The sequence below is a fragment of the Xenopus laevis genome, chromosome 3S (genome assembly GCF_017654675.1).
Source record: "Xenopus laevis strain J_2021 chromosome 3S, Xenopus_laevis_v10.1, whole genome shotgun sequence".
In the NCBI taxonomy this organism is placed as follows: domain Eukaryota; kingdom Metazoa; phylum Chordata; class Amphibia; order Anura; family Pipidae; genus Xenopus; species Xenopus laevis.
The window spans coordinates 41894068-41966156 of record NC_054376.1 but is presented as its reverse complement, the minus strand read 5'-3'; the positions used below and the strand labels follow the sequence as shown (position 1 = coordinate 41966156).

At 38.5% G+C, this 72089-nt stretch overlaps 1 protein-coding gene across 2 annotated transcripts; it reads right to left on the bottom strand.

Annotated features, from left to right (window-relative positions):
• Window positions 1–40830: 40830 nt before the first annotated feature.
• fam174b.S (family with sequence similarity 174 member B S homeolog) lies at window positions 40831–68009 on the bottom strand. Of its 2 annotated transcripts, none has more exons than XM_018255301.2 (3): window positions 67311–68009; window positions 52452–52589; window positions 40831–43650 (listed from the first exon to the last, which is right to left on the bottom strand). In XM_018255301.2, exons 1-3 carry the CDS (start codon window positions 67583–67585, stop codon window positions 43626–43628), a joined length of 438 nt encoding a protein of 145 aa, XP_018110790.1. In that variant the 5' UTR covers window positions 67586–68009; the 3' UTR covers window positions 40831–43625. The 2 variants fall into 2 exon arrangements, with proteins under 2 accessions (XP_018110790.1, XP_018110791.1); XM_018255302.2 differs by lacking the exon at window positions 40831–43650 and adding an exon at window positions 46397–47678 and having other exon boundaries at window positions 67311–67990.
• Window positions 68010–72089: the final 4080 nt, after the last annotated feature.

Here is a 72089-nt window from a genome sequence, read left to right as displayed (position 1 = left end):
TAATATAAACCCTGCCCTGAGGTAGCCATGTGGTAGTCCCACCCTGACACTCCACTCATGCTGGACAAACACAGTCCCAGTGCTAATAGCTCTTTACCCCAGGTAGCGCCACCTGCCAATATACCCCTCCTGAAGGACAGAGGTAGTTGCTCCCACATAGCACGTACACAGACAAGACCTGTCCACACACAGAGACACATGCTGGGATCCTTAAAAACCCTTTCCTCAGGCAAAAACTCACTGAGGGTTCACACAGAACTGATACAGGCATCCACAGCTTCCCACAGAAATCTTAAGGCTGACTCCAACACTCATCCATAGTGTGAGTACTCCAAAGCCTCCTTCACTAAAATCCATCTCCAGGTATCTCTCTCTGGATGATCTCTATCATGATTATTGGGGCCACTTTATCCCCGAGCCCACCAAGGGCATCACCACCCATGTGGTTTCTCTCGATAGCCTGGGGTCTTTGCTCCAAGAACCCCAGCTGGAACAAATCACTCCATCCTGAAGTGAAAGAGAAAGCAGACTGACCCTGAGCACATGGCAGCTCAGCTATATAAATAATGTATACAACAGTGACACATTATGGCCAAATCTGGAATCTGCCAGGGCACACTGCATTAGGACAAAGGACTTACTTGCCCACCCTCATCCAATTTTGGTCCAACACTAAGCTGGCCACAGATGGGGATTTTCAACCATGTGGGATTTTCATACTACAAGGGAAACTAACCCTATGGGTCCCTGCATATGCTTTTAGAAATAGACAGTACTGTGGAGATGCTAGAGACCTGCTTAAAATAACCATGGACGAATTACATGCAATGACATGCTATGTTTCAGTATTCCTGTACACTACCAACTGGAACTCTTGTCCAACATCTAAATTACATTCAATAATGTTTTATTAAGCTTCCCTTTCTAATTTCAGTATCTGAACAACATTCCATGTCTTACAGAGAATGGGTTAATAAGGGTCTAAAAAATAATCCACAGTATTGACTTCTCAGGGTGCCATAATATATGTGCACACTATTATGACATGAATAAGGGAAATTTCTCAGACAATCTGCAGAGAAGGAAAGCAATTATTTTGGTGGAAAAGCAAGTCCTTAATGACAAATGACTGTGTGAGTGACATAAATGCAGTTTCTTTGTACTCCATGCACTTGTATTACGTTGCATGGATTAATATATTTTTATGAACAGGATGTATGCTGATCAGAATACACTGAACTACAGTGATGAGCCCTAATAAGGGTCAAATTAGTTTGCAGTTGGGATCTGATCAGCAACTGCCCGGTCTTTGCTTTAAAAATCCAGTTAGTGATTTAGCCTATAGAAAATCCAAGAAAACAAACCTTTCCTAAGCAAGACTTGAATAAGAGAATAAGAACAAAGAAGCTATCTTATCTAGGAGAGACTGTGAAATGCAACATGCAAAAGGACTATGCATTAATAATCAGGAGTGTGGTATAAAAAAGAATGAGCTGACCATATGGCCTTTCTATAATCTAATCTTATTAATCTTAGTTAAGACATATGTCTAGAAAAATCCCTTTAGTTCTATTTCATTAGCCAGTAATATTACGTTTCCCATCTTCTCATGTTGTCCTGTTCAGTTACATAATAAGGATGACATCTAGTCATGCTGTTTGACTTCCAAGGCCTCGAGTAACAAAGGGTCTAAATAAAAAATTAGAATCCCAGTGGATCAAATTGTTTGATACAATCTTTTGTAACTAGATTGGTGTAGCATGGGCTGTACATGGAGAACCAGAGACATTTTGAGGGGCCTTATATTAATAGATTATAATACTGGTTGCAAATATGTTTGTAGTAGTACAAATAGCACCAAAAATATCCCCATATTACAGTGATTCCTGCTTGATGCAGTGGCAAGCAGGGGTCCAGCTTGAAGGCCAGTTATGGTGAGTTTTGAGGAGAATGATTATTTGCTTACATGAAACTATTTGCTTACATGAAACTATTTGCTTACCTGAAATAAGGCTGATATTTGGGATAAAAACTTCAGTCCAAGAAAGTGAGCACCAGGAGTGGATATGGGTGGATGGCGGGTCAAATTTCAAGTATGGCCCACCCTTTGGCGATGCAATAGTGGTGATCACCCCCTATGATGGTTAATCACACCAATTAGAGGGGAGTTGGGTCAAGCATAGGTCATAAAGTAGAAGAGGACTTTATGCTGGATTGGGTGTGAGTTGGGAAATAGCAGGTCAACGTCATGTCAAATGTTATACATATTGTGACTTGCTCATCGCTATGCTGAACAAATGTTATGTCAGCATTATTCTCTTCCTAAAGAGGTCCTTCACCCAGAAACAGATATTTTTTGAACGAGGAAAGAAAATATAATTCTAAGCAACATTCCAATATCACATTTTTAGATGTATTTAAAATATTTCATTATTTTAAAGTTATTTAAAGCTGCAATGGATAGCAGTATTTGTTTAATCTGTATCTGACTCACAGAATATAACCAGACAGGTACTGCTTTCAATAGCAAATGTATTTAATATACATTGAGCATTTGCAATACAATTTATATTGGAACGTTCATTATCTTTCATTATGAAAAAAACAAAGCATTTTTGGGCTGAGGACCCCTTCATAGAAGAGAGCCCCTGAACGAATGTAGAACCTCTACATTTCAAGGGGGGACTTGAAATAAAAAGGTCTGACAACCTCTGCCAATTTATGTCCGTTCCCTCTTAGCTACATAAATTAATTGTGTTTACTTACCAGTGAAAGCATTCTGTCTTGATGCAGCAGTTGGGTGTCAGATGTTCATTGACAGTCAGATCCAATATATCGTATGGGGGGGGGGCTTCCTTTCCTAGCAGATGTATTAGAGTTCATTCAAATAACTGTGAGTGAGCTCTAATACATCTTCTAGGCAAAAGGAGCCCCCCCATAAGATCTATTGGATTTAACTGTCAATGATTATCTGACACCCAACTCCTGCATGAAGACAGAATGAAGAGAAACAGATGGTGAGAGAGGAATAGTGAAGATGAATTTGACTATTTCAAAAACAGTACAGAATATTTCAGTATGCTGAAGCTTATATTAAATTTTCATTTTAACTGGAGAATTTCATTGCATTTCTAGCAGCAGGGTATTATGGGTATAATCTTACACTCATTCCCGCAGGAAGCTTTTAATATCTTCACTGTGTTTTATCCCCAGGTTTTATTCTCCTGCCATCTCTTTTTCTCTTATATTAACTCTGCACTCAACAGCTCAGTGATGAGTAATTGCTGTGCAAAGCTCTGTGTTAAATATGGTATTAAAAGAGTTGACTACTGGAAAAAACAATGAATGTTCACAACAAAGCCTGATAAGTATCCTGGGCAAGGTTTGTATTATAAACATATCTGTCACCTTGTGTTATAAAGGAACAAATCATTAAACATTCCAGCATATTCCCATTTCACACCTCTCCTTACAATTTCTCCATAGAAAGAGCTTGCTAATATAAGGAGCTTGCCTTTCTGCATTTATCCAACAAGAAAGTCAGTTTTAGTAGTCACTTTATATTGGTATATGTCAACACAACCTACGAATGCTTACATTCACTAAGGTATCAAACTATATATCAATATATGTACATGAAAACTTTCCTGACTACTAACCAGCTGCTTAACTGTTTTAATGGGAAATAACAGGGAAAATCATTTTAAAGTTAAAGTTGCTAAAGAGCAACGTTTGAGTTCCCACTCTCAAAATAAAAGTAACTGTCACGAATCGGCACCCAAAATCCAGAACCAATGCTAAGCTCCCTGGTCTCGGCTCTTCTGCCTTTAACAGCAGCCTTTCAACTTGGGAGGAGCCCTCAGCTAATTGGATGCCGCCAGGTCTTATTAAGAGAGGAGCCAAGCGAGGGTTCTGGACAAGCAGTGGGGCACGATTGTAAAGCAAAATCTTTGGGCGGAAAGTCACAGTTCAAGGATTAGACAGAATCATAGTCAAACAGGCCGGGTCGGTGCGGGCAGAATACTAGCGGAGTCAGACAGGCAAGGGTCAAAGCTGGGAGATCAATCAAGAGTTGTCCAAACAGGCACGGGTCAGGTTACAGAGAGTAGAATAGTCGGATTACCAGGCAGAGGTCAGGATCACAGAAGTCCGAATAGTCAATCAGGCAGGAACAGGAAAAACAGGAATCAGATAATAGGATAATGCAGGAATAGCACAGAGGAACTCACAAAGATGAACCAATAACGAGCAATGAGTCAAATGCCAAGTCCCTTTAAATAGTGTTTGAATTTTGCACCATTGCGAGCTGATGTCATCACGCCAGCGTCAATGCGCCTATAAAGAAAGGAGATGCGTGCCACACGCGCCCTAAGGAATCAGCATTTCTACAGGAGAGGAGCAGCGTGGCGGGCGTCCCCATCGGCCCACTAAACCACCAGGGCAAGTCCTCACAGTAACACACAGAAAAATTCCTTTTTTTACTTTATTTATTTCTTTATGTTAAACTTTGTTTATTATCGTGACATATTGAAAAAAACATATTGCTAATTATTGTAAGCAATCATTTAATCAAATATTATTGATTTAATTTAATCACACAAGCTATTTATTGATATAATGCTTATATTTTCTTTGATCATTAATAGATTTTAATGCTCAGCTACAACTGCAACAAGATGAAGTGTTCAAGTAAAAGACAGAACTGTATCCGTTAATTGGCTCATGTGATCTAACATGTATGATGTGTTTGTGTGCACCGTGAATCTTTGGATCCCAGAGGACGGCCCTTAGTTCTTAAAATGGCAATTTTCTATTTATGATTACCCAATGGCACATACTAATAAAAAAGTTTATTTAGATGAAGCAGGGTTTTACACATGAGCTGTTTTATGCAATATATATTATAGAGACCTACTTTGTTTGGGGGTATAGATTTACTTTCAGGACACATGTTTTATGAGCAGACACTGGAGTACAGATGTGGCTTGCATAACTATAAAATATGGGGGGAACAGGTGCTAGAAAAAGAAAAATTACAACTTGCCCAGATGGTTTTGTTAAAAGAGACCATATGTTGTCAGTATTTTAGTGCACAAATCTTTAAAAAGAATATTCCTAGAGTTATCTAATCTAAGCTCTCCAGGTGCTGTTCTGATACATCCCAGAACTCCCTTGCAGCACTATAGCCTTTGCTCTCCTATCTTGAAGCATCACACTTCAAGCCTTTCCAGCCAGAAGCCAAAGTGAGTCTTTAATAAATCCCTTATAAGCATTTTGAGAACAGAGGTAGGGCAGCAGACTAAACCAGCCATCTTCTTAAAATGAATGGGAACGGCTATGAAGAGCACAAGATCCTCACTCTGAAATACCCATCCAATTAGACTTCCAACTGATCCTCATTACTAAAGCAAGGAAAGCCTTTCAGCTGCTGCTCAAAAAGCCAGAGCTTTGAAAAGTCAGGTTGATGCACTGTATTGTTTTTATCTCAACATTAGCACACCGGGGGGATATTAGAGGATGACATAGCCCCACCCTCTGATCTGGGTGCTCAATGTCCTCCTAGCTTCATGGCTTTGAACAGGCACTGAAGTTGTGCAGATAGATGACCTTGAATCCTGCGATGCTCCTTCCCTTTTCAGGAACATTTAATAAGATACCAGGCTGAATATGGTTCTGTTTCACACAAAATTACCATGGAAACCTTTCTTGGGAGGTTATATGAGTCAGGTAGCAACAACACAAATGAGTTAAAGGTCAATCCAGCAAACAATTATTGCCAGTCCCAAAAGCCCTGGCACTAAGGAGATGGTGATATCGCTATTCATTATTCATCATTTAATTTAAAAAAAAGTTATGATGCATTTCCATGCGCAACATTGTCTCCCGATTAAGTCGTTTCAGCAGCTGGCATTTGTTTGTTGGCACAATAGATATATTTAAGCACATGGCTGACCAGATAATCTTTAATTAATTCCATAAGAATAACAAGCAGGACTGCTGTTGCTAACTCTTTTTCCTAAGACCTATATGCCTGTCCAAGGCATTTCATCCTGAAACATTTTCGAACGAGATTTCTTCAAAAATTCACGTAGAACACCTTCTGGTACAGTATGAATACCTGATATTTGTGTAGCATTTACAAAAGCTCAATTAGAATCAACATTCTACTTAAGAAATCAATATATTTTAAGAATCTTGAATCTCCCCTACTGAAAACAATGCTATTAGCAAACTTTAATTAAGAAGGAATAAGGGAATGCATGTTAAATGTGTATACTCATTAAAGGGGAATTATTATCTTAGGGGCAATACAGTATTTTGTACAAAAGGCAATACAGGTATGGGACCTGTTATCCAGAATGCATGGGACCTGCCAATTTCTGGATAAGGGATCTTCATATTCTTCTGCATATTTTGGACTTTATGCCTGCTTGAAAAATTATTTAAACATTAATAAAACCTAATAGACCTGTTTTGCCAACCGTAAGGATTAATTATGTCTTAGTTGGGATCAAATACAAGTTACTGTTTTATAATTAACTTAACTTATAATTAACTTATATATTAACTTAGTTATAAATTAACTTATAACTAAATTATAGTAATAAAAAGGAAATCATTTTCAAAAATCAGAATTATTTGATTAAAATGGAGTCTATGGGAGATGGCCTTCCCTTAATTCGAAGCTTTCTGTAAAACAGGTTTCCGGATAATGGATTCCATATCCGTATCACTGTAGTTACAGGTTACAGTATATGCTGATAGTTAAGTGTGTGTTTGACAACCAGACTATAAATATCATTGCTTCTTCTGGCAATCAAACAGGCATTCAAGAACAGAAAATATTTTATTAAATGCTTAAGAATTGGTCAGAGAGGTCACTGGAACATTTGACATCAATAGCACAGCTGTTTCCAAGCACCTTGATGCCAGCAACATGTTTCAAAAAAGTTGGGACAGGGGCAACAATGATGTGATGTGTAATGCTACAAAAAAGAGTGGCTCCCAGAGGGTAGCGTCTCTCACATGTAAAGATGGGGAGAGATACAACACTTTGTCACACTGCACGGGCAAATATTGCAACAATTTAAAAATACATTGCAAAGAATTTTAGGGTTGCATTATTCCATCATCTACAGTACATAATACCATTAAAAGATTCAGAGAGAGCAACTGTGTTGCATCACGTCTACTTTTAACAACATTTTGTAACCATTGGGAACAAAGAAGACCGATTGCAGTGAAATGTTGTCCCATTATTGACCCATTCAGCTGCTCAACATTTCGGGGTCTCCTTTGTCATATCTTTCATTTTTTATAATGTGCAAAAATGTTTTCAATGGGTTACAGAGTCAGGCCAGTTTAGCACCAGGACTCTTTTATTGTGGAGCCATGCTGCTGGGATACGTACAGAATATGATTTGGTATTGTCTTCCTGAAATAAGCACAACCTTTCCTGAAAAATATATTGCCTGATGTTCCTTCAAAACCTGTATATAAGGTTCAGCATTAATGGTACCTTTCCAGATTTGCAAGCTTTCCATACCATGCGCACTAATACAACCCCCGTACCATCACGGATGCCTGTACTGTATGCTGATAACAAGCCCAATGGTCTTTCTCCTCTTTAGCCTGGAGGATGTGGCTTCATGATTTCCAAAAAGAATTTAACATTTTGATTTGTCACAGGAGAGAGTTTCGCTTCGTCTCAGCCCATCTTAAATGAGCGTGGGCCCTGAGAAGGTGGTATTATTTATGTATCATGTATGTATATGGTTTCCTCTTTACATGGCAGGGTTTTAACTTTGTTTTATTTGCATTAGTGGATGCATTAATGAACTGTGTTGACAGACAATAGTTTGGAGAAATTTTCCTGACCCCATGCAGTAATTTCTGAATTTAATTTCTGAATTGTGTCTGTTTTTAATGCAGTGCTGCCTGCGGGTCCAATATTGGCATTAGGACTTCTCCCTTGTGTACAGAGATTTCTCTGGATTCTCCTTATTTTTAAATTGTTGCAATATTTGCCCACCGAGTGTGTCACCGAGTGTTATACCCCTCCCCATTAGTGATGGGCGAATTTCTCCCATTTCACCTTCGCCGAAAAATTCGTTAAACAGCAAAATATTCATGAAACTCGAATTTTGACACCCATGTCAGTTTTGACGCCCACATCAATTCTGACCCGGCATTAAAGTTAATGGGCATCTGAATAGTGTTGACGCAAGATGGTTTTGACACGAGCGACTTTTCCAACACACGACTTTCACCGGTGAACTTTTGCAGGAGATTTGCAGCGAATTTGTACCTGCCAAATTTATTCGCCCATCACTACACCCCATCTTTTCTTCTTGGACAGGCTCTTTTTAGCATTACACTTTTCCAGTCTTTTGTTACCGTGTCCCAACATTTCTGGAATGTGTTATTGGCATCAAATTCAAAATGACCATATTTCATTTTTCATATTTTCCCAGTTTCAGCATCCAATTGTCTGTTGTCTTTGTATTCTTTGCAATAAATAGGGGTTAGATGCTTGGCAGATCATTCCATTCTCTTTTTATTTACATTTTACACAGTGCCCTAACTTTTTATGAAACTGGGCTGTGGTTTCTGCAATTGTCAGTATAAAGAAATACAACAGGGCTATTAAAACAGTTAGTGCATTTAAATGTAATATATACAAGGAATAACATGATTATAGAACTAAATAATCATCAACTGCCCTGTTAGAACACATTTTCAATGAATATATAAACCACAAACAATTTTAAATGTTATAGTTTTGATCAGGAAAGATGTGATATAATTAGAACTGAGAGTGGAAAGCTTAACCTTCCTGGAACAGTAAACATAGAGCTGAATAAGATGAAATCCATATGGATTTACTGAGAATTAAATACATTGTTATAATATGGTTTCCCAGTCGTATAGAATATATATGGTAAGATTAGATACAAATGTCAAAAAAAGATTTAGTTAGACAGGATTTGTTATAGGCTGATTTACAGTATTTTGAATCTATAAAACACACTAAGGTACAATAAGGTTTTGATTAACCAAGCGACCAGGGATTATTGCTGAAATGAATGGCAGCAACTCATTTTGCAAGGAACTAAACTGCACTAAAACATATACAGGTATGGGACCTGTTATCCAGAATGCTGGGGACCTTCTGTAATCTGGATCTTCATACCTTAGGTCTACTAGAAAATCATGTCAACATTAAATAAACCCAATAAGCTGATTTTGATTCCAATACGGGTTAATTATATCTTAGTTTGGATCAAGTATAAAGTACTGTTTTATTATTACAGAGAAAAAAGCAATCATTTTTAAACATTTGGATTATTTGGATAAAAATGGAGTCTATGGGAGATGTCCATAATTCGGAGCTTTCTGGATATTGGGTTTCCATATAACGGATCCCATACCTGTACCATAATAAACCTCTAAACCTATTATTTCCGACAACCATTATTAATTAAGTTGGTACTGCATAAGGCTTCGGAGGGTTTATGAGATCAAGTTACATTTGAGTAATAATATAATATTCAAACTAAATTAACCAAGTTTGATGGAAAAAAAAAATTCTATAATATATATATACATAGATGAGTCCTTTATTATTATTTTTTTGCTTGTATTTCCTTGTCAGTAGTGCATGGCATTCTGGTTTGGTTCTGAAGCTCTGCAGCCAGTAAGTGGATCTCTTGTAGCTTGCACATACATGCTCTCCCAACACTAGGAAACTATTTAATATTATACTATAATATTTTTACACACGGCCATTAAGCTGTAAATAAAAGGAAAGACATCTCTAAATATTAACATATAGCTACAGTTATAGCAAAGTCTGCAGAAGTTATTAAACTGTATGTCTAATATTTTTTCAGGCAATCCCTTTTAACAGTGTTGCTGGGATTTGTGACTTATGGATTCGATTTTCAAAGGCTTCATAAACAAGAAAAAAAAAAAGGAAATAAAAATCCTAACAAAAGCTTAGCAGTTGTTTTCTTTTTCTATCTTTTTCATCACAGAGGATCTGAAAAGTTCAGTTGACAGACCTTAGTATTGATCACCAAAAGCGATTTGCCTTTAGCCAGTACTATAAAGAAAGTCATGGAAGAGTTGCTAGGTGCTTCAATATTCTTTACGCAGGGTACAAATTTACAACATGCTGCCAAAAGATGTTCCAGCCACATACTAGTATTTTAGGTTAAGAACTTTACATTCTTTGGTAAACTTTTTTTGCTTGCATGCTTTTTTTTTTAAGTTCTTTTCCCCTAGAGTTTCTTTTAATTCAGCTCTTAAATGGGTTGTTCACCTTTAAATCTACTTTTAGTATAATGTAGAGATTGATATCCTGAGATAATTTGCAATTGCTTTTCACTTTATATTATTTGTGGTTTTTGAGTTATTACGTTTTTTATTCAGCAGCTCTCCAGCTGCAATTTCTGCAGTCGGGTCCAAATTCCCCTAGCAACCATGCCTTGATGTAAATAAGAGACTGGAGTATGAATAGGAGAGGCCTGAATAGAAAGATGAGTAATAAAAAGGTGCAACAAAAACAATAAATGTGTAGCCTTACAGAGCATTTGTTCTAAGATGGGGTCAGTGACCCCCATTTATAAAGCTGGAAAGAGTCAGAAGAAAAAGGCAAATAATTCAAAAACTAATAAAAAATAAACACTGAATAATGTGAAGTCCAATTGAAAAGTTGCTTAGAGTTGTCCTTTCTAGACAGTTACTAAAAATTAGCTTAAAGGTAGTGATCGTCAAATTTCTTCCGTTTCGATTTGCGGAAAAATTCACGAGAATGTTTTGACGCTGGCGGCAATTCACGCGCATTAAAGTCAATGGGTGTTTTTAATTGTCACCGGCATCAGAATTGTTGACAGCATCAAAAAAGAAATTGAATTTTCGCTGCAATTTCGTGCATTTATTCGCCAGCGCCGAACCGTGGAAATTCGCAGCGAATTCGCGCCTGCCAAATAAATTCGCCCAACACTACTTAAAGGTAAACCATCCCTTTAGAGATATCCATTTCTTCCTGGAGCACTGTGAGGTGGGCTTGGAAAACTCAGCCTTTCTCAGCTCCCACAGCTTGAAGCACTGTAAGTTCTATGCTAACATTTATTTGGCAGGCGGACCCATAAAATGTGAATACGCTAGACAGAGTCTTATATTCTGTTCTTTTCTTAGGGAGAAAATTGCTGCAGTATTTCCATGGTCTGCAAACACTTCCCATTTTATATTACCACTGTTCATAATTACTCAAAGAGAACAAAGGGAATGGTGCTGTGCTAGGTTCAGATGTGCACATGTTAATAATCCAGTGCTTACTGTAAGGGTATTCTGTAGCCCTACATCTACAGTTTAACACCCTTTATGACTTTTTTTTCCACTTTTATGGTGGATATAGGTGAAGCTGCAGAACAGGGTGCCATGGGAGTCCAATACAATTTGCAGCTTTGACCATTATTTCTGCCATTACTTTCAATTTTCTCTCCAAACCTTTATTATGCATTCATTATATGCAACAACATCTCACTGGCTTCTTCTCTCATACCTCCCAACATTTGAAAAATGGAAAGAGGGACAAAAAGATCTGTTTTTGCATAGCGAGGTCGAAAATGTCTTGACCACAGGTTGTGAAAGTTTGACCACATTTCTGGGAGTTTTAATGAAGGTAAAACTGCCCTTTAAACTGCTACACTTCAGGGGTTATTTACAAAAAAATCAAGAAAAATTTGTGATTTTTTTTTTTATAAAATCTGACTTTTAAAAAAAAAAAAAATCACAAATTTTTTGGAATTCATTAAACCCAGAGGATGGAAAAGTCAGAATCTGAAAATCTGGCTTCTCAGACCTGTCAATGTTGCATATAAATCAATGGGAGAAGTCGCAAAGATTTTTTGATGTGCTCTGGGTTTCGTGCAATTCCTCCGAAAGCTTTCTGAGTTTTTGGGTAAAATTCCCAAAAAAATTAGAAAATCGGATGGAAAAATCTGAAAAAAATTGTGAAAATCTGACTTTTTTGCGAAAAGCTAATTTTTGGGAAAATGTAATAATAAATAGGCATAAAAACCCAAGCGTATTTGATCGGGGTTTGTAGCAGAAAATATTGAGATAAATTTGGACTTTGATAAATAACCCCCTAAGTTCTCCCAAGAGACCTGCTTCTTATAAGCTACAATTGTATATAAGGGCAGGTGCTAAGTATTCTGGGTTCTCTGCCAAGGTTCAGAAACTTTGTATCTTTTTCTGAAGTCAGTGCAGGAGATTAAAGAGAAAATCAGGCATTTTTAATAAAATTCCAGGACTTTGGGCTGAGCTGTCAAAATCAATACTGTATTGCAGAAAACAGTTGGGTATCAATAAAAAAGTTCAGTTGATAAGTTCCATAAAAGTCCAGGGACTTTCTTAGTACATTTGGAATAATTTGGGAGTAAACTGCTAAAATGAACAAATGAGTGTTTGTGCTTTCCTTTATTATGTGGATGTCAGCAAAATGTAAATGACCATCATGAGACTCATGCCATATATTGGGCATATTATTGGATTTTATCATTATGATAACCTTTATGCAAGATTTTTTTCCTGCCCGTTCCCAGTAGTGAGAAATCATGGCATACGCTGTCATTTATTCCCAAAACTAACATATGTAGGTCACACACATTTATATAATCGCCCTACTTTCTCAGTTATGTACATTATTTAGAAATAGATTGCCCTGTTAATGATTTCCAGTGTGTAATAAAGCCATTTATAAAGTCCAGTTCAGGTCTAGACTGGGAGTCAAAATAGGCCCATGCATTCCAAGTACACAAAGGCCCAAATAGTTCTCCCCCGCTGATTAGTGAAATAGTGACTGTCTATGGGACCTTACAGCAGCCCCTCTGGCATTTGCCAGAACCTACATATTGCAAGTCCAGGCCTGATCCTGTTATGCAGCTGGCAATAAGATATTAGCAGGTTATGTGCATGTGTTCTGAAAAATCAAGTCAACATAACACTTAGGGGCACATTTACAAAGCTCGAGTGAAGGATTCGAATTAAAAAAACTTCGAATTTCGAAGTGTTTTTTGGGCTACTTCGACCTTCGACTACTACTTCGACTTCGAATCAAACGATTCAAACTAAAAATCGACCATTCGATAGTCGAAGTAATGTCTCTTTAAGAAAAACTTCGACCCCCTACTTCGGCAGCTAAAAGCTACCGAAGTCAATGTTAGCCTATGGGGAAGGTCCCCATAGGCTTGCCTGTGATTTTTTGATCGAAGGATATTCCTTCGATCGTTGTATTAAAATCCTTCGAATCGTTCGATTCGAAGGATTTAATCGTTCGGTCGAACGAATAATCCTTCGATCGTTCGATCGCGGGATTTGCGCTAAATCGTTCGACTTCGATATTCGAAGTCGAACGATTTTAGTTCCTAGTCGAATATTGAGGGTTAATTAACCCTCGATATTCGACCCTTAGTAAATCTGCCCCTTAAGATTTGTTAAAATATGTTCTTAGCGCTTAATATAGTGAATAAAGTACCCCCTCTTGTAAATTATAAGGGTATTATAAGTTACCGAGGAGTTTCATGACCATGGAACTCTGAGGTAACTTCTAACATCCTCATATTTTGCAACTGGGGGTACTTTATTTATTATAATACACAAGTTTTAGTGAGTCATGTGACAGAAATGACATCAGAACTCACCGTTTATAACTGATGACATCAGAACTCACCGTTTATAAGGATATAATTTACAAGATATTCATGGCTTTTGTGTATTATATAACTTATTATCTGAGCACCCAACTATACAGCATATTCTAGTCCTCATTGCAGCACACATGAATATATATATAAAGTTATTATATAACTATATTAGGCAGCCAGTGTATAAAATCTCCAAGATCTTTCTTACCTACAACCATACAGCCATATTTTTACTATTTTCCAAGCATTACTTTTCCCTGTACTGCTGGTCCTGACTACAGGTACAGATGAAGCAATGAAGCAGTACAAGATTCAAATCTCCTCAAATCTGTAATTTTCCTTCATTACTGGGCTGTTACAGAACATATCAAACAAAAATGGATCAGCGCCTAAGGCAACAGAGAAGCCAGAAACAGTATATAGTGTAATAAGTTCAAATTAATTTGGATGACACCCTGTGTACACACAAAACTCTATTCAATGTGTTTTCCTCCAATGACCCTTCCTCTCCCTTGCATAGTGCACCAATAATTTTTCTGACAGCCTCCACCAATCTGGCAGAATTGCCTACTTACAAGACCCAGGATGGGGATATCGCATGTAGTATTTAGCAGATGTGGGTTCTCCTCGCCAAGTACCTTTAGGCTCCAATAAGGGAATACAGAAATCCCATAGCTTAATACTGTTAAATATATGTAAAATATTTTTAAAAACAATTTTTGCACTCATATTTGCTATATGAAGTCAGTCATATAAAACCCGCAAGTCCTTAACAGGTTGCTGATGTAATATAAGGAGGGATCTTTGCCGGCAAAGTTTTTTCTCTCTCCCTCTCCTTGTGGCGTTCCCCGCAGCTTGCCGTGACGTCACTTCCGCCTGACGCGTTTCGCCGAGCTAATCGGCTTCCCGAGCAGGGCATTGGAGTGTTTGGTGGTGGGGAGCAGACTACTATAATGGCAGATTTATCGAAAATCAACATACAAACTATTCATTCTTGATGAAAATCATTTTTCCCTACCAATCTCACTTTTTCTTTTACTTTTTTTTTTCATACATTCTTGCCCTTTTTTCCCCACAGCTTAAACTTGCAAAGATTCAGTCAAACCAATAAGAACATCAGAGTTTTCCAACAAAGTTTTATCAAGGGACAGAGTCAAAGCGTAGCTTCCAAAGAGGTCATCATCTGTTGAATTTTTCATAATAGTGTTAACTTAACAAATAAAGAAAACGTAACCATAATCTGTGCATTGTTTCCACTGCTTTGTTGGTTCTGTGCAGGTGAGAGGATACAAATAAAGAGGAGAAGGAGGGGGAAGGGGGGAGGGGCCTTTTGAACCCTTAGATATATACAGTGGTTGCTAGGACATGCTTTGGTAGGGGCGCTGGTATTATCATCTACATTGTGCTTGTCCAGCCATGGGGACCAGATTTCTTAAAACGATGTTGGACAACCTCTCCTGGCATACAGGAGTTTATAAATGGGTGCAGCTTGATTGACCTGGTTTTCCCAAAACGTTATGGATTGAGCAGAGTCAGCATTCCACTGAATTGTTATAGATTTGGAAGCATATGCAAAGAAGCTAGAATTGAGAGCACTTTCTGCAATTGTCACGGCTAAGCCGCTGCCAACAAAATCCCAGAGGGGGTTACCATAATAGGGGCACTGATCAAGTCAAAAATGAATTCCACTAACACTCTCCTGAATCTTTGAATGAGTGAAAATATTTCTTTCACTTCTCAATTGTCTTAACCAGTAGACTGCTATTCTAGCCACATTTCCTTGGGTGTTTTAACCCTCTAGTAAATTCAAGGGACATTCCAAAATAGTGCATTTTTCCTGCACAAAATGGATCTCGTGTGCAGTGTTCTGTATTATTTTATTCATCCACATTCCAAAGCTGAAATAACATTTGTGAAAAACAGGAAATATGGATGAATAGCTTTCCTCTGTGTGTACCTAAATGAATAATTACAGGTATGGGATCTTTTAACTGGAAAGCTGTTATTTGGAAAGCTCCAAATTATGAGAAGGCTGTCTCCTATAGAATCCATTTTAATAGAGTAATTCTAATTTTTGCGATCCAAATTATGGAAAGATCCCTTATGCAGAAGATCTCTAAGTCCCGGGTATTCTGGGTAACAGGTCCCATACCTGTAGTAGCATGTCGTTTTCTGTTAATTTCTTATATTTATGTTTAGTATTCACCATGCTTAAATACATTTTCTGAAAACATGCAGGCATCAAATCGAATAACTATAGTTTTGCCATATTTTAAAATGTATAATCTGAAAGAGGTTCTTGTTAGTACTTAGTGACCTTTTCAATTATTGCGTTTCTTACCTTATACCTTATTGCTTTTGCAATTCACACTTTAGTAAATAACATGAACTACATGGGAAGCTGGCAAAGTTGGGAGATGTTGATCTTATTTATGTGCTATTTCTTCACACAATGCATCCACTGTTTAGTTTATACAGTCTACTGTTCTATGGGACTGAAACTTCCCACGGGAAAACTGCATTGTGCCATTTAACATTGTGTCCTGCTCTGTCTCTGCCTCTTTTCAGTTTTTAATTTTAAAACTTAACCTTTAAAGCTATGAAGTCAATGGCACATGCAGCAGAGGGTTTCGTAGGCTTGCTGGAAGGCAACAAAATTCCTGGGAATGCTCCCTATTTATTTGAATGGCAACTGCTCAGAACCCTTGAAGTGTGAGTTAGGCAACTGGGCACCCAAAATGAATGTAGTTATTGAGTTCCTCACATGGGTCCAATCGGTTGCCATTGAAATGACAGGGAAGTGAGTATGGGTGCCAGTCAGCAGAGCAACTAAATGCTTGAGCATAAAAAATACTTAGAATCTCTGCATGTGTCATAGTCCTTACCCATGCTTCTATATTTAAGTAATCTTATCATGTTTTATCTGCAGAGACCATGTTCTATCACCATACCTGAAGCAGGAACCTAAGTAGTCCCAAAAGTTCACATTTTTTAATTTACTTAATTTATATACGCCACACAAATACACATAATGACTGAGAGCTGTGGTGTCTTGCTTAGGAGCAGATTTATCAAGGGTCGAATTGAGTTAAAAAAAACTCCCATTACTTCGAAATTTGACCCTTGATATGTAAATCTGCTCCTTAGTGTCTCAACCAGCCACCTGCAAAGGGAATTCCATCCAGGTATTATCAGCATAACACTAGCAGGGGGCATGTTTTAAACTTTTTTTTCTTGATAAGTGCCCTTTAAAGCATGGTTTCCCCATGCAATTCCAGATAATAGATCTTATACCCTCTCTATATATATTTCACATTTCAGCCTCTCTATGCCATACCTTTAAAATCCATTAGTGCTTAAAGGGCACCTGTTGTCAAAATATATAATCCCCCAACTAAAGGTGTGGGCTAATACATAGAGCCTGTTTTCTGGTTGGGGGTAACAGTAGTTTTTTATAAAAAAAAAAAAAAAAATACCTCCCGCCAGCGATAGGTCACCCACATCGGGAGGGAGCTCCCAGTTCAAGCTGCCATATTGGAGCACATGCATGTGCATAATGCGTGAATGCCGCAACTTGCTCATTATGCGCATGCGGGTGACTTCAGAAGCGTGTTTTGCACATTTGCTCTGACAGACATAGCTTTTCGCACCAGGAGCTCCCCCCGGTGCGGGTGTCCTAGTGCTGACGAGGGCGAATAAAAAAAACTATTGTTACCCCCAACCAGATTGCGGGCTCTATTAGCCCACACCTTTGGCTGTGGATAATATATTTTGGCAAACAGGTGCCCTTTAACTCAACTTCCCCCAATTGGGGGTGTAAGATATTCCCATAGGTTTAGCAGTTCCTGGTTATAAAAGGTAAAGGAACTTGTGCTTATTCTCTCTTTGGACTCCATCTTAGCAGGGAGGTGGATGTGCCAGAGGACATGAGGAGGAAGAAGGAGGAACTGAAAAGAAGTATTAAGTAATTAGGAAACAAACACATTAATGGGACCCCATGAATGACTCAGCAAGTGAAAGACTAGATCCTATCATGGTTCACCTTAGTTGTGTAAGATAGTAAGGGTTAGTGAGCAATAGCAGTCCTATACTCCACCAAGGAGAAATAGTGTGGGGCTAGTATTCCTCAGGTAACATCTGAGTGTAGGGACCACAGCTGGAAAGGGTCCCAGCTATACTTATCTATGAGAGGCTTCCATAGGAGGAGGTCCTAAACCCTGTTTGTTTCAGATATGTGTGTGTGTTGATAGTACCTGCCTGTTACACTCTCCTGTTACAGCTATTGCCTCACCACTTCAGTGTATGAAGTAACTATTCTGCTCAGTAAACATTCAGTTCATAGTTAAAGAGATACTGACACCAGAAAATGAACCTTTTTTTTACATCTACCATAAAATTGACTTTGCATGTGTAGCGCTATAGTAAATTGACAGTACGGTGGTCAATCCTAGCTACTTTCATGTGGTGTGAAACCACCAATGAGACCCTCTTTACTCAGGGGTAAGCCCTCGCAGCGGGGTGGAGGCAGGGTGTAGTGTAACTGTAACTGAGTGCCAATGCACAAGATTTGTGCGCCAGAGGTTCTTTTATGCTTAACCAAAGACTGTATTTATTTACAATAGCACACATCCACAATGGAGCTTAGAACACAGATAGCACAAAAGCAGCATATACTCACAGTACCAGTATAGGCTGAATCCCTGCAGGCCAGGGACACATCAGCAGATTGAGTTGCAGTTTGTGAGAGGTATTGCCCAGTCTTCAGGATCTCTTTAGGTGGCAGGGTCAGTAATACCCTGGGATCTTAATCCCTCTAATATCCTCATCGGGGCCTTGAGCTGCTCAACTATTTAACCTCTCTATCACCCTAGAGTGATCTATAAAAGAATATGCTATCACTTTACTAGGGCCACTGGTCCTAGGATCACACTACCCATTCCCTTCCAGCCTGCTTGGTTGGGCTAAAGTAATGGACCCAGACCACATGGTTCCCAAGACATTTATACTACCACACAGTGCAATCTAGTGTACACTGTGAGAACTACAGGGGTTACATAAACACAAGGTCCCCATTAGGACCCATTTAGGCTTCCATATTACTAGGGATGTGCCTGTCAATAATATGTGAGGGTGTCTAAATTTTCACATCCCTACACATGCTTCTTATAATTTTGCCATAAAGTATTTGCCCAATGCTTTTAAATTATCTATCTGACTCCCTGTGATCGCCTATGAGGGCTCAGGGGGCTGCCATATTTGTGCAGCAGAAGGCCGTTAGCATTACAATGTCTTACAAAAACAACTTTTAATGTACATTCATATTTTAATAAGTCGTTTTCTAGTGTCACTGGATCCTTTTTTTTTCAGTTATGTTTCCAGACATTTTCAAGGAAGGCTCAGGGGAGAAAGAGGGTGGCAATATAATGCCCTACTGTTCAGCAGCTGTGGTAAGGAAGGTCAGTCATTCAATCCCCCTTTCTATCAGGTTACACAGAGTTATCTTTTTCAGCCACTGCTGTACTTGAAAAACTTATTCCTGTTCAGTGGTTATGATCATCACTGACCTGATTTCCATTTTTACAGGCAATGTTGCTTTGATTCATGTGTGTTCTTCATTCAATCACTTTGGTTTCAGTGTATTACAGTAGGAGAGATCCCTATCCTATTTGGAAGTTTCTGTGGTCTGCACTGAAATTAGCCCAAAAATCTGACTATTTCGGGCTTTTCAGGAAAAAATCAAAAAAATTTTGATTTTGATAAATAACCCCCTTACTGTATGTGAAGATCCTTTGGGAGATTGTTAAACTCTAGTAAAGGGGATCATCATTATATTTATGTGTGCTTTATAATATTAAGGGGCAGTATACCTCCATGTTGAACATAAATGTAATGAAGCGGCTTGTGCCTATTGATTTCATCAAGAAAAATCTATGGTTCTTGTAATTTTAAAAAAGCAAACAGGGAAACTAGATCTACATATTTACTGCATAGAGGGCAGTCTGGTTTTCTTCAGAGCAATATTTAAGATATGGTGTTTCTGCCAACACTTTACCCTCAGTAAGTTTTATTCTCTTTCTCTCTTCCTATGTTTTATTCTTTTTCAAGCTAAACCACAATGGGAAAAATTGTATACAGTGGGGCTCGTTTATCAACACTGGGCAAATTTGCCCATGGGCAGTTACCTATAATCAGTGATTAGCTTTTTGAGACCAGCTGCAAGAAGAACAATGAATGCAGCAATCTGATTGGTTGCCATGGGTTACTGCCCATGGGCAAATTTGCGCAGTGTTGATAAATGAGCCCCAGTGTATCTTGTTTTTGCTTGTCAAATCCATAACTTGGAATTGGTTTTCTGACTATAGCAAAGCAATTTAGAGTGCAAAGCAGAACCTTTATACCGTACTTAAATCATTATACTTTAAGTTCAGTTTATTTTTTAGAATTGAATGGCAAATTTTCTCATTGCACCCCTTGATAAAGTGTTAACCCAACTTACAGTATAAATTCCTTTTTGTCTATCACTGCCATACTTTTTACATTGATTTCTTAGAACTGTCAGGTGCTCTGTAAAAATGCTTATTTTTCCCAACATTTAACCGATTTATTTCAAGCCTCAACAACAATTACAAACGGCTGATTATTATTATTATCAGTTACACTGTTGCAGCTTTCATTCTTACCTGGCAGGGGTCAGGTACTCCCGCTAAGCTGCCAACACTTGTCATAATTAGACATACAACACAGAATTGTTCTCTGAATAAGCAATCTGTGACAATATATGAGCCTCGAGACAGGAGGCTGCAGAGTTCATTATGTATTCCATATGCATTTTACTGAAACTAGGGCACTGCTAGGCCTACTAATTTACCCTCTCGCCAGTGTGGACAGCCGAATTGTTCCAAGCAAAAACATTGTAATATTTATGATAATATAAGCCTTTTTACACAGCATGGCTGTCTGTTCAGTAAATAGACTGTTTTACTCAAAAGCTACAATCCATAACTCTGTACATAAACTGTATATCCATATCCTACCATCCATAATCCATTATATATGTGTGAGATATGTATTTGTTACAATGAAAATAGCTTTCCTACTATATTATGTGTAATATATTTAAATGGTACAATGCATTAAAAGGGAAGTTTGATGTTATATAAACAGCACTGCATACCACAACTAATTTGTGACGACCCCTAAGCTTAGCATTTCAAATGCTGCTCAGAGCCCACTGAGCATGTGAGTGTCACAGACACTTTCCAAGATGGTGACCCCGTGACAAGTTTGAAGTCCTGGATCATTGCTGCTATTGAGAAGCTGAAACTTTAGGTCAGTGCAATAAAATCAATAGATAAAATATGGCATTTTAGCCATGTTTATTTTTAGGGTTTAGTTCTCCTTTAAGTTACAAAAAATGCCCTCCCCTTAAAATGAAACAATAGTTGTTTGTCCATATATTTTAATATACAGTATTCAAGCTGGCCAACTACATCAAAGTCATCCCTGTTGTGTCCAGTCCTACACTCAGTTTTCATCTGATTCATTAAGAATTCTATTGCTTCATTATACAATTTACACAGGGACTAAGTTTTACCAGTAATTTGCATTCAAGGTTAAAACTCCCAAATGGCATAAAATGTATAATGAAGTAATATAAATCTTAATGAATCATGTTTAATATTTAAAATGTATTTTTACCAGACCTGTTGAAAAGGATAAATTAAAATGTACAGAAATAATTTATTAATATAGCTGTGAAAATTAGCTGTAAGATGATGTTTCCCCTACCTCGTGTTCTCCTTGTAACCTAGGGGTTATCCGGAAACCCGTTGTAACATAGGGTATCCCAAACTCAGAACTAACTCCAAGGGCCCGGTCTCGGCTCACTCTTCTGCCTATAGCAGCCGCCTTTGGCTTTCGGACTAGCTCTCGCCAGGTCTTAGGGGCCGATTCACTAAGCTCGAGTGAAGGATTCGAATGAAAAATACTTCTAATTTCGAAGTATTTTTTGGGTACTTCGACCATCGAATGGGCTACTTCGACCTTCGACTACGACCTTCGACTTCGATTCGAACGATTCGAACGAAAAATCGTTCGACTATTCGACCATTCGATAGTCGAAGTACTTTCCCTTTAAAAAAAACTTCGACCCCCTACTTCGGCAGATAAAACCTACCGAAGTCAATGTTAGCCTATGGGGAAGGTCCCCATAGGCTTGCTAAACTTTTTTTGATCGAAGGATTTTCCTTCGATCGAACGAAAAATCCTTCGATCGATCGAACGAACGTTTAGCGCTAAATCCTTCGACTTCGATATTCGAAGTCGAAGGATTTCAATTCGAGGGTCGAATTTCGAAGTATTTTTTACTTCGAAATTCGACCCTTAGTGAATCTGCCCCTTAGTGTGAGAAGACCAAGGAGAGATTTCTGGGCAGGCTAGGAAAGTAAAGTAGTAGTAAACTCCATTATAATCAAATAATCCAAATTTTTTAAAACTATACCTTTTTCTCTGTAATAATAAAACAGTACCTTGTACTTGATCGCAACTTAGATATAATGAATTCTTACTGGAAGCAAAACAAGCCTATTGGGTTTAATTAATGTTTACATGGTAGACTTAAGGTATGAAGATCCAATTTATGGAAAGATCCATTATCCAGAAAACTCCAGGTCCAGAGCATTTTGGATAACAAGTCCCATACCTGTACTAGAAAAGTATATTTTTATAAAATGTTTATTTAGATAAGCAGTGTTATACATGGACAGTTGTATGCAATGTACTTTTATTGAAACCTGTAATGGTATAGTTTGCCTTTAAAGGAATTGATCAGTTTAAAAATAAAAACTGGGTAAATAGATAGGCTGTGCAAAATAAAAAATGTTTCTAATATAGTTAGTTATGCAGAAATGTAATGTATAAAGGCTGGAGTGACTGATGTCTAACATAATAGGCAGAACACTACTTCCTGCTTTTCAGCTGTCTTGGTTTCCACTGATTGGTTACCAGGCAGTAACCAGTGACTAGAGGGGGGACCACATGGGCCATAACTGTTGCTTTTGAATCTGAGCTGAATGCTGAGGATCAATTGCAAACTCACTGAACAGTTATGTCCCATGTGGCCCCCCTTCAAGTCGCTGACTAACTCAGAGTTAGAGAGCTGAAAGCAGGAAGTTGGATTCTGGCTATTATATTACAAATCCAGTCTCTCCAGCCTTTATAGATTACATTTTTGGCTATGTAACTATATTAGAAACATTTTTTATTTTGCACAGCCTATCTATTTATCCAGTTTTTATTTTTACGCTGAACTGTTTCTTTAAGCTCCACCAGTGCACTGTTTTGGAATGATAGATCCATTATGTTCAGATTTGAAGAGGGTAGAGCCCATTATGTCAGTTTTGTTACTTTCAGTGGTATTGTAATTTGCCTATTTTTAATTAGGAGAAACCATTAAAAAAAAGGTTTCCTGATTTTCATTCTTTCTAGATCTTTCTCTACCAGTCTAGAGGTATACACTCTATAGAGTACACACTTACTCTTGGAAGCTCTTTATAAAATAATAACAAAGAATAGAGTTTTTCTGAAGAATCACATTGACTCTTAATAAACCAGTAGGAAAAGTAACAACCCGTAATCAAAGAAGACAATTCCATCTCCTCTCATCATTTCCAATAGCATTTTATCTGCCAGCTCCATAATTCTTACTCTGGGTTTAGAAATAGAAATGCGTGTGTGTTAAGTTTATTGTATTAATAAAAGTTGTATAAAACGTGCATTAATGTTGTAAAAAAAACAAACTCGTTCTTTTCATCATTTCTATGAGACAGTGGCTAGGTTTAGATAGGAACAAAGTGATAATATTGCTGATGCAAGACTCCATTAATAATAAATAGGCAGTGTTTATAAATATGCACCACAATATACTTCCAATCCACATTTTCCCTGCTGTTATGGTATTAAATTACACCTTTGAGCTGAGCAAAATGAAAATAAGCATCACGTATAATTTTAATTTGCATTGCAACAATGGTTTGCTGTAATATGAAGGCAGTAATTCATTTTCAAGTAATTATTAAAATACAAACAAAGCCTGGGTTTACTGGAACACTCATTAATATGCAGACTGCACCATATTGAGAAATGCCGAACTAAATTAGGATTAAGGGGCAATTTTACAAGTGGGTTGATTTTTTTTTTTGAGGCAATGATGGTGAGAGCTGAAAAAGAAGAAACAACCAGCTTCAGACTTCTTTTTAGTTTCATTTTGCACTTAGAGCAGAAAAGATTTAACTTAGGGGCAACATTATTAAGGTTCAAATAGTAAATTAGAATTCAAATTCTCAAACTTTTTTTTTAGTTCACAACTCAAATTTTAAATCACTAACTTGAATTTGAATGTGAGATTTATCACATCTCAACCCTGGAAACAGTTCTAATTAGAATATTTGCCACCTAAAACCTGCCAAGTTCATGTACAAGTCAAAGGTCCATTAAACCATTGGAAGTTTGTTCACAGGAAAATTCGATTTGAATTTGATTAGAAATTTCAGGTCGTTCATATTCGAGCAAATATTAGACTTAGAGTTTTTTTCATAAATAACCTCCCATTTGAGTTTTGAGTACAATTAAATTTACAGTATTAGCGTTAAAAAAAAATTCACATAACTTCAAAATTCGATAAATCTGCCCCTTAATGTAACTGGCCAATTTTCAGAATAGGTAGGCTTTTTAATTTTATCAGGGTGACTTTAGGAATTTAGGGTTCCTCAATAGTCTTGTGAGACTCCTGCCTTAGGAAAACAATGGCATTTGACTTCTTTAACCTGGTGAACACTTCCTGATGAAAAAGCCAGTATAGGGTGTTGGGAAATACTGGTTATTAGAAGGGATGTGTCAGTTTCTGCAATGTCCACCAGACAGGCAGGACATTGCAAAATTGTTTTTTTCCCCAGTAGGAAGTTTTATGAAAAAACTGTTACTTAATAAGATATTACCATGGAAATGCGTGATTACTCTTCAGAGATTATGCAGAACTTTGCAGCATGGAGTAAGAACACAGGCAGTGGTTTACCAAGATGTTACAGGGCACCGCAAAAAAATGTAATTTAGGGCCTAAAATACATTGGCAAGTTGGCCTATTCTACCAAGATTTATAAAAATAGTTCATTTATTAGGGCTACACTGGCCAACTACACTATGCCCCCCCTTAAACAGCAGGGTTTGCTTCCTTTGTAGTTACACCCCTGAAGACAGGGGACAGTTGGCTTCCAGCACTTGACATGCCGCCAGTGCCGGGCCACGCTGGGCAGGCGCCCTAGGCAGGCCCGTCAGTCGCGGCGCCTGTTTAGTGTGCGCAAATTTTAGGTACATGCCTGGCGCCCTCCCAGCTTTGCGCCCTATTCACGTGCCTACTCTGCCTACCCCTAGTTCCGGCCCTGCATGCCGCAGCTATCTGCATTCATTTGCAACGCACTAATCCGATTGGTGCCAATATGATTAATGATATAGAAGTAAGGAAGAAGCGGGACATGGGCAGAATCACTGGAACACAGTAGTAATTAGTGATGGCCGAATAAATACATTTGTGAAACTGCCGTGAAAATTCGCCAGCATCAAAAAAAGACGCGCTTCGGAAACGTCAAAACCGGCACGCATCAACATTATTCGGACACACATTGACTTTAATGCTGGCGTCAAAATTGACGCTATCGTCAGAAGTGACACAGGCGTAAAAATCCACATTTCGCAAATTTCGCTGGAAATTCACAAATTTTTCGGCGAACCAAAATGGACAAATTCGCCCTAGTAGTAATGTCTATGTATGATTTTTGTGACCTGACGGTGATTTTTGCATTCATTTAGTGGGAGAGCGGGTCATCGACTCTCTCCTGAACTACCACTGTGAACTACTTTGCAAACAATTTAATAATTCTGCAATAATTAGTGGCAGTTTTGAGATCAAAATGTGAGATTAGAGTACACCACAGAAAACCTCACCCACCCTCATTCCTATGTTATTTTTAGAATCATATTTATCAACGGGTGCAAGTTAGAGCTCACCATTTCATAAATATGCTTCTAATAATCCCATAAGAATTAATAAAAAGTTAGTTTTTTGTATAGTGAAATAAATCTGCAAAAATCTGCAAAAAAATCACAGAAAAAGATTATGGGGCCCATGCACTAACTTCGAGTGAAGGATTTGAAGTAAAAAAACTTCGAATTTCTAAGTGTTTTTTGGGCTACTTCGACCATCGAATGGACTACTTCGACCTTGGACTACGACTTCGAATCGAAGGATTCAAACTACAAATCGTTTGACTATTCGATAGTCGAAGTACTGTCTTTTTAAGAAAAAACTTCGACCCCCTAGGTCCCCATAGGCTTTCCTAAATTTTTTTGGTCGAAGGATATTCCTTCGATTGTTGGATTAAAATCCTTCGAATCGTTCGATTCGAAGGATTTAATCGTTCGATTCGAAGGATTTAATCGTTCGATCGAAGGATTATACCTTTGATTGTTCGATTGAACTATTTGCGCTAAAATCCTTCGACTTCGATATTCGAAGTCGAAGGATTTTAATTCCCAGTCGAATATTGAGGGTTAATTAACCCTCGATTTTCGACCCTTAATGAATCGGCCCCTTAAAAAGTGAAAACATTAGACATAAAAAGACATAAAAGATTCTGTAGATTTATTTTTTCAAAAGTGTTCCACGAATACAGTATACAATGATTTTCCTATAATTTGAGGCATCTCTTTTTTTTAACCTAGCATGTTTTCGTGCTTCAAACAACTCACTCATGCTGGAAAATCCAGTTTGATGAGAAGTGTATTTAGTTGCAGCAGGTGGAAATATTTAGCTTCATTTAGTCATTCTCCTGGTTGAGAAAACGGAATACAACAGCAGGTTAGACGCCTAAAATGTCCAACTGAGAAACAGTACGACTCTGTGTGGGTTTGGTGGAGGAAGCACAATAATAATTTTATATATCAAAAAAGGAAAAAACAAAAACTCAGCACAGAACATGCACTGAATGACACATTATATATCTTTTCGCACAGCTAGAACAGTAAACACTTACAGTGCCAAGTGCAGTATATACTGTGAATATCGCATTTCACTTTCTGTATATGTTTTGGGAATGTGTAAAGCAGCAAAGCATTCAGCAGGGCTTATATAGTTAGGTTCTTATTGATCTGTCCTTATTCAGACGTTAAGTTAACTCAAATGTTAAAAGAAAAACAACTCCATGAGAAGCATCAAAGATAAATGAGCTGTGACACTATCCACGGACAGAGACAAAGATAAAGTCTCCATGTGTCAAACCTTAGACATCAGCAGACCTGCAGAAAGTCTATTGACCCATACAGGGCCGCCATCAGGGGGGGACAGGGGGGACAAGCGTACCGGGCCCGGGCATGAAGGGGGGCCCGGCAGCGCTGCATTTTTTTGAAGATCCGGGCCCCCCTTACGAGCGCCCGAGCCGTACGTCTTGCCTCTTCAGTGCCGAATGCGGAAGTGCCGAAAAGCCGAAGCCGATGCGACGAAAAGACCCGAAGTCACGGAAAAAGCCGAAGTCACGAAGCGCCGAAAAGACCCGAAGTCACGAAAACAGCCGAAGTCCTGAAGCAGCGCAAAGACCCGAAGTCACGAAAACAGCCGAAGCCGAAGTCCTGAAGCGGTGAAAAGACCCGAAGTCACGAAAGGAGGCGAAGTTGAAGTACTGAAGCCATGAGTTCAATTCTACTGAACACCAGTTTGTGTTTTTTTTTTTTTTAATCCCCTGGCCACCAATGTATTATTTTAATATTCTATAGGCCCCTGCCACCAATCTTTTTTTTAAAACTTTTGTTTTTGGGGCCCCAATTTTTTTTTTAACTCGTAAGGGGCCCCTTGCCACCATTGTTTTTTTTTGGGTTTTTTTTTTTTTAAAAAAAAATTAATTTTCTTTTTGGTGGCCCCAAATTTTTTTAACTTGTAAGGGGGCCCCTGCCACCAGTTTTTTTTTTTTTTCAAAAAAAAATTATTTTTTTTTAAAAATTTTTTTGGGGCCCCAATTTGTTTTTAACTTGTAAGGGGGCCCCTGCCACCATTTTTTTTTTTTCAAAAAAATTTTTTTTCTCCAAATTTTTTTTTTGGGGCCCCAATTTGTTTTTAACTTATAAGGGGGCCCCTGCCGCCAATGTTTTTTTTTTTTTCAAAAAAAATTAATTTTTTTTCAAATTTTTTTTGGGGCCCCAATTAGTTTTTAACTTAGAAGGGGGCCCCTGCCACCAATGTTTGTTTATTTTTTAGTTTTTTTTACATTTTTTTTTGTTGGGGCCCCAAGTTTTTTTAACAGGGGGCCCCTGCCACCAATGTTTTTAAAAAAAAAAAATTTTAATTTTTTTTTTTTTGGGGCCCCAATTTTTTTTATAAGGGGGCCCTGACCATCAATAGCTTTTTACAACTTGTGTGGGGGGGGGGGTTTACTTTTTTAGCGCTGATGTCTGTGTGGTCTTTTAACTGCTATGTGGGCGGGATATGGGGCGGAGCTTGGTCGTCAGTGTGGGCGGGGCCCAGGGGGCCCCAAAAATTTTGTTGTACGGGGCCCCGTGATTTCTAATGGCGGCCCTGGACCCATACAAAGAGAATCAGATCAAGCAGAAAAAAGCAGTGCTCTCCAGTACACTGATTAACCCTCCATTTAAACTGTGGAAACTGTCAAAGCAGAGACAGGGCAGCATGTAGCATATACAATGAGATTCTGAGTAGAATGAAGGCTAGCAGATCCGGGGAGAGGACTAAATCATATTCCCATTGCACACTGTGTGTCTGGCCAAATCTATTAGAAAAAGGCAAGTGAGTGACATTCCTTCACTGAGTATGAAATACACAGGGACTGAGAAAGAAAGGCTTAAATGCTTTCTTTGCAAACAAACTAGACCTAAATAGTATTCCATTCTAACACTAAAGAAAATCTAGTGATAAAGTCATTTTGCAATATCAGACAATATGATGTTCATTTATTTAAAGTTGAATGAATCATCATTGGTGCATGCGACAATCTGCTCAGTATAAGGGCTCTTACACATGGCCGGTTTTGCCTGCGCTCCCCTGCGTTGCGCTTTCTTCCGTTCATCCGTAGGGGGAGTAGACACACTCAAAATTAATGTATGCGCCGAACGCAGATGAAATGCAACATGCTGCGTCCCACCTGCGTTTGGCATTTACATGCGTCTGTGTGAGTACAGCCCCCTTTACAATAATTGAGTGTGTCTACTCCTGCACTCCCCTGCGACAGAACAGAAGAAAACACAACGCAGGGGAGCACACGAAACGCCTGTGTGTAATAAAATCTACTTGCCCTGGTGGTCCAGTGGTGCAGCGGGGACGCCACACCGCTCCTCTTCAGCTGCAATTGCAACTCCTTAGGGTGCGCGCGCCTTTGTCTAGATATGGATGCGGACGCGGTGGCGTGATGATGCCGACACGCAGAGGCGCGAAAATCAAAACACTATAAAAGGTTAATTTAGGCTTCTAATCATTGCCCGTTATAGGTTTAATCCTGTGGTGGTTGAGCTTTGAGTTATCTGTATTCTGATTTGATTCCTGTTGTAACCCCTGCCTGGCTATTCGACTATCCTGATTTCTGAAACCTGACCCTTGCCTGTGATCTGACTCCGATCCTGCTAAATCCCTTCTGATTTATCACCCGGTTTTGACCTTTGCCTGCCTGACTTTGTTTGTACTCTGACTACGATTCTGTCTAACGCCTTGTACCGTGACCTTCTGCCCAAAGAATTTTGCTTTACAGTTGTGCCTCTTTGTTTGTCCAGAACCCCTCGCCTTGCACCTCTCGTTATAAGACTTGGCGGCATCTGAGTAGCTGAGGGCTCCTCCCAAGGCCAAAGGTGGCTGCTACAGGCAGAAGCACGAGCCGAGACCAGGGTGCTTGGCATCAGTTCTGGGTTTAGGGTGCCAACCGTTACACTGTGTCTAAGATCCCTAAGTAAGGGGATAATGAAGTCCATATACTATTACAAATGGAGGCGGCTTCACAATTAGATCAATTTATTATTATTGGTGACTAATTTTCCAGTCATTGGCTGGGGTAATGGGGTCAAGTCAGATAAAGCTAGTAGGTTTGTAAACATGCTGAATGACAACTTTTTTTTTTTTTAATGTTTTTATTTGCACCATAGTACAATACATAAAACAACAGAGCAAACATGTTATTACAATTATGAATAAAACTTTGCATTTTTAAGACTGGGTCTGGTCTACACACTATTTTCGACCTTCGCCAGAATGACAACTTTTTATTTCAGCTCGTTCATGTACCTACTAGGAATCTGTCTCTTTTTGATCTTGTAATAACTAATATTACCAACTTCCTATCTAGAACTGGTGTGGGTTAGAATTTAGGGAATAGTGAAAGAAGGATTGAAGCTGGTAAGAAAAAATGTGTTTTTAAGCCATTCAAGTTAGCAAAGAGAGTCGACATGTTTATCAGTTACAAAGATGCCAATAAAGCATGCAACAAAGATATCCGTCAAGATAAAATAGAGAAGCATTGCAGTGAAGAGTAAAATGAATCCACAATTATGCTTTAAATATGTAAATAGTAAAAAAATGTAAGCAACAAGGGGGTGAGACGCTTTGTATCATAATTTTTCAGGATTCCTTGAGGTTTGTCATGGCAGTGATCATAACATGGTCTCCTCTGAGATTCTTTAAGGGAGTTACTAAAACACTAAATTTAGACTTGCAGTATAAGGGCATTTCTGCAACATATAAAGTGGTTAAAGCTTTTCACAGGGTTAAACACAAAAATATGACATTAAGACATTTTTTAAAATGCTGATTAATTAATATACAAGTGAGTATATTCCCCTTGTAAAGAAGAAACGTCATCGCAAAACCTTTGTGGTTCAATAGAAGTGTTGGTGCTGAGTTGGGTAAGAAAAAATGTGCTTTTAAGGCATTCAAGTTAGCTGAAAAAAGCTAACTTAGATTTTTCAAAATCCACCAATCGACTCCAAATAGGTTCTAGGAGGTCCCCCATAGGCTAAACAGCAATTCGCCAGGTTTTAGATGGCGATTGGTCTAAGTCAAATTTTTTTGCAAATTCAAATCGAATTTGGACTATTCCCTAGTCGAAGTACACAAAAAATAGCTTGAATTTCGATTTTTTTTCATTCGAAAATGCACCTCAAACTTTGATAAATCTGCCCCTCAATGGTATGTGTTTTGGGCTATCCTTAACTGAGAAGGCTCTTGGGATTTTTGTGGATAATAAGTGATAAAATGTTGCCGCATTATAGGCCTCATACGCACACCCGGTATCTCATTTAAAAATACATCCCGGTGCTTTAGCGTTTATGAGGACAGCACCCCCATCATAACCTCATAAAAAGAATATTCCGGCACACAGGAAATATGCTCAACAAGGTATTTACCTGTGTTTAATTATGCCAAGCCAAACAACAATGATTCGGGGGGTGGACCCCTTCATCAGGTGATCAGAATCAACCCACCAAGAGTCTTAAATGTGATCCAAAGCCCTACCCACCATACCAATTATACATCATAGGACAAAAGTATAAGTTACAAACGGTCCCAAAAAAAGTCCATGTAAGGGTAGTAAAGGAGAGCTAATGTTTTAAGTTCAAGAGGTAATTGCTTATTTAGTTTGTATCATAACCCTATCCTTCGGAATTTTAAAACAACTTAGTCAACTACAAAACTCATTTGGAGAGACTGTCTTTATGGACCTTTGGACATTTTTGGGACTGTTTAGAAGGAGAAGAAAAGTAATTTTACACTTGGGGGTGCCAAAAGTTAGGCACCCCCAAGTGATTGTATTTACCTACCTGACACTCTGGGCTGGTGATCCCATCAGGAGAAATTTTGTTGCCAGTCTTATTAACACCATGCTGCTGTAAACGTCACCAATATTTGGCTGATATATGGCAGAGTAATGAAATATCAGATGAAAAATCAGTTGGGCATAGATAAATACTAATATTGTTTCTGAGCATTTAATGGAAGGGTCTTCATTTTAGCTCCATTAGTCGTATATGAAGTATAAAGGCCATAGACAGTGTTCCACTGTTTGTATAGATCAGTACTGAGTCATAGAAGCAGGAAGATTTTGGGAAGATTTAATGATTCACCTACCCATATTCCCTTACTTATCAGTGAGATCATTTATTTAATATAGGGCAGGTTGAGAACCCCAGTGTAAAACAGGCTCAAGGCCATAAAATGTGTCTTTCACCAGAGCAGGTCAATATACCTACTTGGGTCTGAAAGAGATCTCCATAACTGAAATGGTGGCCCACAAAGATGTTTCTTCTGACAAGAGGCCTTTGTAAACCAGGAACTGCCTGTGTTTTGTTCCTTTTTAATACATAAATATATATTATTATATTAGCCGTGCATCAGAAGAACACTTGAGTAAACAAGCTGAACAGTACGAGTTCACAAAAATAGTTCAGCCATGTAGTTATTTCTGGCCCACAGTTTTTGGATAAACCTCAAAAGAAATACTTTACATACATACATATGTTTCTTTCTTTTAGAGGGTTTCAGCTGAAAATACTTTTGTAATAAAAAAAAAAAAAAGCCATTCCCAGGTATTTACTGCTTTTATTATAATATTGGGGTTCAGAAAGTGGCCCCACCTGCTGTTTCCTGAATAATTTCAGCTGATAAACATAGAAAATAACTTTTCTCTTTTTAACTTTAATCTAGGAAGTCCAGGGTATTGCATCAAGGAGAAAGTTCTTCCTTCGTTTTTTCTTAAAAGCACATTTTATGAACATGAACTATCCTTAATAACTCCACAATTTTACCCATAATGGGATCAACTACAATGGCTATAATTCAAAAGAAAGTGTTTTATATAGAACTGTAAATACATTTTAGGACAAGAGATGTTGAGCTCCCATTACTACATAATATGCTGTATGTTAGCCGTTTAGTGTTTCGGATTACACGCTTGCTTTTGAGAAGCCACCATTAGTCACAGAGGTGTTGTTAGAGGACAGTTTTCTTTTCCTTGAACTAAATGTGTATGATGTCGTTTATTTTCTACAGTTCCTTTTAGATTCTTTTACCGAACAATTTTTAGTGGAAGCTGCAGACCTTAGTGACTTTATCAAGTATTGTGATGGGGAACATTGAAACTTTCTCTACTAAATAATTTATTGGACTGGTCCAATTTTTGTTTCCTCTTCTACAGTGTAAGTTCTATAAAGTAGAGTTTCTCTATATACAGACAGAGCCCAGTACAACATCGTTATACTGGAATAAAGAAAAAATTACAGGCAAGAAATACTTTTATTTCATAGAACTCAGGGATACAATACTATATTTCCTGTTACAAAGAGACTCTGGGCATTTTATCTTATGCTCGAAAAATGTATGTAATATAGTGCTATATAATTACTGTACATATACAAAGAACAGATACTCACATTTAGAAGTCTAAGCCTGGGTGCAATGCTTACTATAATTCACAGGTAGCTAGAACAGATAAAGCCATATTCGCAGTAATATTGTATTGTTTAGGGGTTTATAAGACCTGTAAGTGGAGCTTAATGTATGTTATATAAATATGTACGAATTATAGAGGATTTTGAAAGAACCTGATTTAAACTTTACTAATTTCATTTACTTTGCACTTTGCTGTTAAATTGTGTTGTATCTGATTCTGAATCACCATGCCTATAATGAAATTGCTGCAGTATCTGCCCTTGAGGTCAAAGTGGGTTTACATTAGAAAGAGGCTGCACAAATTAGATCGATGTGTGCAGGGTTGGTGAGGGCCGACGGGACACCGGGAAAAAACCCGGTGGGCCCCCGGCTCTAATGGGCCCTGCCGGCCCAGATCTCCACCCTGGTTTTCTTGCTGCCGCGGCAGGTGGCGGCAGAAAAGCAGTGCAAGTGTAGGCCCTGAAGCAGCACCCCCAAGGTCCGGAGGGGGGCCCTAGGCCCCCCCAGTCTGGCCCTGTATGTGCGAGGTGTGTCAGGAGAAAAACTTTGCTGTCCAGAAAGAACATCAAGACAAGACTAAAATTTGTCCATAAACACATTTAACATAAAAGAAAAATTAGAAATGAAAGGACTGTTGTGTTCACATTTGTTCATACAAACATAATAAAAATACAAATTTAAATCAAACTTGTTGCCCATTTTTCTTTACCTGTATTAAGTTCGGTCAATGTTTTTTGTTGGTTTTTTTTCTGTTTTTTTTTCTGTAGCCCTGTCCTGCTAAGAAACAAACACCACTGAATAGTAGATTTGCCCTAAACTTACAACCAACTATATAAAGATTTTCTAAGGCTATCAACCCTATGCCGAAAAAGATGATACTGAACTGATGGCCCGAGGTGCCCACGGTTGCCATATTTATATACATTTGCTATGAGTCCCTGATAAAAAGGAGGTCAATTTTTAATTTATCATTATCATAAGCCGTTATACATGCTTTTAATTTTGGTATTGAAAGTTGCGGAGCCTTCCACAATTTAGCAATCTGTTGTTTGGGTGCTGTGAAAATAAATGTGAATAATTTTCTGGAATTACCAGTTATATTGGGTATCCAGTTATTAAATAAGGCTATGCATGGGTCTTTCCGAACATGAATCTGAGTGATAGAGTCAATTTTTGCAAAGACTCTTGACCAAAATCTCTGTATTAAAGGGCACTGCCACCATATATGGGCCATTGTTCCTTCTCCTGCACAATTACTGAAACAAACCGAGGATGGGGATGGAAACATTTTATGTAGACGTGAGGGAGTTAAGTACTATTGGGTAAGGACTTTGTATGTAGTTTCAACTTGACCTAAATTAATGGAACATTTACTTGTTCCTTCCCACATCTTCTTCCATGCTTTTGGGTCTAAAGTTTGCCATAACTCCTGCTCCCAGGTTTTTATATATGATGGAGTGTCATTAGTTTGTAACATTAAAGCTTGATACAGTAAGGAAATTAAGCCTTTTGAATGTTTCATACAGTCTACGGAACTGTACTTTGCGTAGTACAGAACTATCAGGACTATAAGGAAGATCCGAGTTACTGTGTATCGAGTGTAGATAATGCTGAACTTGTAGAAAACAAAAATTTTCAGTAATAGGGGGATGAAATTTACCCTCAAATGTTTCCCGAGTTATTTTACCAGTAGGATGGTGTCTCCAATAATTATCTTAAAGCATAAGTAAACCTTTAAAATAAATAAATGTAAAATTGTTAAGGGGGTTATTCTAAGATATTTTGCAATATACATTCATTATTTATTTTGTTTTTATTCCAAGCTATTAAGGGATACATGTACTGTTAATATGAATGAATTTTGTTACAACAGCACCACCTGCTGGTCAGTTTCCCACTATTCCGACCACCAAGTAGTCAAGGAAGTTGTCAGGAGAAAGAAAGATGCTGATTTGATGTTCTTCTGCTTAGGAATGGTTTCAGAAAGGTTTTTATTTTTTTTTTCTAAGCAAAAAAACTTCAGAGCAGCATCTTTCTTTCTCCTGACAACTTCCTTGATTACTATTGGTTGAAATGGTGGGAAACTGACCAGCAGGTGGCGCTGTTGTAACAAAATTCATTCATATTAACAGCACATGTATCCCTTAATATCTTGGAATTAAAGAAAAATAAATAATGAATGTAAATTACAAAAGTGATTAGAATAGCACCCTCGTCATTTTTACATTCACTTATTTTAAAAGTTTACTTAATTCTAAGAGGTATTAGTCCTTAAACATGTTTCCCACATTCTGGGTCACCAACTGATTAGACAGCATTTAATCCTCTTTTTTATGTGTTGCTCAAATGTTTCTCTGAGCAGTGTTTCATAATGATTATCTCCAGTTACAAAACCACCCAACTACTGTATAGCTAGTCATTTACAGGTGGCTGCCCAATGCAGAGATGCATAAAACATTACTTCTTGAGATCTAAGTTGCAAGCCAGCTGTGTAAAACTACACATATAAAAGGTTTATTCTGCCTAGGAAAATCAACAGCTCCTTGGTTACAATTCTTTCAATTTGCTGCCCAGCTAAAGGGCTTTACAGTATTTATTGTACAATCATGTCAACAGCTTGTTGCACTCAGCTTGTGGCCATTCATGTAATTATGTGACTTACCGCAGTAATGTTTGACTAAACTCAATTAGACTGGCTATAATAACGTAGTCTAGTGTGGGTTGTGGAGGTCAGCATAAACTGCTGTGAAAGGTCAGGCACATTTTCAAGGCTCTCTATATAAATATTAATGATAGAATATCCTTGCAATTTCAGTTTTCAATTTCTTGCCTAGATGCAGCTGTGAGAAAATATATAGAATGGAAAATGGATTAAACCAGTATCTAAAATAGAATCTAGGTCCTTCCTTCTACATAAAATGCAAAGTGTCAGTCCTGATACTGGACCTTTGTCAATAGGAATTGCTGTCAGAATGATAACTGCTCAAAAAAGGGCAGAGGCTTCAAGATGAAGATACAAATTGCAATAAATTAACTGCTCTTAAATTAAGGGGAAAAATTTGACTTTTTAGATGAACCGAAAATACTCCAGCTAAAACCTGTCGAAGTCATGTAAAAGTCAATAGTAGATGTCTCTTTTACAGTTGGAAGATGTTTTTACCAACATGATGTTCAAGGGTTTCGGGGCTGTTTGGCGCTGGAATTCGTTCGAAAACGTCATGGGTTTTTTTGGGCGACAATTCGAAAAAAGTTGTATGATTCAAATTGTTGCATTTTGTCGAGACTTTTCCACACGTACAATTTTCGTTCTGACGGTTTTTTTTTTTAGTAAATTAAGCCAAATTGTTGTTGGGAGTTAGGTCGAATTTTTATTTTTTAAAATAATGAGAAAAATTAGAGTTTTAATAAATGCCACCCTATGGGGCAGATTTATCAAAGGTCAAGGCAAATTTTTAGCTATTTTTTGTGTACTTCGACTAGGGAATAGTCCAATTGCAGTTTGAAAATAAATAAATAAATAAATAAAAATCGAAAATTCGAAATTTGTACTGTCTCTTTAAAAATTTTACTTTGACCATTCCTCATCTAAAACCTGCCAAATTGCTGTTTTAGCCTATGGGGGACCTCCTAGAATCTGTTTGGAGTCAATTGGTGGACTTTGTAAAAAAGATTTTTGGGAAAAACTTAAAATCGAATTTGATTGAATCCGCTATTCCTTCAATTTGAACGATTTTAATTCAGGAGAATAAGGACTTATTCGATTGAAAACTGACCTACTCTACCAAAAAAAACCTTCGACTTAATTTCGGTTGGTCTTTTTGAATTTCAAAGTTTTTTCAATTTCGAACCCTTGATAAATATGTGTATATAAGTGTGATAAATGTGTTTAACTCCTGTTGCCTCTATTTTTGAAAAAGCACATTCATATTATTCCAGCACAGAAGCATTTTCTGAATTGGTAATTCCCCTGTTAACTTGCTTTGCATTCAAGCTAAGCTTTTATTCTGGAGTTCAGTGGGGTGTTAGGGCTCAGTGCTGGCTCTAACACAGAGTCACACATTCTGGTGAATGGAACACACATCTAGCTGCTTTGAAAAACCAATTAAATTAGTAATGTGTTTAGTCAGTGAGGAATATTTTTAATTACTAGGATTTCTTCAGGATTCCAAAGTTTCAATTTGGAAAAATCGGTCTGTGTGTTTACCACAGAAATGGAAGTTTTAGCAGTTTGCAAAACTGGCTAATCATGTTCCCTTTTAAACACACTTAAAACTTATTCTGAGTGATTATTATGGGATGCTAGAAGTGAAATTAATGTCTGCCAGTGACTTTCAGCAGCAGGCAAGAAAGGGCTTCCTCCATCAAGTATAAGGAGGTGTACCTACCCTCATATTCCATTGTCATCAGAAAGTTCCAGCTCATGGGCAAGTCAGAGCAATTAGACACTTTTGCCAGAGCTGCCTATAATCTGGCATAGCGTTTTGGTATTTGCAGTTGTGTTTAGAATAATAGCGTGTTTAAAAAAAGTGAATAAAGTTCAAAATCCTTATAATAGCTTTAATTTCCATACAAGCACATGCATTGGGAACACTGCTCATTCTATTCCAAATCAAAACATGAAGAAATCAAATTTGTGTTATTCCTTTAACGAAAGTGAAAGGGAATATTAGGTTGTTCAAAAAAATAAAAATAAAAAAAAATAGTGTCTGCATTCTTCTTTACAAACTCAAACATTCACTATATCAACTGGAAAATGTTTCAAGATTTTGCTTTCTTTGAATCACTGAACTAATATAAGTTGTATAATCAGTGTTTCTGAGAGCTGCTGCAAGTCTTTGTTACATGGAGTCCACCAATTTCTGACACCTGTAACATTCCTCGATTATTCTACATTTCTTGGTTTTGCCCCACAAGTTTTCGATTGGATTATGGTCCGGGATAGGGGTGGTCACTCCATAACATCAATCTTGTTGGTCTAGTACAGGGATCCCCAACCTTTTGAACCTGTAAGCAACATTCAGAAGTAAAAGGATTTGGGGAGCAGCACTACCATGAAAAATGTTCGTGGGGTGCCAAATAAGTGCTGTGATTGGCCATTAAGTAGCCCCTATGCGGATTGTCATCCTACATTGAGGCTCTGTTTGGCAGTGCACCTAGTTTTTATGCAACCAAAACTGGCCTCCAAGCCTAGAATTTCAAAATGAGCTCCTGCTTTTAGGCCACTGGGAGCAACATCCAAGGGGTTGGAGAGCAACATTTGCTCATGAGCTACTGGTTGGGGACCACTGTAACTGATGTTGCTCGTTTACTGGTGTATTTAGGGTCTTTGCCTTGTTGAAACACCTATTTCAAAGGCATTTCCTCTTCGGGATAAGGCAACATGACCTCTTCAGTATTTTGGTGTATTGAAACCGATCCATGATCCCTGGTATGTGATAGATAGGCCCTTTCTAGTATGAGAAACATCCCAATACCATGATGCTTGTGCCACCATGCTTCACGGTCTTCACAGTGCATCGTGGCTTGAATTTAGTGTTTGGGGTCGTCTGACAAATTGTCTGTTGCCCCTAGATCCAAAAATAACAATCTTGCTATAAGTAGCCCGCCAAAATGTTGCTCCATTTCTCTTTAGGCCAGTCAATGTGTTCTTTGCCAAAAAGTAAGCTCTTCAGAACGTCTTTTTTTCAACAATGGAACTTTGCATTCTTGCCGATAGTTTGGCTTCTCATAGGCAACTCGTAACATTACTCAGGGTAACTTTGGACCTTCTTTGATCTTCCTGTAGCCGAGTCTTTGTCATTTGGCTATTCTTCTATCCATTCGAGTGGTCATTTTCCTTTTTCTTCCACGTCTTTCAGGTTTTGGTTGCCATTTTAAAGCATTTGAGATAATTTTATCTGAGCAACCTATCTTTTTCTGCACTTCTTTATACGTTTTCCCCTCTCCAATCAACGTTTTAATCAAAGTATGCTGTTCTACCATGAAAAATGCACTATAACCAGCATGCGTAATGGACACTTTTTTTCAGAATGAATGACTCACTAATTGAACTCCAGTTCAACTGTATGTGTGATTCTCATGACCCAATGTCCTTGGGGAAGACACACAAAACACATTTGTAGTGGGAGTGTCGCATAACTGGTTTGCTGCCAGTTTTACCTATGAAAGCGGTTACCAACATGACCATCAAAGCTAAAGTGAGTGAAGTCTAAAGTTGTACCACTGAAAATGCTGTGGTTTGGGTGTAACTAATTGTCAGCCTAGACGTAAGAAGGATATGAAAACAAATAATGACAATGTGCTTTACATTTGAACGAACAACTTGTTGATGTCTGTGTGTACTAAATCTTGTGTACTTGGAAAATTCAAGATAAACCAATGTTAGAAAACTGTACGATGGTCTACTGGTTAATATTTTTCTTACAAAAAATCCGATGCAATATACTGTATAACCCCTCATTTAATGATACAACTCCCTTCCTGGGTCCACTAGACTTCCTTTTATTATAGTACCTGCCTTTTATATGGAAAGAGAAATGTACAGTATATACACACATTTCCACCTTGTTCTGATCATTTACCTTTTAACAATTCCGATTTTTTAACAGGAGGATTTTATCATGAATTTGGTTTTGTTGCCCTAATAAAAAAAAACTAAAAAAAATAAGTAAACACCTTTAAACAACTCTAGTTAATCTAATCTCTGGCTATGATAAAATATAGAAGTTTAGGGGTTACTGTTATGACTTGATTATAGAATGCACATTTAGCATCATGCTCTATAATAAGAGATTCTTTTTACATATGAGAACCTTGGGATCTCTCAAGGTAAACTTCATAACTACAAGGACATCCCTGATGTTAAGGTTGGGCAAGAGAAGTCCTTTAGGAGCTTGATAAGAGAGAAAGACTAGAACTAGAGGCTGGATAAAGGTTGCAAAAGTCTGAACAGACAAGAGCAGGATGGAGCCAGTGAAGGTCTGGACAGACAGAAAGCAGATAGACAAGGTAAAGGCATGGACAGATAGGAGCAGGAAAGTGCAGGTCTGGACAGACAGTACTAGGACAAAGACGAGATAGACTGGTAAAAATAAGGCAAGGCAGAATAAGTATACATACTAGGCAATGCAAGAGTTAAAGTAGCATGTGTCCCCTTGTTCAACATGAATTCAACATAACTTATGTCCCACCTAAAATGCTTCAGCGACAAACTTTCTGTAGGGCAGTGATCCCCAACCAGTAGCTCGCGAGCAACATGTTACTCTCCAACCCCTTGGGTGTTGCTCTCAGGGTCCTCAAAGGAGGTGCTTATTTTTGAATTCAGAGCTTGAAAGCAAGTTTTAATTGCATAAAAACGAAGTAATGTGCCAAGTAAAGCCTCCTGTAGGCTGCCAGTCCACATAGGGGCTACCAAATAGCCAATCACAGCCCTTATTTGGCACCCTAAGGGACTTTTTCATGCTTGTATTGCTCCCCAACTCTTTTTACATTTGAATGTGGCTCACAGGTAAAAAAGGTTGGGGACCACTGCTGTAGGGAAACAATACCAAGCCCTCTTTCAACTACTTACATGAAAAAAAAAAACAATTTCCAAGCAGTAAAAGACAACATGACCACAGTGTTTTTTCAAAGAACATTTTATTTGCAACAGAAATTCACCATAGCAATGACAATGGAGTGTCAACAAAACACAACAACAAAAAAAAAATCAGTTTCCATTGACGGGAGACTTGAGTCGGAATACAACAGCTGTGAGTTTTGTTTTTTTTTGTAATTTAATATCTGTATTATGTGAGAAAACAGGACAATTATAGATTTAAAAGTGACAGACCTTAAATCTACACATTCTAAGCAGGTTTCATGTTATGTAAAGGGAAATATTGAGAAAAAAAAACCCAAAGAAAATCAAATAACCATACTCGATTGGCCTGTTAATAGAGACACGGACAGTGTATTGTTCATGTTATAGTATACAGTTCATTGGCACTCAGTGTGCTTAATAAGAGAACACAATGCCATTGTTTCTGTATTATGCTTACATTTTTTTTTTTTTGCAGTTTGGAGACTTGTGTTTCCCAGCAGAAAACAGGATAGTAGAAGGTTACTGGCCTCTTTTCCCTGGAGTGTGCTTTTACCTTTAACATAAAAGTCCTGAAAACTCCTGCAGGCAATTGGACCATATAGGGATAAAAAAACGATTTTCACTGGCATAAACCCATGTGCGCTATAGAAATATATATTCGAACATATTTTATGTACAACTTATTGGTAATATAAATTAATAAAACCTCTATTCAGTTCAAAATTGACCACGTATAATGTATACTATATTTAAATAACAAAAAAAAAAAAAAAGGTAAAGATTTGCAACGCAACAACTGAAAAAAAAAAAAAAACTAAAATGGGGAAATGATGCTTTGAAGACCTGTCCAGCAGTTAAAGAGTTAAAGCAGCAGCAGCAGTTTAATGCACTCTGGGAAGAGAACCCAGATATGCAGGTTTCAGAGCAAGCAAGTCTGATATAACAGAGAGCAACCGAGACCTGTGTGGTCCATAATGACTAAAACTGAAGGAATTAAATAGTCAACAGGAGAACAGTATCCTACATGCACAGATGAGCACCTGTGTTAATAGACATTTGTATCCTACAGAAATTGCCAAAGCATCACGAGATAGTGGCAAGGGTGCTCCCTGCAGGTACAGCTGATCCAGGAACATAACGTTTCATTGAAGAATCATCATCCTCAGCTGTTGGTATTAGTAAAGGAGTCATTTTTATTATTATTATTATTGGGAAGCCTTTTTAGAAAGGTTATGTTGACATGAGGCACTGCTAAAAACATAATCTACACAACTGTTACTCTGGGAACAATAAAGTGAAGACGGCCAGGTGTTCCTAAACCACAAAGGTCTCTAGAATTGCTTCTGCACTATAGGGTTACCAACTCGTCCTTTTAAATTACTCTTTATGCACATGGTCTAATAGGTGACCACCAATTGTAGCAGTGCACTCCGGATCTCCACAGAAACCACCAACTTCAACATTCAAGTTAAAAATGTATGTGTTTTATTAATGCATTTGGTTTACAAATAAGCGTCTGACGCGTTTGGGTCTATGCAATTCTTTAGAGACTAAAAGGGGACCACTCCAGATATTAAAGGAGAATTCAACCCCTTTAGCAAAAACCCCTACCCCCCACCACACGTAGAGCACCCTCCTGCCTCCCCCCAGGGAAATGCGCCTAACTTTTTACTTAACCCTCTGCACAGATTCAGGCATTGGAGTTAACTGCAGCCATCTTCCGGGTCTTTGCGTCTTCATCCCGCAATTCCAGTCCATTTTGGCTCATGCGCAGTTGTCACACACCAGTAAATCGCTCCAGCTGCACAAGCGCTGCTCCGCCAGTCTTCGTCTCAGCTTACCCAAGACCCGGAAGATGGCTGCGTGGAAATCCGATGCCTGAATCTGTGCCGAGGGACAAGTAAAAAGTTAGGGGCATTTCACCAGTGGGGCAGTTAGGCTGGGGGGAGGAGGGTGTATGTGGGGTGGGGGTTAGGGTTTTTTTTTTTTTTGCTAAAGGGTCGAATTTTCCTTTAAGCGCAGGGTTTGGGGCGGAGTGCACGCGAATCATGAGGAGTAAACGGTGAGCAGCCTGAAAGACTTTACATACAGGCTTGCCTCCCCAGTGCTAGTGATTATCTGATTAGCAAGGAAACCCCATTATTCCTCTGAGCACTCGGAATACTGATGGATGTGGTCTATGGTCTGATAGGCGTGCCTATAACATTTCGGTATTTGTGTAGCCACCTACACTCTCATTGTCTGGCGACAGGGACACATACCCATTTAATTGACAAAACCAGAGGAAGTAGTAATTTGCAAGGAATTGCCAGTATCAGAATGTGAAGGATGAGTCGGCAACCCTACTAAACTAAGAGCAAGTACTCAAGGGTTGATGGAGGCATGTATATCTAGATGCCTTCGTGTGCATGCCATATTCCTGACTGGCTGACATTCCTGGGAATTGCTCAGTAAACTGAAGGAGCGTCTTGGGGTGTGTGTATTTTGCCATATGGTTCAGACAGCGTGGGCCAGTCAGAACAAGGCTCCAGTCTCATGTCTTGTAACATGTATCAGCCCCATATTGCCTTACTATGCAGCCAGCATGCTTAGTTAGTTGGCTTAAACAAACGGGTAATTAAAGCACAGATGAGGTCTTGCAGTCATTAAAAAGCTAATCAAAAAGGAATGACAAATAACAAATACTATTTTTAGCTTGTTTTTTCCCTCCCCAATAACCACACATAACAGAACAGAAAAAAAAACCCCACAGAACACAGATCACATAGCAGCAAGTTAAAATAAAGACATACAATCACATCCTTGCGGATATTTGGCAGTGTCACAATCATTAGCTCAGCAGTTAACCCCTTCCATCGCACAGGAGTCTAAAAAAAAAAAAAAAAAAGTATAAAAAGTATATTTTAGTCCCCTCCACCCCTCCACCCATTCACCACGCCAACAACCAAACGCATAAAATACCATACATATACATAAAATAGATTTATATAAACTATAGAGCTATACATATATATTTATACATATATACTGTTCATAGTCACAGCATGAATGATTTCCCGTCTGCCTGAAAATATTATTCTATAGCTTACGAATTATGAAATGGAACACAACTCATAAACCTCCCACCAAGCATAATGTCTCTCCAGCAGTCTGGGGGACGGATTGTTTGAGAACCCTTTTTGGACCAGCTGGAAAGTCTTTTTAGACTGCAGCTCCATGCTGCAAGCCTATTGCATTCAGCCCTTTCCTACTACAGCAAATGTGAGACAAGAAAATAATTCAGTTATCAGGTGACCACTTCCCACACGGAAATAGGAAAGTAGCTTATTTCACCTTTTAAAAAGGGATGATTGTGCAGAGCTACGACTGGCAACTGCAGCTGACAGTTTAAGGAAGCTTGGGATAGTTCAGCATCAGACACAGTGGGGAAAGATATTACTGCGGTTTGTTAAACCTAAGCAACATGAAAATCTATAAATAAAAGGAAAATATCACAGGAACAAGATCCCTTATCCGTAAACCCTAGCTCCAAATTTGAGAAAGGCCACCTTCTATAGACTCCAAATAATTACATTTTTAATTGATTTACCATTTCTCTGTAATAAGGCAGTCATTAAGCTGCACAAATCTGTAGGAGGCAAAACAATCCTACTGGGTTTATTTAATGTTTAAATTAATTTTAGTGTAGATAAGGTGATCCGAAGTACAGAACAAAAACCTTTTCTTGAAACCCCCAGATCCCAAGCATTACAGATAATAGATCCCCATACTTGTACAAGGTCACACCATGCAGGACCAACCAGTGAGCAAAACTGGATGCTTATGAAAAACGCGCTTGCCTGGCTATAGAGACTAAGGCGTCTACAGCAATGCAACAGCAATATATGTATGTGCTGGATTTCCCCTTTAGGAATGATAGTAATCCAGAGAAAATCTCCATCCAGGAAATGTCTAAGGTTTGCAGGATTAATGTGTAGCCACCTGTGTTGTGTATTACTGCCCACCCACTAGAGACTAGAATACTCCAGAGGAGTAAGGGAAGTAACTCTGCTCCTGTAAGTACAATGCCTTGGAATAACAATGCTGTTAGAGAGGATTTGTTTTTAGAGGGGGTCAGTGACCCCCTTTTGAAAGCTAGAAAGAGTCAAGAGAAGGCAAATAATTAAAAAAAAAAATAAAGACGACCAATTGAAATGTTGCTTAGAATTGGCCATTCTATAACATACTAAAGTTAACCTGAAGGTAAACCACCCTTTAAGTTCAAATCAACGAAGTAGGATAGGAATACTGAGCACAGGCCTGGATTTGTGGAAAGGCCACCAAGGCCCGGGCCTAGGGCGGCAGGATTTTAGGGGGCGGCATGCTGCCCAACCACACCCACATTGGTTCAAAACCACTGGGAATGCGATGGAGATACAATCATTTTTTAAATTTCCCATGCACCAATCCCCATTGATGATGAAAATTTACACGGATAAAGGGGAGGGGACCGGGGCGACGAACAGCAGTGGGGATGGATGGATGGACTGCACAAACTGCAGCACAGTCCTGCACACTGGGTTTTCCATAAGCATCCCTTTTATTACAGCGTGTTGCACACTACTCTAAAAGACTCTGTAGGGCTATAAATGTTGAAGTACACTATCAGCAAGCAAGGCTTGTGGGTCATTCGTGGGTTGGACATTCATCTAGACCAGTGATCCCCAACCAGTAGCTCGCGAGCAACATGTTGCTCCCCAAACCCTTGGATGTTGCTCCCAGTGGCCTCAAAGCAGGTGCTTATTTTTTAATTCAAGGCTTGGAGAGAAGATTTGGTTGTAAAAAACCAGGTGTACTGTTAAACAGTCTCCCGTAGGCTGCTAGTCCACATATGGGCTACCAATAGCCAATCACAGCGCTTATTTGGCTCCATCCAGGAACATTTTGCATACTTGTGTTGCTCGCAAATTCTTTTTATATCCGAATGTTGCTCATGGGTGAAAAATGTTGGGGATTCCTGATCTAGCCCTGAGCTAGACAGATTAATAGGGTCAATGTCAACATTGGGGGCACCAAAAAGGTGAATTATGAAATTATTTTATGATAGACCTATACTAGTGATGAAGTAAAGTCACTGTGTTTAAAGGAGAACTAACCCCTTAAAATTAATACAGCTAGACACGCCAGATTTTATTAACTGATCTTATTAAACCAGCCAAAAAGGTTCAACAACACTATACTAGTAATGACCTAGGCCTTCAAAGGAGTCTCCCATCTTGAATTTTGTTAGGAGTGTCTATGACACGCACATGCTCAGAGTGCTTGAAGCAGCTTTTTAGAAGCAAAGCTTAGGGGTTGTCGCAAGTCATCAAGCAAAAAGTGAGCTTTGCCCGTCATATAATCTGATGCTTCAGGGCCGATTATTAAGTTCTAATGCTAATTGTGCTGGTTTCTGAGCTGCCATGTACCAATAATCTGATTAATCGGCCTTATATTGTTACATTTATATTGTATATGTATACACTATATATTGTGCTGTGGTCCCTAAGCTCAGTTAGGGACAGCAGCACAGAGTATGTGCAGTGAATCAGCAGAAAAGAAGACGGGGAGCTACTGGGGCATCTTTGGAGACACTTACCTGCTAAAGGGCTGTGGTTGCCTTGGGCTGGAAAAGAAATCCAAAACATAATGTATGATATTTCTAGCTACTTCTTTAGTTAACCTTTAGTTCTCCATTAATTTTCCCCACATAGTCAACTAAGGAAGAGATTAAAGTTTGCCTTAAAGCTATGGTTAAGGGACTTGCAACGGCCTTATTTTTGAATAAAACAAATTGGGAGTCCTACAAACAGACTTTCAGATTTGAGAAGTGAGCAGGGCCTAGCAGGCAAAGCATTTCTAACATATCAAATGTATTTGAAAACACACATATCAGCTATTTTTGCCCCAAACATCAGTATTCAATCCTAGAATCAAGAGAATGTTCAGCCGCACCTCTGAGACAAACCTAGTGGTCCTTGGAAATTAACACAAATGTCTTCGATAGCCACATTCACAATCCTATTCACACAAAGCTTCTCTTTCTCTATCGTAGGTATGTACAGGACACCTATGCACGTGTCACAAAACTGAACTGGTAACAGTTTATACTCCTCAAAAAGCAAATATTTTCAGGAAAGTGCATTTTCATTATTGTAATCAGAAGTAAGCTTCAGAAGCCGGCACAATAATTCATTGAAATATCTCCTTCCATCTCACATCATCAGAAGAAGAGCTTGGCTTACACACACGCAGTAAAACAAAATGATCATAAAGTGGTCCGTGTTTAGAAGCCTTGAGATGTTGGAAGAGCTCCACCAACTGGTTAAACCTTCTATTTGTGTGTTCTATTTTCGGAGGAATTTTTTAATTGGTGAGCTTCTGTCATCTGGATGTTATCTTCATGAGTTTGTTTAGCCCATGCAAAGGATTTAAGTCACAGCAGATGACTGTAGACCATGGTGTGGGAGGCTTAATTAATTATTACATGAAAGGAGGGGAAGAACGGATTGGAGCTTTACCTGAAGGCTTATTGATTTTGCAAAGTGGAATGTTTCCTGTAATTAATGCAGTCACGTAATGTCTTTACACGAAAACCACAATTCCTTTTTGCCATGTTAAAAAAAATAGTCTGAAATAGGGGTTCTCTTGGAGGCCCATAATTCTCTCTTTTGAATGTAAAGACTCCAGGGCTTTTAATATAATAAACAGATAGGCGTTGGACACAGATGATGCGTTCTTATTTCTTGCCACACCATGCCTCATGTACATAGGAGTGGTTTGGTAATATGTCTTTGGAGATGAAAAAACAAAAACTCCACTTCAAATATTTGGCTTCAGTGTAATTTTTGGTGACCGGATCAAATCCATTTACCTGCTAAAAAAAAAAAAAAAGGAGTATAATTAAATGTAAGAATTTTTTTTGAAGGTTTATCCATTTTACATAAGTGTCAATGTAGAAAAGCAAATAATTACATTTGCAACATATACATGGCAGAATAGAATTCATAAATTTCATCAAAAACAGACCTGAAAACAAAAATGCATACTGTAGCTTAATTCCTTGTTACAAACACCTACACAGGTATGGGATCACTTATCTGGAAGCCTCCAAATTATGGAAAGGCCAAGTACACCATAAGCAAATGATTTGCTTTCTCAGTAATAATAAAACTGTACCTTGTACTTGATCCAAAATCAGCTGCATTTATCCAAAATTGGGTTATTTAATATTTAAATGGTGATGATAGCAGCTTGAGTTTTGGAGATCCAAATTCCGTAAAGATTCCTTAACTGAAAAATGCCAGGTCTCGAGCATTCTGAAGGCATTAGGAGGCTTTAAATCAATAATTCCACAATTCTAAATCATTACGGATCATGGCTGCTGTGCTTTTTTTAACTGAAAAGAACGACAGTTTGGGAGTTTCTTTGTTAAAAAATATTGCCTACTACATAAATGCACGTTACTAAATGTTGGTTAGCACTCCTGATAGACTGTTAAGATTTATTGTTCCATATATGGGAACCTCCAACTGGTCTCCCCAACCGATATCTGAGGAAGTCCTCGTCCCATTGGCCTGCTTTTACTACACTGTGACCGGATTCTTTGGGACTCAGACTGATATTACCCACCTCAAGGTGGGCATAATGGTGAAAGACACGCATATCTTTACACCTATGGACAGATTAATATAGATAGAGAATTCCCAATAAATACAGGTCTCAGCAAAGGCTATTGCAATGTAAGCAACCTTAGCTGTGAAACAAAAAGTCTGAGCATCTGATGTGTCAGGCTGTTAAATAACACATACAAAACCTCTCTTCAAAAGTGCCTGCTGTAAAAACAAAGGGAAACAGAAACACTTAAACACTTCACCCAGCACAAAAAGTCTTGCAAGAAGATCAATAGAGTTTTCCTTTCTCAGTATTGATCAAGAAAGGTACTACTTTATTTTTTTGACACATTTTCCCCTGTGGTCCAAAAAGATGCCTTGTTGCAGGAAGGCCTGGTCACTTGATAGAACCATGTCATTCCTTGCACTTTTACAGGACTTCTAGAGCTACAGAATTTAAAAAGAAAAATACAGGTATAAGAAACCTCTAAGTCTACTATAGACTTAATTTTAATCGAATAAACCACACTTTTAAAAATGAATCCCTTTTCTCTTTAAAAGGACCAGTAACATAAAAAAATGTTTTAACTCGTTAGTATGCTTGAAAAAAAAACAAAAAAAACAATGCCAAATCAAACCTTGAAACCGCTAAGTCTTTATTAAAGGACCAGTAACATCAAAAAAAAATTAGAAAAAATTCGTTAGTATACATCAAAAAAAACCACCAAGGCAAATAAAACTTTAAAATTGCAAAGTCTTTATTAAGAAATAACTTACCAAAACTCCACTTCCGCTCCTCTTCAGAAAAGACGACACGGCGACCATCCATCTTGCGGCACTGGATTGCTCCTCCCTGGCTATGGACAGCTTGTGAAGCAAGTGAAAGAATGGCATTGAGAGGAGGCAAGTGACGGCGGATCGGGCGTTTGGTGTTTCTTGTGCACCACAGCAGCAGCTTCCACTCACTCCAGGGTGCCATCACAGCAGCTGCCTGGCGGGGGGCACTTGCGTGTCTTCCTGCCCTGTGGATTGTAAATCCCCCTCCCTCTCTATTCCTTGCCGCCGCAGAGTCGCTGGTAGGAAGGCGCAGCCGGCGCTGTTAGATTTGTAATGCTGCATCCCATTCTTCTGCAAACCGCAAAGTCAAGTAGAAATCAGCCGGCACTGTTAGGTTTGTGCCGCCCGGATCAGTTCGCACCAGCGCTGCTTCAAAAACAGAGAAACGGCACAAACAGTTTAAAGGAATTACTGGGGGGGCAAATACACGCGTGCTCCAACAAAAAAAGTTATTGAATTGAACAGCAATCTCAACAACTACCACTAATTTGTGCAGCCGGCTCGTGTTTTGGCGCAGGTTTAGAATAATGGCGATATCTGGTGCCGGCTGATTTCTACTTGACTTTGCTGGTTGCAGAAGAATGGGACGCGGCAGTACAAATCTAACAGCGCCGGCTGCGCCTTCCTACCAGCGACTCTGCGGCAGCAAGGAAAAAAGAGGGAGGGGGATTTACAATCCACAGGGCAGGAAGACACGCAAGTGCCCCACGCCAGGCAGCTGCTGTGATGGCACCCCGGAATGAGTGGAAGCTGCTGCTGTGACGCCCGATCCGCCGTCACTCGCCTCCTCTCAATGCCATTCTGTCACTTGCTTCACAAGCTGTCCATAGCCAGGGAGGAGCAATCCAGTGTCGCAAGATGGATGGTCGTCGTGTCGCCTTTTCTGAAGAGGAGCGGAAGTGGAGTTTTGGTAAGTTATTTCTTAATAAAGACTTTGCAATTTTAAAGTTTTATTTGCCTTGGTGTTTTTTTTTTGATGTATACTAACGAATTTTTTTAAATTTTTTTTGATGTTACTGGTCCTTTAAGAAATAACTTACTGAAACTCCGCTTCCGTTCCTCTTCAGAAAAGGCAACAGGGTGACGATCCATCATGCAGCGCTCGATTTCTCCTCCCTGGCTATCTCTTATAAGGAAGGCAGGGAGGAGAAATTGAGCACCGCACAATGGATCGCCTTTTCTGAAGAGGAGCACAAGCGGAGTTTCGCGAAGTTATTTCTTAATAAAGACTTAGCGATTTTAAAAATTTAATTTTAGTGTTTTTTTTTCGTTGTATACTAACAAATTATCCCAACTAAGATATAAATAATCCTTTTTAGTGGAAAAACGATCTTCTTGGGTTTATTTCAGGTTATATGATTTTTTTAGTAGATAAAGTATGGTCTAAATTACAGGAAGACCCATTATCCAGAAATCCCTAGGTCCCGAGCCTTCGAGTTAACAGGTCCCACACCTTAAGGGTAGAGGCACACAAATCGCCTCTTGTTCGGGCGACTAATCTCCCGCAATGCCTTCCCGCAGGCTAGAATCGATATCCTAGCAGGATGGCACTCTTGAGTGTTTCGTTTTCCTAATTCGCCCGAAGTTTCTTTGTGGGGCGACTTCAGAAAACAAAGCGATCTGAGTGCCATCCCGCCAGCGATTTAGATTCTAGCCGGTGGGAAGGCTTTTCGTGGAGATTAGTCACCCGAAGAAGAGTCGATTTGTCGCCGGGCGACTAAATCTCCCTGAATTTTAGCGTGTGCCCTTACTCTTATCTGAAAACTGATACTCACTAGGATTACATGGTGAACAGAGCCATATATATTAGTATCGCTATAAAAGATGCAAAAAATAAACTGCCAGTTCCACATTGTATGTGCTGGCTGGTAGATATAAGGCTTAATTCAATCTGATGAGAATGGTTAATGGTTTTCATGAAATAAACCACTAGATACGTTCCTCTCATTAACCTGAATCTGCCTGATAATATGCTAAATCCTGTCTTACTCAGCTTTTTGAGCGAGTTTTATCAGATATAATAAGCAGTGCCTGTTTCAGTTTGTTAAATGTGCTTGAGCGTTACAGAAAATGAATACACAAAGGTGTAGATTATACCTACAGAATGCCTGTATTTGTCTGAAGCGTAAGCAATACGGAAATTAGCGGTTACGTATCTGCAGCCATTTTGGCCCAAGTTCAAGCTTAAAGAATGTGAAAGGGATGTTCTGAGAAAGCCCTATGAATATATAGGCTAGATTTGGTTGGAATGCCACTGCAGCAGAAACTTGGCAAGCTTCTACAGTTGCAACAACCCAACCAGTTAGCACAGTTTTAGGATCCATTATCAGCAAACCCATTATCCAGAAAGCTCTGAATTACAGGAAGATCATTTTTCCATACATAGACGCCATTTTAATCAGATAATTCCAATTGTCAAAAAGTAATCCTTTTTCTCCGTAAAAATAAAACAGTACTTGGTACTTGATCCCAACGAAGATACATAATTTTTTTTTTTTTTTTTTTTTTTATATATAGACAAACAATCTTATTGGATTAATGTTTAAATGGTTATTGGGTTAATTAATGTTTAAATTATTTTAAGGTATAGTAATTCAAATTACAGAAATATACCTTACCCAGAAAACCCCAAGTCCTGAGCATTTCGTTTAACAGGTCCCGTACCTGTCATTTGTACTATACATACAGTACTTCCTTCTTTGAACAGGTATGGGATCCGTTATACAGAAAGCCATTATCAAGAAAGCTTATCTCAAATAGACTCCATTCTATCCAAATTTTAAAAATGGTGTCCTTTTTCTCTGTGCCTTGTACTTGATCCAAACTAAGATATAATTAATTATTATTTCAGCCAAACCCAGACTATTGGATTTAACATTTACCTGATTCTCTAGTAGACAAGGTATGACGAGCCGAATTCCAGAAAGATCCCTTATCTGGAAAACCCCAGGTCCAGAGCATTCTGGATAACAGGTCCCATACCTGTACACTACTTAACACTTGCATATTTAGCAGGATACTTAGTGGTCTATATCTTTTTAGTCATGTCTAATGTCAGGTGCTCCACATTATTGAAAGTCATGGAGCGCTGAAAGTAAATTAAGCCAATAAAATACAGAGGCCCACTGCTTAAGAATTAGGACTTGAGCAATCCATGGAGAACGACAAAATTATGACCATAAATGAAGGTTGTAAAGTACCTGTATCTGTATTTTATGTCAAATACTGTTGCATCTTCGTCCTCATAGTTATCGTCATTTAGAGGCGCCATCTCTACCCGTTCAGCAGGAGTCGTAATTATGTCATATTTGCGAGTTTTTCGTATTCTTTTTCCAGACCTATAGGGTGGGGGGGGAAAAAAAACAAGTATTTAGTATGTAAGAGTGCAAGAACCAATCCAAATTACGTAACACCCTAGGGCCCCAAACATTTTAGATAACAGGTCCTATATCAATTTTATTAAAAATTTACCGATACAGGTATGGGATTCGTTATCCAGAAACCAGTTCTCCAGAAAGCTCTAAATTACAGAAATGCGGTTTCCCATAGACTCAATTTTATCCAAATCAAAATTTTAAAAAATAAATTCCCCTTTTCTCTGTAATAATAAAGCAGTAACTTGTACTTGATCCAAAGTAAGATATAATTAATCCTTATTGGAAGCTAACCATCTTATTGGGTTTATTTCATGTTTACATGATTTTCTAGCAGACTTAATGTATGAAGATCCGAATTATGGAAAGATCCATTATCCTGAAAGCCCCAGATCCCGATCATTCAGGATGTCAGGTCTACATGGTGAACAGAGCCATATAAAAGTAGCACTATATAAGACAACACAAACAATAAAAATAAACTGGCAGTTTATGGATAGTCATGGAGCAATGAAACTAAAGGAAGCCAACAAAATAGAGATTCACTGCTTAAGACTTTTGACTTGAGCAACAAAAAACTGGAAAACAAAAATTATAATTATGAATAATGGATACACAATGATATTACTGATATAGTTATGTGTTGTCTGCTCTTAGGATCCTGTTTAGGAGTGGTGGCAATACAATATCTATTGTAGTTTATGGTTCAATACATTTGTTACCTTAAGCCGAATGGAGCTCAACAACCAAGAGGGTATATCCCGTCAGCCCCTGACTCATGGGGTATCACATTTGCTGTGGTTCTGTTTTCCACAGTGAGATATTTGTGAGAGTGAAACATCAACCAAAACTTTTAGTAGCTGTTTTTTTTTTTTTGGTAAATTCTACAGCATATGAGTTTGTCTAATTATCTGGTTCCCCTGAAAGGCACACAGTTAATGTACATAGGATTCTTGTGACTTCTATCAAACAAGCCAGAAAACCTTGTTTATTGATCTCACCGGATAGACTACACATATAAGGGATTAACTATACAACTGACCAATACAAAGCAGACGGCAGTTCTTTCAAGAGAAACCATTCCTTACACATAAAGCCATGGATTTTGGAAATGCTCATATGGAGAGCAGCAAAAATTATGGAGCCCTCTAAACGCAGGAGGCTCTGTTGGCAGATACATAAACACCTTTCAAAGGGCTGGAGATTTTCAAAGAACAGCAGGATATCCAAGGTTACATGAAACGACTTAAAAACAAATTCAAGGAAAAATCTGACTGCAGGCTTGGAATTTTTTCTCCTACAGTACAGATTTAACTGGGGCCATCTGTCTCATTCTAGAGTTAACACTGCAGAATGGATTGCCAAGGGCATAGAGTCAAAATAGCCATATAGAAGTTATATCAACAACTGTATTGTTTTTGTTTTATATTCTTAAAGTTTCATTTAATCTCTTTGTTCTTGCAGTCCCCTTTGCAATTTGAAGATATTATTGTCTGTGCTGGGTTTTGTAACGTAATCCAAACATTTTCAGATTTTTCACCCGAAAAAGTTGCGTTTTGTGTTGATCAGATTTTCTGTTTTTTTAAATGATAAATATGGGTAAATCGTGGATTCTAGTTTGGTCTGACTTTTTTCATTTAAAACATCAAAGCTAGCACAGGTGACAGTTTTGTCTAATCGCCTGAAAATTATATTCAACCGGCATTCCAAAGAAGACAAAGTGATAGAAAAATGTACTTTTAAAAATATTAATCTACATTAAAAGTTACCTATAGGTCATGTTGATCTTTTTTCATTGATAGTTCTGTTTTTGAAAGGAATTGTTACTTGAAGTTCCTAAACCTGACCGTCCCTTCTAACCTAATGCTAACGGACTCCTGCTGCACAAATATGGCAGGCCCCTCACAGAGGAACAGGGTAGTAAGAAAGGTTATGTAAAAGCATCAGGCAAATATTTTTATGGCAAAATTAAAAATAGCATTCAAAGACAATGTTATAGTAGATTTTAAAAAAGGTTATTTTCTAGTGTCAGTATCTCATTAAGTAGGCACGCAAAGAGACACAAGTAGCATGGAAGCACTGGGAAAGATAAACAACTTTGTGGTATTCTGCTTTGTGCAAGTGTACGTGAGCTAATGCTTTCAGTCTATTCATTTATACAGTGATCTTATTGGCATGTTTTGATTTATAGGGTGCCCAATGGCCATTTCTGCAGTCTGGCTAGTTTTGGAACAAGGTTATCTGAAGACTGGCCTGAGATGTAGCAACGCCTAACATGCCTTTCCCATTTAAATAAATAGAATTCACTAGCACAGGTATTGGATCAGTTATTAAGAAACCCATTATCCATAAAGCTTCAAATTATGGGAAGGTCATCTCCTGTAGACTTGATTTATATCAAATAATTCACAGTTTTTTCTTTGTATAAACAAAGTAGTACATTGGACTTGGCCCCAGCTAAGATATAATGAATACTTATGGGAGGCAAAATAATCATATTAGGTTTAATTCATGTTAGAAAGATTCTTTAGTAGATTAAAAGTGTTGTTTACCTTCCAAACTATTTTTTTCAGTTGACTGGTTTTCAGATTGTTCACCATAAACAAAGACTTTCTTCAATTGCTTTCCATATTTTATATTTTAACAGTTTCCCAAAATTGAAGTTTAAATGTAAAAGGGGAACTCCACACAAACACAACTTAAGCTTTTTGAAAAGTAAACACAATTTCAAGCAACTTTGCAATATACTTTACATCAATTAAAAAATATGCAGACTTTTTATGATTTTTAATGGGTTGGAAGAGTTCCCTAAGCCTAGCCCCCTGCTGATCTGTCTGACTACCTTGCTGAGCTGGTTGACTACTGTTACTTTGTATCAGCAGCCATCTGTCTTTAGCCTGCATCCTCCAAACCCCACAATTCCCTGCCCACGTGATTTCAATAAGGAAGGGAACATCACAGTGCAATGCAGTGTGGGTTATGTAGTTCCTGCATGCTGCCTGTAAGCTGTGGAGAAGTTGTTACAATTTGTAACATCAGTGTTTAGTCCCTCCTTCTCTGCCAGGATTTCGAATGATGCAGAAAGAGAAGAACTGTTAAACAGCTGGATTTCAGCATAGAAAATGGCATTCATTCATACTTTTTGAAGAAACAGGTAACTGTGATTGGTATATTAGGGGTTTCTGTGTTATGTGGGCCTCTTTTGGTTTGGAAGCCAGAGTTTCCCTCTGTGTTTCAGTCTGGCAGCTCAGGGATCCAGGAGCATCTGAACTATTACAATTTGCTACATTTAGTTGATACAATTAGATGATACATTTCTCAGCAGCATCTGTGGAATATTGGAAACTATTGTTTAATTCTAAGAGCTGCCTTTAATGAAACTCAGGGATTCTGCTCAGCAAGGACAAAGTTAAGAAATGTATCATCTAAATGTAAAGAGTCGGTGACCCCCCCCCCCACCCCGAGTTGCTTTAGAAGGTGAAAAAAGAAACTTTACAATTCAATATTAGAAAAACAGTCAAAAATACAAAATAGTTGGGAAAAATCTTTATTTCTTGTGAACTATCTGAAAACAAATGAACTGGAAAAGTGTTTGAAGATGAACAACCTCTTTAAGGTATATATGTATAAAGGTGAAGAAGCCGCGCTTACGTCAAGGATGTTACTAGAGCAGCACCTATAGTATGTGGGTCCACTGCTCCACTTGCAAAATATAAAAAGTTAAGAGAGTAGGTGCGCTAAACAGCAGAGTTCGGTCCCTAAATCTGAAAAGAGAAAGCAATCCCAATAGTGTAGTAGCCCTTGACAAAGACGCTGTTTTAGAATAAGCGGAACTACTCACAAGTGCCGTGTGGTTTGCGTGCCTGTAGGTGATATAACTGTATCTTGGACTTGCGTCGTGCAGGCTTGTTTCTAATTGGGAAAAAGCTAAAATAGTGCAATACTGTTGGTGTAGTTAACTTGGCACCTGACCGAATACAGTGCTGAAAAGGTCTGCTCGTGAAAACCAATCGTTAATACCTCTCTAAGCGTCATCTGTACAACTGTGGGGTAAGTGCGGTCCTTATCCGCTATTTAAAGTGGACCTGTCACCCAGACACAAAAATCTGTATAATAAAAGTCCTTTTCAAATTAAACATGAAATCCAATTTCTATTTTTCATTAAAGCATTCATAGCTGTTCTAAGCTCATTTAAAAGTCTCAGCTGTCAATCAAATATTGTCTGCCACTCCTCTATGCCATGGGCATAGAGGCGGGGCAGACAATTACTTTCACTTTCCATTCAGCACTTCCTAGATGTCACTGCCCTCCCCACATTCCCCCATTCACTTTACCATTTAATTGTGTAGCCAGGGCATGGGGATGGACATCAGGTCCCACATTCTCGTGCACAAATAAGATTCTGAGATGATGCAAGGCTTGCCTTTATAACAGTGTCCACAAAATGGCTCCTGCCTGCTTGCTATAATTTTGAATTCCCAGACTGAAGGAAACAAGATTCAAATGATTTATATAGTGTATTTAAAGTTCATTTTGCTTGACTGATGTGATAAAATAGGATTTCGAATAATTCTTTTGGGTGACGGGTCCCCTTTAACTACACCACAGCATTAATCAACACGCAAATGTCATAAGTTTATATACTGCCATGTACATGAAAGCCCAAACATCACAACAGTTAGATCCACTTCAGATAACTGTGGAAACACATTCCTCTCTCAATTGGAACTAAAAGCACACAACGGAAAAGGTTTGGTAGGGGGAAATCATGGGTTATGACTAAAATAAAAGCACATTACTCCGCATAACCTGGAAACAACATCAATAGATTGTGCAATAGAGAAAGCTCATAAAAGACATATTTGTTTAATGGACTGTAAGGATAGGAGGATCAAGCTTGGAAGAGCAGAGTATGTTTTTGAAAAAATGCAGGTTGGTTGGCTTTTTTCAGCTTGTCCAAATGATATAAATATGCCAGACTATTTAATCAAGTGTTAAGCAGTCACAGGGCCAGGGAAAATCACCTAATAAAAATGTTCCACTGGGGCAAATGGAATACATAGTATGGATCCTGTTCGTGACAGTCTGTTCATTAGGTTTATCCATCTCCTTAACTAAAAAAAAAGATGCAAAACTTATGCGGCACACGTCACGAATGCCGGAAACAAATCTGGGCCCAATATCAAAGGCAAAATTCTGCCCTTTTAAATGTGAAAATGACGCTTGACAAAAAATAAGAAATAATTATGACGTTCATTTGTATAAGACTTAAGAAAACACTACCTGTGACCATTTCAGCCCTGAATGAAAATGCAATACGAGTTATTTGTGGATTACCACAAGCTTCAGCCAGTGTCCAACTTAACTTGTAATATTCCTGTCTGGCATTTGCAAACAATGAACATTTCCGCAACATTTGTTGTGTAAATCAAATGGTAAAAATCCCAGCTAAAGCCATTTTAATTTCAGGTTGTAACACAACAAAACATGAAAAAGTCCAATAATTATTCAGTGAATAAATATTTATCGGTTTAGTGTTTTCTTAAGTCTTGCACAAATGAACATCATAATTATGTGTGTTTTTTTGTTAAGCATAATTTTCCTGTTTAAAAGGGCAGAGTGAACAATAGCTGTATATTTATCAGGGATGTCCCACTAGATCATTATATGAGTGATATCACTCATTGAAACATGGGATTTCTGATAAACTGATACACACACATCTTCTAAAGCTACAAAAGTCCTGAAATAGTTATCTTATGGTATAATGGAGAAGGTCAAATCGATTGACTTACTGCCCTTTCCATTATATCAAACTCATGCAAACTTCCACCTTGTCACGTCCGAACATTTCCGTTACATTATGACTGGTTCCTCAAAGAAAAGCATTATTATTATATACACTATAACCCCTTATGTTAGCATGAGCAATCCCTATGAAGGACGTAAACACATCTTGTTTTTATTAGCAGCAAACAATCTGAATTGATGTTTATGACATGCCTTCCAAGCAGCATTGGAGAAAGGAGGCTCTTATAAACCTTCAGGGTGCTCCCCCCCCCCCCCCCGAGTCCTAGTCATAGGAAACTTTTCATGGTGATCTTTAAAAGCATCACAAGTAGGCCCACATACATAAATATACCCTCACAAAAATAAAGATTTTATGGACAGTTTCCTATTGTGCTAGTTATGCCTTAAGACTATTTTAGGCTTCAGATGAATTGCCTTCTTTAATGCAACAGCTTCTCCTCCCTCAACCCGGTTTTCAAAAAGCATTTTAACTTCTCCCCTCATTTCCTACTACATTTCCTTCAAAACAAACTTTATGCTGACTGCCAGCTATATTCTGGAATGCCTGCCAGGAAAGCATTGAAATTCACTGCCATCCTATTCTATGATGAGGCCAACTGCAGAACAAAATTGAGCATAGGGTGGACCCGAATTCCCACTGTTTTCAGAGAAGGTTCACCAAGGTGAAATAAGTATTACTAATGGCACACAGTTACATAGTTAAATTGGGTTGAAAAAAAAAAAAAAAAAGACAAAATCCATCAAGTTCAACCCCTCCGAATTAAACCAAGCATCCAAACACACCCTTCCATACCTTCACATAAATTATATATACCCATATTTATACTAACTATAGAATTTAGTATCACAAAAGCATTTGATTTTATGTCTGTCCAAGAAATTATCCAAGCCACTCAAAGGCATTAGCATAATCAGCCATCACAACATCACCCGGCAGTGCATTCCACAACCTGGCCGTTCCTACTGTGAAGAATCACTTAAACTGCATCAAATGAAAGTTATTTTCCTCTAGTCTGAGGCCTCTGGTACGGTGATCCTCTTTATGGTTAAAAAGCCCCCCTGCTATTTGTCTATAATGTCCTCTAATGTACTTGTAAAGTGTAATCATGCCCCCTCGCAAGCACCTTTTTTCCAGAGAAAACAACCCCAACCTTGACAGTCTACCCTCATAAATTAAGTCTTCCATCCTTCTAACCAGTTTAGTTGCATGTCTCTGCACTCTCTCCAGCTCATTTATATCCCTCTTAAGGACTGAGAGTCCAAAACTGCACTACATACTCCAGATGAGGCCTTACCAGGGACCTATAAAGAGGCATAATTATGTTTTCATCCCTTTAGTTAATGCCCGTTTTTAAGCAAGACAGAGCTTCCCAGAATTAGACAACGTGTTATCTACAAAAACCCAAAGATCCTTCTCATTTAAGGAAACTCCCAACACACTGCCATTTAGTGTATAACTTGCATTTATATTATTTTTCACAAAGTGCATTACTTTGTATTTATCAACATTGAACCTCATTTGCTGCCCAATTTTCCAATTTAGACAAATTAATTACTCTGCAAAGTGGCAGCATCCTGCATGGAACCTAAAGCTCTGCACAAATTTGTATCATCATCAAAAATAGAAATATTACTTTCAATGTCTACCTCCAAGTCAGTAATAAAGAATCACTGCTGCTGTTCTATTACCCAAGCTACATATAAAAATAATTGATTTAGTTATAATGGTAAGAAAAGTGTTGAAGGGCATTAGGTATGACCTTCCTGTTCTAAACAGTTCTGTCCAATATTTTCCATGTAATATGTTTATTAGATGATACACCATGAATGTTAAAAACAGTTCTGCCAGATGAGATCACATATGGTCATCTATGTCCTTGGTTAAGGCCGTCATATAATCCATTGGATGAACGCATTCAACCTGCAGATCTCCAAATGGACAGCCCAGATCTTCAAAAATGATTTCTAGACTATAATTCAGTACGTAACCCTCTAATAAGTCTAATAAGCACAAATCAGAACTAAATCTAAAACTGGCTAAAAGCCATCACTGTGAAATATCTCTCTCTCTCATATCTATATCTATATATCTTTCTATCTATATATATATATATATATATATATATCGCAGCATAGGATATGCAAGAAGATTACAGCACTTGCAGGGTCTTTTCAAAGAAAACAAGACATTTTTTTATTAGCTCAACGTTTCGAACCCCCACAGGGTTCTTCGTCAGGAGTATAAACATCATTAACATCAGTCCCTGTCCCAGTAAAGATTACTTTCAAAGGTCCCTAACTACAAACACCAGGAAAATAGTGCTCTAGTTTAATTTGAATCCTAGCCTTATAGGAACAGTTCAGTGTAAAAATAAAAACTTTATAGAGGCTGTGCAAAATAAAAAATGTTTCTAATATAGTTAGCCAAAAATTTAATGTATTAAGGCTGGAGTGACTGGATATCTAACATAATAGCCAGAACACTACTTTCTGCTTTTCAGCTCTATAAATCTGAGTTAGTCAGCGACTATAAGGGGGGGCCACATGGGACATGGCTGTTGCAATTGATCCTCAGCATTCAGCTCAGATTCAAAAGCAACAGTTCTAGCCCATGCCCCCCCCCCCCTCAAGGTACTGATTGGTTACTGCCTGGTAACAATCAGTGGAAACCAAGAGAGCTGAAAAGCAGGAAGTAGTGTTCTGGCTATTATGTGAGACATCAGTCACTCCAGTCTTTATACATCACATTTTTGGCTAACTAACTATATTAGAAACATTTTTTATTTTGCACAGCCTATCTATTTACCCAGTTTTGAGTAGAAAGTTAGACATTCAGCTCTGAATTAAGTTTTCGTTTTATAGAGGATGAAGACCAACTGAAAATTACCATAGAATATTGTTGTCGTGGTTGTACTAAGAGTTACATTTTAAGATGAACTACCCTAAGGTAGAAAAAGATCCTCTATGGCAGGGAACTTGGTGTGCACATGCATTACATGGTATACACATTGTCCAGTTAAAGAGGGGAGCTGCTAAGTCATGGCTGCACAGGAAAGCTTACATAGGGCTCCTAAACACTGGTAGCTGCTCTATTCCATAAACCTAATTAAAGTCCAAGTTCCTATAGGGCTTTAGTTCTCTTGTAAAGAACATAACATGCAAAATAACATTGCAGATTTCAGGAGGTCTTATGTGCTGATAAATATCTTCATAACATTTAGACATTAGCAGGCTGAAATGAACCCACGCGGGAGCTGCAGGTCAAACTGCAGTCTGAAATTGGCTGCTGCCTTGGCAAACCCCTTAACTTTGCTGGGCTCATAATTTAATTAGCGGTGGCAGTGGGACCTTGGGAATTCCAATACAAACAGCACTATGATTAAATCCTGAAATGACAATGGTGGAGAATTAAATTCTACTGCCAAGGGGACATCTGCTGCTTTAATCGAGCATGTGTTTAGATAAGAAACTTGTAATGAAAAGGAGTGGGAGGGGGGAACTGCAAAATTAGGAGGGGCTCATTCCTAGGGCTCTATTGTTGTCCTTTGCTTTAAGTAATCCATGATGTTGCTGTGTAGATCAAATTTATACAAGATGCTGAAGCGGGGCCTCCTGGACTCTGACGTCACAGCAATTACAATTTGTCTTGAAGGAAAGCGCAGCAATAAATAAAGAGGTTCATCTCATATAAACTCTGCCATCTTGCACAATCTGCTCGCCATACTACAGAAACTAAACCGGAATCATTAACAGAACAATTTCTGTATATACATGATCAACTGGCAGTTAGGCAGGCTAAAAAAAAAGGTTGAACTTGATGGGCATGTGCCTTTTTTCAATCCAACTTACTATGTTACTGTGTTACTATTAAAAGGGATACAAAGGCTAAAATAGGCAATCCTCTTAAATGAAAGCACATGTTGTAGAACGACTACCCCACAAGTATTAAAACAGTTGTGGAACAGCAACAAATTCCCAGCATGAAAAAGGCTGTGGATTAGACAACATTGTTTTAGCAGAGAAAAAATGAAAACTTCCCATAGCATAAATAATGGACACACAGGTAAAATCCTTCTTTGCACTGCTCTTGCCGTGTCCAATGCTAAATGAAAAGCAGCAGCAGAGAATAAAATAATAATACACTAACATTATTTTCTGGTATTGGTATTGGCTTAGTATTGTCTGATCCAGCTTCTAGTTATTACTGCTACTCCAGTGGCAAAGGGTAAGAGTAACTCAGCAGAAAGTAGAATTTTGTAGCTTGGCCTTTGGTATACCAAATCGGACACCTCCCGGGAAGTTCAGAGTGACTAGCATCTGAGAACAGAGTCATAAGGAACTAGTTTCCTCCAACCTTGCAATCACAAGTGGTCAGTCAACTGGAAGTCAGTCCGCAAGGTGTACAATGTTTCCCTTTAATGAGTAGACAGGGGTCCCAGCCTGAATTTGAGTGAAATGTAAGGAGGTTAATTCATATTCTGCACTATCTCTTACTGGAGGGTCAACAATAGATCAGAGCTTTATGATATTGGGAATTGAACAGTTAGGAAATAAACAGGTTGGGACATGAACTTTTCAAAAACTCTAAAACATCCAACTTTCAGAGGACGCGTTATGAAATGTTTCCGATTCTAGACTGGAACTGTAAATATGGCATATTATCACCTAAATACAGACAGACCTGTTCTTGGCATGATTTTTTCTTATGGCTGTAACACAGTGATGAAAGCAAGTATGTCTGGGAAAGGGAAGTGCAGAAAGAAGGTTATGGAGGCTAATACAATAAACAGGCATAAACAGAAGATTTTCCTTTTGAACAGTTGCAACAGTCATTTTTCCATTTATACAATTGTAACTGTAATGTTCATAAGCTCAGTTACATTACTTAAAATAAGTGCAGATGTGTCAGCTTCAGCTCATAGAACTATAGTATTAAATGGTTTTATCTAGTTTTGCATGCTCTTCAATAAATTTTTTTATTGAATACTGTTACAAAAAGCAAACAAAAGTAAGTTTTAAAAGTAGTTTTAATTTAAAGCGGTTGTTCACCTTCAAACACTTTTTTCAGTTCAGTTGGTTTCAGATAGTTCACAAGAAATAATGACTTTTTTCAATTACTTTCTATTTTCAACATATCCCTGTTTTTCTCATATTTAAGTGTAAAGTTTCATTTTTCACCTTCTAAAGCAGCTCTGGGAGGGGGGGGGGTCGCCGACTGTTTTAAATTTATACTTTTAGTTGAAAAATTTGCTATCTTTGTCCCTGCTCAGCAGAATCCCTGAGTTTCATTAAAGGCAGCTGTTAGAATTGATACAATAGTTGCTGATAGTCCACAGACACTGCTGAGAAATGTAGCAACTAAATGTAGCAAATTGTAACAGTTCTGATGTTCCTGGATCACGGAGATGCCAGACTAAGACACTACTAGAGACACAAACATTAAACTTCAGTTTCGGGAAAATGGTAAAAATAAAAGATGGAAAGCAATTGAAAAAAGTCTTTGTTTATGGTGAACAATCTGAAAACAAGGTGAACAACCCCTTTAATATAACTAATATACTATTATAACTAATTAATTATAACCCGTTTAATAGGACTAGATTAAGGAATGAAAGCTCACAATAGGTGGCATCTGGATGGTAAGATGTCCAAAATGCAGAGATATATTCCAGCCTGCAACTGGTCGCTGACTTTACATGAAGAGGGCACAAGTAATTTTGGAGGGTGAAGAGGGTTGCCAGCATTTCAGATGAATATAACATTATAAGGACAAAGCTGGTGCTCAATTAAACGTAAGCATTACCCCTAATAATGGGTCAAGGGACTTAAGAGGGGTTACCCATCTCCAGGTGCTCCTCTTCAGTTCAGAACTGAATCAAAAAAAAAAAATAGTGTAAAGAGAAGCACAAATATCACTGTTCCATGTGCAGGAGCAAATGTGTATGGAACCAAACAACACATCTGAATGATTTGTATCTTTCTGTACAGTTCACTTAGCAGAAGAGAAACTCGTGAAATTTAAAGGAAATAGTGACCACTTTAAAAAAAATCTCAATGATCAGGTTTCCTGGAGGTGAATTTACACCCCATATGCATAGAATCAAGCAGCAACCTGACTTTCGAAGTTCTATGTGAGTCACAATGGGAGTGTTTAGGCCCTGTGGAAGACATCTATATGATTTTTAAATGGTATCTGTAGCCTTTTATATGCTTGAAATACTTATTCATGGATGGTTGTCAATGGTATATGATCCCCAGTGTAGATACTAAACTCAACAACATTCCACCACTCAGCTTTCAAGCCAGTCTGTGGCAAAACAGACATGTTGTCAATGTTATCGGTCTTTAAAATATCAGATGCCATCTTTCAGCTGAAAGTAAGTGGATTTTGAGTCTTTAGGTTGCACAGCAGACCAGTAATCCAGTTAATTACCACACACCAAGGGGCATATTTATCAAGGATCGAATTTCGAAGTAAAAAAAACTTCGAAATTCGACCATCGAATTTGTGTACTTCGATAGCTGAAGTATTTTTTCCAGCAAAAATGGCCGTATTCTGGTTGCTAGGGTCTGAATTACCCTAGCAAACATGCACTGATTTGAATAAGACTGGAATATGAATAAGAGAGGGCCTGAATAGAAAGATGATTAATAAAAATTGGCAATAACAATACATTTGTAGCCTTACAGAGCATTTGCTTTTTGGAAGTGGTCAGCGACGCCGATTTGAAAGCTGCAGAGTCAGAAGAAAAAGGCAAATAACTATGAAACTATATAAAAAGAGTTGCTTAGAATTGGCCGTTCTATAACCTACTAAAAGTTACCTTAAAGGTGAACCACCCTTTTAAAGAGCATTTGTTTTTTTATATGGGGTCAGTAACCTCCATTTGAAAGCTGGAAAGAGAAGAAGGTAATAAAATATGTATTTAATAAAATTATTATATTAAAAATATATTTAATAATAATTATTTATAAACAAATATTGACGACCAATATAAAAGTTCCTTAGAACTGGCCATTCTATAACTAACATACTGTTAACTTAAAGGTGAACCACCTATTTAAGTATCCAGTGAGTTAAGTCAGTAGACATAATAACAGGTTTACCCTTTATAGTTTCAATCTGATGGATGAATGTAATATCTTATACTCAAATGGAACTTTAACTTGACATACACAATGGCATTCCAGGGAACCTGGTCTCTGAGTTTTTCTCTTTCTTAAATGAAATATTTAGCCATTGTGTTCTGTAGTTCCCCAGCCTCAAATTTAAAATGATGTCTGGCAAAGATTCCAATAATAAACTGGAAGATGAACAATAAGGGGCCTAAATGCAGGGTTTTTTTTTAGCTTCATTATTTTCCCTGGACCAGCACTCCTGAAAAAAAGGCACCAGACTGAGGCTTAGTAACACTGTGCCACCACCTAACAAATTTCCTAGGTGTGCCTTGTGTAGGGGTAGATTTCGATAATTAATTCAGGGTGTCCTATTGCCCCCCCCCCCTCCAAATGAATGAAGATTTCCTTGTTCTTAAAAAGCCCAAGCAAGCATTTCTAATTCTGACTTTGCTTTGTAAAGAAAAACAAATAAACGACTATTTTTGCCAAGTAGTAACGAGATACAGGTACCTGGGGTTTTCCAGATGTAATTTAGACCTTCCTATATTAAACCTACTAGAAAATCATGTAAACATTACATAAACCCAATAGGCTGATTTTGCTTCCAATAAGGATTAATTATATCCTGGTTTGGATTAAGTACAAGGTACTGTTTTATTATTAGAGAGAAAGGGGTAATCATTTTTAAAACTTTAGATTATTTGGATAAAATGGAGTCTATGGAAGACAGTCTTTCTGTAATTCTGAGTTTTCAAGATAACGGACCACATACCTGTATAGATATAAAGAAGACCAGCAAATACAGCAGGCTGCACCAGAAAGAACTACATTTAACTGTGCACCCACCCTCAGCACATACACCTTCAGGCTATAATGATCAAGTCTTGTGTATGTGATATTGCATCATCATGACATCATTTTACAGGTGATTGCAAAACAACTTGTTCTTTCTGTGGCACTGGTTCTTTAATAAGATCCAAACAGTACTCTCTTTGACACTCCATATGTTACGTTATTTTCCAGTCAGCTTATGGATCAGCAAAGTACGCCGGAGCTGAAGAACCACAAGGTTTGCAGTAAAGACAGCCACTGCATATATTACACAATTCAAGTATTAATTTAATATAGATGCTGTCTTTGCTTTAAAATTAATTGTAATGCTCAATAAAAAAAAAGGTTTAGTCACAATCGTTCGTGGATGGGGATGGTATTCAACTTGTTTTGCCACAGAAATGACGCCCATAGACTTGTATGGCGTTGTGCGTCCAAAAAAAATGACGTGTTAAAAAAAAAGACATTAATGGGCATCGGCGACATTTCGCCGGCGGTGAATTTTTGGTGAAACGAAACAGGTCACATTCGCCCATCCCTATTCGTGGAGTCCTACCCTTACTGTGATACTATATAAAAAAAAAAAATAATGAAAACCAATTGAAAAAGTTCTAGAACCTACTAAAAGTTACCTTAAAGGTGAAGCACCCCTTTAAAAAGGTGTTTATTAGAAATGGTCATTCTGAGCCACTATCTAATTTACAGTTATTTTATTGGGTGTAAATGGAGTTGAAACTGAAAGCAGAGACTGGGTGGGACTATTTGCGACTCCCTGGAGGAGAACAGACTTGTGCTACATTGCTGGGAAAGTCAGAAGCAGCAGCAACAGAGCTTTGAGCTGTAAATGCAATTAGAAATAGTAGAAAAACAGAAGTAAGATGGCAGGCAGGGCGCAGCTAGGTAGCAGCTGGTATGGGGGGGTACCTGAATATCTTGATGAGGAGACACAAGATGAGGAAGGTGCTCAGGCCACACACGAAGATGAAGACGTTCTTGATGGTGGGCATGTACTTCTCGATGACATTAAAGCGGGATACCTTCGCCGTGGAGTTGCCCCGGAGTAACGGGCTTTCCGTGGTGCGGTTACCCCCATGACTGGCTGCGATGGAAGCTTCCATTTTCAACATCTCCAATGGGGCTCCGAGCGCTTCATGGTATAAGAACAGACAGACAAGCGCAGAGAGCAGCAGAACCTTCATGATGTCCTTGCTCCCGCTCAGGTGCCCGCTGTGAGCTGCGCACTGTTGTCTATGGATCCCTCCTCCGGCGGCAGCTGCTGGGAGATTTGACACCCTGTCAGGACACGGGGGGGATTTTGTAGCAACGCGAACACAGACGGCTCGGCTTCTTCTGCTCTTCCCAAGTCCCACTCCCCTTGCAGCTCCCGCCGATCCCTGTGTTTAGCCCAGCGCAGGAAATGGGATCGGGAACCCGGAAGAGTTTTTACACCACGTTGCAGTGAATCATTTGATAGAGAGGGACACAGGCAGGCACACGTGGGAGGGTGATAAGAAAGCTGACGATTGGTTCCCTTGTGGGTTGGGGCGCACGAGGAGCTGTCACAGCTGCTGCTGATCATAATAATTATAGGTGGACTCGTCCGGATCTCTCCACTTCGGCGGGGGGGGGAGACACCCAGGGGGTCAATGCGTCATCACAGGCTTCACAGCACTTGATCCACATTCAGAGCAGCCTGATTAAAGGAAAACTATACCCCCCCCAAACAATGTAGGTCTCTATAAAAATATATTGCATTAAATAGCTCATATGTAAAACCCTGCTTAATGTAAATAAACCATTTTCATAATAATATATTTTTTTTCTAGTAGTATGTGCCATTGGATAATCTTAAATTGAAAATAGCCGTTTTAGAAAAAAAATAAGGGCCGCCCCCTGGGATCGTATGATTCACAGTGCACACAAACATACCAACAAACTATACTTGTAAGGTCACATGAACCAATTAACAGATAGAGTTTTGCTTCCACACTTCTTCCTGTTACAGTTAAGAGTTGTAGTATTTCTGGTCAGGTGATCTCTGAGGCAGCACACAGACCATCACGAAATGGGGGCTCAAGGCATGAGATGTAAAATGGCAAAATTTACTTAAATATAAATACCATTTTCATAAGATTCTTTAATATGTCACTTAATATGATATAAACTGTTGCCTAAGTATTCATTTCGGGGGCATAGTTTACCTTTAAAGAAATTGTTCAGTATAAAAATTAGGGATGCACCGAATCCACTATTTTGGAATTGGCCCAACCCCTGAATCATCCGCGAAAGATTTGCATGTGCAAATTAGGGGTGGGAAAACATTTTTTACTTCCTGGTTTTGCTACAAAAAGTCACGCAATTTCCCTTCCCAACCCTAATTTGCATATGCAAATTCGGTTCGGCCGAGCAGAAGGAATTGGGCGAATCCGAATCCTGCTGAAAAGGCCGAATACTGGATTCGGTGTATCCCTAATAAAAATAAAAACTGGATAAATAGGCTGTGCAAAATAAAAAATGTTCTAATATAGTTAGTTAGCCAAAAATGTAATGTGTAAAGGCTGGAGTGACTGGATGTCTAACATAATAGCCTGAACACTACTTCCTGCTTTTCAGCTCTCGGTTTCCACTGATTGGTTACCAGACAGTAGCCAATCAGTAACTTGAAGGGGGCCACATGGGTCATAACTGTTGCTTTTGAATCTGAGCTGAATGCTAAGGCTCAATTGCAAACTTACTGAACAGTTATGTCCCATATATCGTTACACTGAACTGTTCCTTTAACCTCCTAGTGGGCTGAACCACTAGGGGAGGGCCGTACTGATGTTCGGGCCGACTCCTGCACAAAATCTTCGGGCCGCAGGCAGGTCCAGGTCGAGCTCTTCTCCTGCTCTCCCCGCCCGCAACCTAGCACTTCCAGCGCCAAAATGTATACGCCCCTTTTGTGACATCACTGCGGGGCAGGCGCAGGTCTATAAATAGAGCGGCAGCAGTGGGCAGGGCCATGTGTGGATTGGGATAGGGTGGGTTAAGAAATTCTCGGTTTCCGCACATCACTAGAGGGCAGGGATTATCTCTTTGCACTTTCAAGTAATGCTCCAACCTATGGGATTAGGGCTTTTGTTCAACCTCATTTTGGGGGAAGGGGATACTCCTGCTTTGGGCTCATGCTCAAGGTTAAGGATGGTGACAGACGGGGAGATTTAGTCGCCAAACAATAAATCTTTGCTACTGCTGGTGACTAATCTCCCCGAAATGCCTTCCCACAGGTAAGAATGTAAATCGCTGGTGGGATGGCATTAGAGTTGCCATCTGTTCGGATTTTGACCCAGACAGCCTGATTTTCAGAAGGGTTGAACGGGTGAAGACAGTATGCACAATGCACAATGAACTTCACAGAAATGCACTTAGCAATATTTGAATTTGAACATGGTGAGCATGAATATCTATGGAGGCACATTTAAATACCCATGTCCTGATGTAAGAAAGCTTAGCATGGCAAAGGAACCAACCCAAAAGCAATATAGTGAACTGTATGACATATTTAGCAACATACAAACCACCTAGCACTATTCAGAAGAGCATAACAACTTCTGTAAATTTAAATATGTTGGTGATTGTATCTGAATCTTTAAAGGATTTATAGATTATAATGGAGCAATAACACCTATTACCAGTGGTTATAATCCTTCTATATAGTGCACTAAGAAGGTCAAGAGGTTCCATCCAGCTGCAGCTTAAAGTTCCACTCTTAAATACTGATAATTACTTACTACTATATAGGCACCAGCAGTGGTAATCTGATATTAAGGCTACAAGCCTTAGCTTGCTATCTGCACTTATCTGCCATCATTTTGCAGTCACCAGGTTTGATTGTATCAACATGCCTCCCAGAAAGGTAAACATGACTCATCCTCTCGTCTCCAAAATACCCCCTTTAAAAAGTTTTTAGCTCAGCAGCAGTGCATTGTGTGCTTTAGACTGACATTCTCCCCTGAGTTTTTGTACGGCAGGCAGTTTTTAAATTGCAATCTACTTTTTCCTTTGGAAATTTGTAGAAATATATTTATATCAGGTTGTACATAATATTGATTAATTCTATTTTCTTCCTCAAATGTTTTTATTATGAAGAAGGAAGTACCGATAAAAGGCATGCACAGGCATAGGTTACACAACTGAAGAATTCAAATACAATTTAAAGTGAGTATACAGATGATAACCGTATTCCCAATGAATGAGGATGTACAGGCAAGTTGTATGAGGCAGGTTGTAGTTCTGACCCATACAGGTTGTACTACAGGTATGGGACCAGTTATCTAGAATGCTCAAGACCTCTGGCCTTTCCGTATAATGGATCTTTCTGTACTTTAGATCTTCATACCATAGTCTACTAGAAAATCATGTAAACATGAAATAAACTACCAGCCTGGGGTTATTCCAGTGAGCAACACGGAACGATCCTCTTTCGGCCTCTTCGTTTCTCGCACGGCTGCACATGCGCATTAGAGTGAAAAGCTGATCTTTAACTTAAAAGTTGGCTTTTTCATTCTACTGCGCATGCGTCTGCCCCAGGAAAGAAGAGCCGGGAGAGGAGCTTGCTGGAATAACCCGGGGCCGGGGCAGTTTTCTGCTGATAGGAGCACCGGCCCGGGTTTTCAGGTAAGTATATAAATTCACTTGGGGGTGCCTTTATAACAGCTGCCTGGTAGATCTAAAAACAGCACTCAATAGTAAAATCCAGGTCCCACTACAACATATTCAATGACATTGAGTAGGAGAAACAACAGCCTGCCAGAAAGCAGTTCCATCCTAAAGTACTGGCTCTTTCTGAAAGCACATGACCAGGCAAAATGACCTGAGATAATACCAATATTATAACTTAAAAAATACACTTGCTGGCTCAGTAATGAAATGTTATATTGTAGAGTAAATTGCTTGCAGTGTAAACAGTGTAATTCAGAAATAAAAACTGCATCATAAAAATCATGATAGAATCCCTTTAAGATGGATTTGGCATTTGTATGATTCTTCCTGTGCATTATGTCACTTACCATTTTTAGGTATGCACAGCCCCCCCAGCTCTCAGACGTATGAAACATGTGATTGTGGTGTGTGTGCGGGAGTTGTGTGCCCGAAGGTGGGGGGGGCGCTAGGACCGCACGGCCTAGGGGTGCCTGTGTAGGAAGTCCGGGCCTGGACCTAGAGTTTTCCAGGTTCTGCAATTTGGATATCTATATCTTAAGTCTGCTAAAAATCATTTAAACATAAAATAAACCCAATAAGATTGATCTGACATCAATATGTACTCATGTAGAAAAGAATTGAATTATTTTTTTTAAATTGACTTGGGAGATGGATTTACTGTAATTCAGAGCATTCTAGATAACAGGGTTTCTAGAAAAGGGATAACTATATATCAAAACATCTCCATCCATGACAGATCACTTCCTATTTACAGTGCATGAATATCAACTATGTGGGTTAGCCTATACAGACATTATCACCAGAATAAAGGAAAGTGATAAGCAGCAGGTTGTAGAATATGAACACCACTACCAGTTGCAACAGTTCAAATACTATGGGGCATTTTTATCAAGGGACGAATTTGAAAAACTTCAAAATTCAAATTCAAATAGACCAACCGAAATTAAGTTGAAGTTTTTTTGGCTGAACAAGTCCGTTTTTCAATCGAATCGGTCCGTATTC

Coding starts and splice junctions, on each gene's coding strand:
- fam174b.S (XM_018255301.2), bottom strand. CDS start 67,585: ATGAAGGTTCTGCTGCTCTCTGCGCTTGTCTGTCTGTTCTTATACCAT. Junction 52,590..67,310: donor CTCCTCATCAAGATATTCAG/GTACCCCCCCAT, acceptor CCCACCCTATAG/GTCTGGAAAAAGAATACGAA. Junction 43,651..52,451: donor GACATAAAATACAGATACAG/GTACTTTACAAC, acceptor TTTTTTTTTTAG/ACTCCTGTGCGATGGAAGGG.